The sequence below is a fragment of the Lathyrus oleraceus genome, chromosome 7 (genome assembly GCF_024323335.1).
Source record: "Lathyrus oleraceus cultivar Zhongwan6 chromosome 7, CAAS_Psat_ZW6_1.0, whole genome shotgun sequence".
In the NCBI taxonomy this organism is placed as follows: domain Eukaryota; kingdom Viridiplantae; phylum Streptophyta; class Magnoliopsida; order Fabales; family Fabaceae; genus Lathyrus; species Lathyrus oleraceus.
In genome coordinates, this window is record NC_066585.1 from 264,843,770 (window position 1) to 264,915,858 (window position 72,089).

Genomic DNA, 72,089 nt, shown 5'->3' on the forward strand with positions numbered 1-72,089 from the left:
TCTTTTTCTTTCAATTTTATTGAGAAAAGGGTTTGAATATTTACAAGTGTTTTAGAGGGAAGATGAACACTTATGGTTTGCAAGCTCTTACAACTTGGGCCTAGCATTCGGAATTACAACTGGATATTCCATCCAGGGAGTCGTTTTCTTCAGACTTTACTTAGAAAATGATTTGAAAATTGGAGCATTTTGAAGAGAAGACGAATACATAGGGCTTAAAAGCTCTTACAACTTTGGCCTAATATTCAGGACTACATCTGGACCTTCCATCCAGGTATGGGTGGCAAACGGGCATGCCCGCTCCGTTTAGGCCCGTCCCGTAAAAGCCCGCAAAAAAACGGGGCGGGGCGGGGCGGTCATAGTTGAGGATGTGGGCCTAAAACTTAGACCCGCCCTACAAAAAAGTGAGAGCGGGGTGGGGAAAGTCCGCGGACACTGCACTCTTTAAGCCTAAAAATACAAAAAATTATGTAAATACACGTGCCCGCAAAAGCCCGCGAAAAAAACGGGGCGGGGCGGGACGGACACATTTGAGGGTGAGGGCCTAAATCCTTGGCCCGACCCGCCAAAAATGACGGGTAAAACGGGCATGGCCCGTGGGCCGGGCCCGTTTTGCCACCCCTACATCCAGGTAATCTTTTTCTTCCAATTTAGTTATGGTCAAAGTTGTTATTATTCATTTTGAGTTTATTTGGAAAATGGCTTAATGTTTTGAAATGATTTTGAATGGAATGATAAGGAGTGAGATGTTGATCATAATTATTTACATGTCTGAGAGTATGGACATGGGAGAGATAAATTGACCAACTAAATCAACCAAGCACATGAAAAATCGGTCAAACCATTTATCAAGTAATTTATAATTGAAATTTATCAACTTATCAAGTAAACTCCTAACTAAATAATTAACTACTAAAAAACAAAATAAAATCAAGAGAATAAAATAACAAACACAATAGAGGTAGAAGTATTCACATGGGGGTTTACAAGGGATCTAATGACAAAGGGCCTAAGGCCCAAATAATAAAAACAATACACCTAATCACAGAAAATAAATAATAAAGATAAAATAAATAAATAAATAAAAAGTAACAAAATAACACAAAGTTAGAGCATGGGAACCATTTCAATCCTTGCTGTTAGAAATTTTTCAAATTTTAAAATGCCACCACTCATATTGCGACACCTGGCAAACTCTAAACAATAATAATAAAAAAGTAAAGGCCAATTGCAGAACATAAACAAAACGTACACTTTCCTCTCTCTTGACACAGCAATAACAATGGCTTCCAAAGGATAAAACAAAACTCTCATATCTCTCGTTCTACTCTCGCATTATACTCTCTTTCAATACTCTAATCTCACTTCACAAACAAACCAAGCGAAAATCAATGAAACAAACATAATAAAAGATACCGTATCGACATGTCAACGGTAGCGGTGGCAAAGTGTCTCACCGGATGTGGTTGTGGTGGTTCATCGGAGCGGTTATGTAGGTGATGATAGGAGTTTCATGCCGAGAAGGTCATGGAAGACCGGTTTGTGATGGTGGACGAAAGAAATTGAGGAATGGTGGTTATGGAAATGAGGATTTGTCTTACGGAGGTGAAAAGGGTGTGTGATGGTGTGAACACGGCGAAACTAGAGTTTTTGGCAGAGGGATCAGTTTAAAGGTGGAAGTGTTTTCACGAGCTAGCCATAAGAAGATGCTTTGGTTCCATGTGATGAAGAGTTATCGTGGTTGTTTGCGAAACGTGAGTTTGTCTTGTTGCTTGAGGTTTTGTGTTGTGTTTTGGTGAAGAAAATGGTATGAGGTTTGATGATATGAGTTGAAGATGTAGAGTGTTTAGTGTTATTTACATGTTCATAGTGGTTTGTAGTTGTCAGGTATAGTGGTGATGCAAGGTGGTTCTAGGCAAGACACGAGAGGGTGTTGGAGAGGACACAATTGCGCATGGAGTAAACGAAAGGGATGAGACCATAATGGATTTACGATTATGACTTAGATTTCCTTCATCTTCTCATTCGAAGGTGCACTACGAAAACGACTTGTTGTAGTTGTTTGACGATGAAAATAGTGCTTGGCTTAGTGAAAGTTGAAGGAGTATGCATTAGAGTTTCATGGTGTATTTACATGAAGGTGGTGGTGGTGTTTCATTATTTTCCTCTGTTGGTCAAAAATGAAAGAAAGGTATGTTGGTAGAGATTTCAATGGTATGCTTTTGAGAGGTTTTTTTTACAAAGGTAAGTGTGAATGAGTTTTGTTAAGGTAGCTAGTGTTTGTGATGTTGGTGTTATGGGTGACGAAAAGATGAGTTAATGGTGTGTAAATGGAGGTGGAGTTTAGAGTGGTGTTCATGTTGTGTGTTTGGAATAAAGAAGAGTTGGTGGTAGAGTTATGCGAGTTTTCTATGGTTGGTGTGAAGAACAAATGCATTACTGCAATTTTCTTTGTTTTCTTTTCATGCTAAGAGATATGTCAAAGCTTTTGGGTTTTTGGTGTGGTAAAGTTTGTTAGTTGAGAAAGGTTATTTTCTTGTGGTTTTTATTGATGGATGAATGTGATAATGGTGAGTTTTAAAGTATAATATGGTGTAATATTTTTTTTTGTAAAAAGAAAACGACACGCCTCTGAGTTTCTCCTTAAGAACAATGTTGTCTTTTTCTGAGACATAGTTTTTAGTAGGCGCATGTTTGTTGGGATCCATGGTCTGAATGTGGTTTTCTCTTTTTTATGAACAAAGTGGCCTCTTGTTTAAGTGTGTAAGAAGATACCTCTAATTAGTGAAAAAATCAAAGTTATTTTTCATTGCCAATTCTTGTCTATTTCCTTTTTATGCTTCGTTGTATTTCATTGGTCGAGAGAGAGAGATTCTCTGCGCTGCAACAGAGTTTTTTGTGGATTGGCCTTTCCCAAAATCCATGCATAGCTTGTATGTGAGGTGCTTAGGGTTTATCAAGTTGGTATCTAAAGACCATAATGCCCTTTGTACTATATTTTTGAAAATAAAATGAATTTTGAGACTAAATTAAAAAATTAAAATAAAACATAAATAAAATCAAGTTGAATATATTATACATTCTAATTATTTTTATGAACTAAAAAAATAAAAATAAAAATGACTCAAAAAGAATAAAAGTTGGACGAAAAAATGCTCAAAAAACTAAAATGAATGCACCAAAATGATCGGTGCGAAATAAACTTCTTGGAAACATACAACATTTGAGCCAATTTTGAAATAAAATCTGACTGGTTAAAAGGCTCAGATGGATCAAAATTTGGTTGAATAATTAACTGAAAAATAAACCGAGCACTCCATATTAAACTACGCAAGAAGATACCTAAGAAGCTAAAGACATGCCAACCATGCCTCCTCCAACAATAGCAATATCATATTCTGGAATAACTTCACTAATAATTGGCTTCTTCTCATGCTCCTGCATATTTTCAAGAATACAAATTTTATATAATTTTCAGTTTCTTTTTTTAACGGTAAATCATTATCTTTCAATTGAAAATGCACAAAGACATCAAAATAGTATGAAAGAAGAAATGACGATAGACAAATATTATGAAGAAGCTAAGCATCAATCCCTTTGACCAATGTTACATGAATAAACTAACACACATAGAACAATAAACCAAAACTCAAAACTACATTATAAGACTACAATCCACCCCGAACCAAAAGATTTTGTTTTTCTCTATATCACAAGTCTTTCTCCCTCAACTCCTATAGTCATAATTTCACAACAGTATTCATTAATTTAATATAAAACAAAACTTTACTTTATTTAAATTCCATTTTGTTATCTTGAAAAAACTCAATTTTGTATTACAATAATAATTCAGTCTTATCCCACTAAATGAGATCGATTATATGAATTAATTTTTAATATTCTATCAAAAATATTTTTTTTAAAGAAAATGGATGATATATTATTTTATACGGTAAAATCAAAATAAAAACTTTAAAATATTTGTATGACATGACAAAATAATATATTTTTAAAATTTTTTTACACTACTCCACAGTTGAATCCATTTTTTTTTTCTAAATCTAAAATAATTTTTCTTAGAAGAAAAATTAATTTGATTTCAATAAAAATAAAATAAAACAAACGTACATTCGAGTAACGAACACATCACAGACTCGCTCGCATGGTTTGGAATCAATCATCAACAACAAACGCATTTCTAACACTTTCTCTCTTTACACAATGATCAGGTATACTCTTTTTCCCAATTTCACGATTCTCAAGCTGCTTCTTCTTCTTCTTCTTCATCTTTTTGGGTCTAACCGAATGTGTTTGATATAACAGGGTGATAAAGAAGACTGTTACAAATGTGCGTGCACTGAAAATTCCAAGCAAGTTTTTTTGTTCCCAGACTGTTAAACTTGTTGCTTCCACTGATTTTGTACCTTCCAATGTAAGCAAATAACTATAACTATAACTATGTTACATATCAATATTTTATGTTTTTTATATTTTGGAGGTTTACATGAAAAATAATATTTAAAAGGGGACATATGGTTTTTGTCACAAAATGGTTTCATGGAGACGATAATAGCATTTTATGAAAATGGATGAGTTTGAGAGAGCAAGTTGGAGACTGCAATGAGAACCATGGTTCCAAATTGTGGTAAACACCGCCGATGTGCTGCAATTTTGACCGCAATATCAAGGTTTTGCAGAATCTGTAAAACCTTGATTTTGCAGTTGAAATTGGGGTTGCAGACTGCAATTTAGAACTATGATGAGAATTTAGATTCTAGAAATTTTAGAGTTTAACGATATAAGATCACGGGGTTTGCTTCTTGTTTTTCTTAAATGACCATTTGGAATGGAATATACTTTAAGATTGAAATTTGCAACTTTGATGTCACGCCTCATTGAGTTTCTTGTCTGGCAGATTGAGGAGTCTTAGTTTGTAGGTATATATGAAAGATGTACCCTTATTTCTATTGTTAGGGTATGTTTGGATTGATGAAATTGAATGGAATGGAGTGGTATGAGATGGAATGAAGTGTTATTCCATTGTTTGGATAAGTTAAAATTGGATGGAACGGAATGTGGTGGTATGGATTCCATTCTCTTCCACCACTTACCACGATATTTCTTCCCCTCTGATATGGGAAGTATGAAAAATTTACCTTCATTCCGTTCCGCTGCTCCATTCCATTATGCTCTGTTCACTTTAGGAAACAATAATGAACAGCAAGTCCTATAGTTACTTTTTTGGCGTCATGGAAAGTTTCTAGATGATGGTAATTTTCAAGATGTAGTTTTATAAAACTGTTTGCCAATCTAGTTGAGATTTGAGTTTATCATTATTCTTATGAATAGCTCTAGTATTTAGTATTTTTGTTTTTACCAGATAGAATAAAAAATTGAGTTTTTCCAAGATAACGAAATGGGATTTAAAGAAAATAAATTTTTGTTTTATATTAAATTAATTAATACTTTTGTGAAACTATACCTATAGAGTTGAGGGAGAAAGACTGGGAATATAGAGGAAAACAAAGCCTTCTGTTGGTTCGGGGTGAATTTTAGTCTTGTAACGTAGTTTTGAGTTCTGGTTTATAGTTTTACGCGTGTTAGTTTATTCATGTAACATTGGTTAAAGGGATTATTGTGATGTGTCTTGGTGCTTAGCTTCTTCATAATCTTTGTCTATCGTCATTTCTTCTTTCATACTATTTTAATGTCTTTGTGCATTTTCAATTGAAAGATAATGATTTACCACTTGAAAAGAAACTGAAAATTGAATAATTTGTATTCTTGAAAATATGCAGGAGCATGAGAAGAAGTCAATTATTAGCGAAGTTATTCCAGAATATGATATTGCTATTGTTGGAGGAGGCATGGTTGGCATGTCTTTAGCTTGTTTCTTAGGTATCTTCTTGCAATGGGTGTATGTTGATCGGAAAAATAGCAAGTGTACTATTTTCACCGATGTAGTAATAGGGAGTTTATTTCCCAGTATCGATCTCGAGGATTGCGTAGGAATTACTTATTTCAATTCGATTCTATTCAAACAAAAAGATAATGGTTGGTTTGTTTTGGAATTTAGAATAGTAAACACAAAATTGATAACAAGAATAGATTAAGATAAAGGATGCTAGGGTGAGTGGTTGAGTTACCCGGTTATGAATTCCGTTCCAATTTCCTTACTGCCTATGAAGCCTTCAATCACCTAACCTCAGAATGCTCTTACTTAAGTCCTTAAGGAAGAAACTATTAAACTACCAATTATTACTTAAATGTCCATTTAATTAATCGTTGGTTTTAATCATACAAAATATCAAGGTTTACGGTGATTTACGAAAGTTACTAGTCCTAGATGATGCATTCATAAACCTAATTGTGTGAAAACCCTACCAATCACAGTCCTGTTATTGGAAGTCATAGATTAATTTGTATTTGTCCGATACAAAAGCATAATAACATCACACAATTAAATTGAAATACTTAACATAGAAATCAGGAAATTATCGGTTCAGATTCATACATACGATAACATCAGGACCACCCCCCTAGCATCAGGGGGTTTAGCCTCTCATAGTACTTAAAGAACTCATAAAGTAAAGATTAGACATTACAAAGAATTAGGAGAGTTTGATCTTCAATGGTGGCTACCCTTGAATCTCGCCGTCTTCGAATCCGTTGTATTCGCTATCTTCTCCACTGTAATGCCTTCGTTCGTCTCTCCAAAGGTGCTTTTCTCTTTCTCTTCCAAGTCTTCTTATAGTTTCAGATGCCTCCTCTCCAAGCAAAAGGTCCATACTGCCCTTAATGAGAAGAATCGGTTCACAATGCAAAATTAGGTTTTCCAGGCTGCGTGCAATCAACACGGCCGTGTGTGTACACACGGGTGCCCGTGTTTTTTCTCCTGCATTAATTAATTTCATCATTTGTTACAGTAGCAACAACACGGGCCGTGTCCCTACACACGGGTGCCCGTGTAGATGCACTGTTTTAATCAACACGGCCGTGTGTGTACACACGGGTGCCCGTGTTGATCCCTGTTTTCTGCTTCGTCTTTTTCTCTGCTTGACCAACAACACGGCCGTGTGGTGGCACACGGGTGGCCGTGTTGACCTGCTGTTCTATCATATTTTCGTCCTTCAGAGTGTCCCGAACTTCACCATTCTTGCTTTTGAACCTGGAACAATGACACTACCCAAACGAAGCATAAACGAGGTCTTTTTGACTTAAACTCGTAATCGAATGTAATGTAATACCAAACCAACAAAACTTGATACTTGACTCAAATGCAACTAAAAACAAACATAAATCTTACCAGAGTGATGAAAATACGTCGGATTACCGTCGGGAATTCAATGGAAATGGTGACCGATCACAACCCCAAACTTGTCTCATTGCTTGTCCTCAAGTGATGTATTGAGTCCAAACAAAGGTCACCCCCCGAATTTGCTTTCCACAATGCAACCGAGTCTTTCACCATTCGTGTTCCACTTTTCCAATCGAGTTTCAAGTCTCTCCGATTCAGGCAGTTTACCACATTTCCATATCCGAAACCTCTTCACCTGCAAGCTTTTCACACACTCACAATATCTCTCGGGGTTAGGTGTGTACACTCACAGCACAGTATACAGTATCAGACTCTTAACTTTGAACACATTCTAATGTCATTACCACAGCAGATTTCACACACTTTTTGAGGTCTTTTTAGGTTGTAACGGGGCTTGGGTACGGTGGGATAAACAAAAAAATGGGTAACAAAGGGTTTTGAACTCGGTAATCATATTGTGTACTTTTTTCTTCTTTTCCTGTGCATCACATATATTTTTGGGGTAAAAACTCTTTTGACTCTTTTTCTACTCAACTTTCCGAGCATTTCATATCTCTCTAAGGTCTCGGCAAGTGCATTTTTTTCTTTTCTTATTTTCTCTTTTTTTTTTTCTCTTTCCGAGCCTTTCATATCTCTAAGGTCTCGGCAAGTGCATTTTTTCTTTTCTTATTTTTTTTTTCTTATAAAGGACATACATACTGTTTTTCTTTTTGTATGATCTCATCTTATGCACTTGCCTTCCCTTTCAAAATTTTCACCCCAAACTTATTTTCATTGCACATCTTGCAATTCACACAATCATACCGAGTTATGACACAAAAGGGAATGGATAATTAAAAGTTAACATGGATTTATGAGGAATAATGCTTGACGTTAGCATGGGGTTTACAATGAACAAATGGCTAAGGCTCAACGGGGTTTTACGAAGGGAAACATACATATAGGGATGGCTAGAAAGGCCCTGGCTAAACAAACAACTTGCCTCAGTGTGTGTTGTCATGCTGTGACGTGTCAACAGAACATACGCAAAATCAGAGTGATAAAGTTATACCTGGCTGAACTCTCATATTGATGTTTCGTGTTTGGCTTTTTGTGATCTCACCATGTTGGTTAGCTTGCAAGCTCTGAAGTCTCTTCGTATTATGTGGTTCTTTCCTGACTTGGTCTTTCCATACCGCTCTCTTGGTCTAGTGTCACCAAATTGTGTCCGACTTTACCTTCTCATGGTTGCATCAACTTCCGGGGTGCCATATCAGAATAAGTATGAGGGTTGTCATTCATCCACTACCATTGATCCCGGATTCGTCCAACCATTTCTCATCACTCTGTACACACAAGTAAACAACGAAAACAAACAAAAACAATACGACGACAACAAAAACAAAAGCGATGGAAATAAAACATGAAAGGAAAACCCCCCCACACCTGAACTAAACATTGCCCTCAATGTTTAAATCCAGATACTAAGGGGACTCACAGCGACTACTGTTGGTTTAATGCACTTGTGTAATTTCCTTCCACTTGGAGGTGTTTGTGACTTTGCCCTTTTAATTCTCCTACACAAAATTTTAGCACACACCAAAAATATAAAAACGAAATAAATTAGAAATCAAACGCGTGGGTTGCCTCCCACGAAGCGCTTCGTTTAACGTCGCATGGCTCGACGGTTCATTTCCCTTATCATGGGGGATATTTCCGGTTCAAAACCTTTTTGCACCTCTTGTCTACAACACGGAAATTGTCTCTTTTATCAGTGTGGACTCCTTTGTACCACGATTCCTTTTTTAACTCTCCTTTCAGTGTTAGGAAATTGTCCCTTTTCCTTTCGGGTGGCTACTGGCAGTGGTGAGCCTTTGATAGTATTCAATGTCTTGATTGAGCCTACTTGATACTGAGATTTTGTATCTTCTTCCATCTCCTGATTTTCAATAGCATTCAATGTTATTTCCTTGTTGTGAACTTTCAAGGTTAGCGTGCACTCATCCATGTCGAGCTTGCATCGACTCGTCTTCATGAAAGGTCGACCTAGAATAATGGGTGCCTCATTGTCTTCAGGTATGTCTAGGATTACAAAATCAACTGGGAAAGTCAAGTCCGCTATTGTTACCAGCACATCTGCAGCTATACCATATGCATCTTTCCTTGAGTGATCCGCAAACTTCAGATTGGTCTTTATATCACTAATATTTTTAATACCCAACCTGTGATAGACCGATAATGGCATCAGATTCACACTGGCTCCCGAATCTATTAGTACCTTTTTGAAGGTTCTTTCTTTGATTGTGCACGGTACTGTGACGGTTCCTGGATCCTTTTGTTTGTTAGGAATGTTCTGCTCCAGGGAGTTTGCATTATATTGTTCCTTACCAGATACCTGTTCTTCAGTGGTTGGTTTCTTTTCAGCCATTACCTCTTCCACGAATTTCTTGTACATGGGCATCCTTTCAAGTGCTTCAAACAAAGTCATATGACCCTCAATCCTTTTAAACATTTTTATGAATTTCTCGAAGTCTGACTCACTAGGTTCCTTCTTTGTCACTCTCTGAGGGTAGGGCAACTTAATCACCGGTTTAGTTCCTTTTGTAGTTTCTTCTTTAGTCGGCTCGCTCGGTGATATAATTTTTTTCTTCTTAGCAACCTCTTTCTCTGTCGTCGTGACAATGTTAACATTCTCCTGACCTCTCGGATTTTGCACTGTTTCACTTGGTAGGGAACCTGGTGTTCTAGAACTTGACAGTTGTTGTGCTATCTGCCCCAGCTGAACTTCGAGATTCCTTAGGGAGGCGGTGGTGTTTTTCTGATTGTTTCTAGTCTCTTCTTCAAATTGCATATTTTGAGCTGCCATCTTTTCAATTGCAATCTCCCAATCTGCCTTCTGAGGTACCTGTTGTTGCTGCTGCTGATATTGATTTTGATATTGACCTTGCTGATCTTTCCAAGAGAAATTAGGATGATTTTTCCACCCCGGATTATATGTATTTGAATAGGGATTATTCTGCGTCAGGTAATTTATAGCTTGCACTTGTTCTGCGGTTGCAACACAATGCATGGCAAAGTGTGGTCCACTACAAATTTCACAAATCATGGTCGGAACCGGCTGAATTTGAGCAACAGTCTGGGTACCTAAGTTCATAGCTTTCAATCTCCTTTCAACCTCAGCAGCAATCTGGTCTTCCATTTTCACTACCTGATTTGCTAATTTCAAGTCAATTTTTCCCTCCGGCTGATTTACAGTACGGTCATACAATTCCAAATGCTCATTTGCTGCAATAGCTTCGATGATTTTTTTGATACCGGTTGCTGTAGAAAAATTAGACGAGCCACCAGCAGCTGTATCAATGAGTTGCTTAGTTCTCATCTTCAGCCCATTCACAAAATTCTGCATTTGTTCAGTTTCATCCAGATTATGTGTAGGACATGCAACTAAACATCTTTTGAATCTTTTGTAGGCATCTCCAAGTGTCTCTCCTTCTTTCTGTTTAAAGTTCACAATGTCATACCTCTTACGGATATACACAGAAGCAGGAAAATACTCATTCAAGAATGCTGTTTCCATTTGTTGCCATGTAGTAATGCTCCCTGCAGGTAGGGAATAAAACCATTCCTCAGCGTCCTCAGATAACGTGAATGGAAACATGACCAATCTCTTTGCCTCCTCAGAATGCCCATCAATTTTCAATGATGTAGTCATAGTCAGAAACCTCTGCAGATGCTTGTTTGCATCCTCATTGATCTTTCCTGCAAAAGGTTTGCTTTCTAACTGGCGGATAGTAGACGGGTGCAACTGGAAGTGAGCAACATTAACAGGTTGATTCACAATGGTCAACCGCACTGCTGGATTATTCTGTCGGCCATAGTCACCTAAAAGTCTCTCTGGTGGTGGTGGGTTTGCAGCCATGATTTCAGGAACTGTTTCCGTTTCTGAATCTGAATTCTCTGAATGCACTGAAACAACTTCCTCGTCTGCTTTCTCTGCTAATTCCAGTTTTTCTCGCTTGGCTTGTCTTAGTCTAGCACGAAGAGTTCTTTCTGGATCTGCGTCAAAAGAAAAATTCGCTGAGGACTTACCTCGCATAAACAAGTTAGACAAAGATTAAAATTGAATAACAAAAGTGTCACAGATAAAATTTTGGTTGGCGAGCAACAAAATTTCGATAGAATAGAAATTAAAATATGTAGTTTGGCAATCCCCGGCAACGGCGCCAAAAACTTGATCGGAAAAATAGCAAGTGTACTATTTTCACCGATGTAGTAATAGGGAGTTTATTTCCCAGTATCGATCTCGAGGATTGCGTAGGAATTACTTATTTCAATTCGATTCTATTCAAACAAAAAGATAATGGTTGGTTTGTTTTGGAATTTAGAATAGTAAACACAAAATTGATAACAAGAATAGATTAAGATAAAGGATGCTAGGGTGAGTGGTTGAGTTACCCGGTTATGAATTCCGTTCCAATTTCCTTACTGCCTATGAAGCCTTCAATCACCTAACCTCAGAATGCTCTTACTTAAGTCCTTAAGGAAGAAACTATTAAACTACCAATTATTACTTAAATGTCCATTTAATTAATCGTTGGTTTTAATCATACAAAATATCAAGGTTTACGGTGATTTACGAAAGTTACTAGTCCTAGATGATGCATTCATAAACCTAATTGTGTGAAAACCCTACCAATCACAGTCCTGTTATTGGAAGTCATAGATTAATTTGTATTTGTCCGATACAAAAGCATAATAACATCACACAATTAAATTGAAATACTTAACATAGAAATCAGGAAATTATCGGTTCAGATTCATACATACGATAACATCAGGACCACCCCCCTAGCATCAGGGGGTTTAGCCTCTCATAGTACTTAAAGAACTCATAAAGTAAAGATTAGACATTACAAAGAATTAGGAGAGTTTGATCTTCAATGGTGGCTACCCTTGAATCTCGCCGTCTTCGAATCCGTTGTATTCGCTATCTTCTCCACTGTAATGCCTTCGTTCGTCTCTCCAAAGGTGCTTTTCTCTTTCTCTTCCAAGTCTTCTTATAGTTTCAGATGCCTCCTCTCCAAGCAAAAGGTCCATACTGCCCTTAATGAGAAGAATCGGTTCACAATGCAAAATTAGGTTTTCCAGGCTGCGTGCAATTAACACGGCCGTGTGTGTACACACGGGTGCCCGTGTTTTTTCTCCTGCATTAATTAATTTCATCATTTGTTACAGTAGCAACAACACGGGCCGTGTCCCTACACACGGGTGCCCGTGTAGATGCACTGTTTTAATCAACACGGCCGTGTGTGTACACACGGGTGCCCGTGTTGATCCCTGTTTTCTGCTTCGTCTTTTTCTCTGCTTGACCAACAACACGGCCGTGTGGTGGCACACGGGTGGCCGTGTTGACCTGCTGTTCTATCATATTTTCGTCCTTCAGAGTGTCCCGAACTTCACCATTCTTGCTTTTGAACCTGGAACAATGACACTACCCAAACGAAGCATAAACGAGGTCTTTTTGACTTAAACTCGTAATCGAATGTAATGTAATACCAAACCAACAAAACTTGATACTTGACTCAAATGCAACTAAAAACAAACATAAATCTTACCAGAGTGATGAAAATACGTCGGATTACCGTCGGGAATTCAATGGAAATGGTGACCGATCACATGTCGGAGTCATATTTTTTCTAGACTGCAATATATTGTGTCATGCCATCATCTACATGAGTCATTGAAATATATTGTTTTAGCTAGGTATGATTTGCCTATCATCCTTAACTAATCACATCGTCATCAAAGTTTAATCTTGTTGATCTGCACCTAGTTACCATCTTTCTCAGGTCAATAAACCATTGAATAGTTTCACATTCCGAAACCATAAAATATTTGAGAATGTGTTTCAATATTATTAAGAGAAAGGCATGGCAATTTGGATACCATTCTACCATCGTTGAAAGATTATGCTAAGCAAAAAGAGCTTGTAGTAGGTTTTAACTTTTAACCATGTTAGAATTAATCAAATATTTCAATGTTCATTCATTCAACCTTGATGGTGATGATGCTTAGGAGTATTACTTATGATGTAAAAAGCTATTAAAGCAACAACCCTGTCCAATCGTTTTGTTTTTCCAGCTACTATGCCAATGACAAAGCAGTTGAGTGTGGCAATAATTGACAGTAATCCAGCTCTGGGTAGTGGCATAAGCATCCAAAGAGAAGACCCTCCTGATCCTAGAGTCAGTACAGTGACTCCTGCTTCTATATCATTTCTCCAAGGTATCCACTTTTTAAGGTTTGTTTTTTACTATCGCTGCGCGGTCAATTTCAAATTCTCTCTTCTTCTGCATTTTTTCTTAAACTTGTATTAGAGAGAAAATGAGGAAAGTACAACTATGCAGAGGATAAGATATGGTCCAAAGTAGTATAATCAAGGTAGATTAAGGAACATATATAAAAAAGAAGAGATGTTAGTTGAACATCAATTTGGAAACCTTAATTCATTTTTCTAAATGGTTAACACAGTTCGCGCACATGGTCAATGAAGTGTTAGATTTGGTTAATAGCTATGTTAGGTGTCTCCACTTATTGATCATCTACTGAACTTCATTAACCATGAACTTCTATGTGACTAACTTTGGTTTTCAAGTGTTCAAATCTACATGTAGGTGTAACACTTGAGATTGTGGTTAATTAAGTTGAGTTGATGGTTAATGAGTTGGCCAATCTTTATATACCCATTAACCACTCATTGAAATGCGTCAACCATTAAAAAATTGTTGAATTTAGCTCTCTCAAATTGATTTATAAGTGACATTTTTATAAAATTACTCAAGAAGCATGGCCACCAAATCGTCCTACATGCCATAAATGGTGACTTCCCTAAAAATTAAGTGCTTAACAGTCCTCCTGTCCTATTTGTACACAACCATATCCATATGCTGATCTTCTATGCTCAAGAAATTTAATGGAAAATACAGAATGTTAACTGTGTGTATCTTACTTCTAATTCGGTGCTATTTCTACTTTGTCTACCTCTAAACTTTTGGTTATTCAAGTCATTCACGTAATACAGTTTCCTGCATCTGGACAATCTATCATTTCTCTCAAGTCTATATCACTATCAATCTTATCATAATTTATGACCAAAAGAGTAGCCCGGTTTTTTTGCATAGCCTGTATTTTCACTGGTTTACTTGGTATAAAATGAAAATATCAAGCGGTAATTAGACCCTGGTTGATGAGCGTATTTGCTTCAACACGAGGATGTTTTGCTAAAATTGAATTTAATGTCCTCTTGATGCCTGATCTATTTCCAGATACTGGTGCTTGGAAATATGTTGAGCAAAACAGACATGCTTATTTTAAAAAAATGCAGGTACTTTTTCTTTCTCATTCATTATAGTGATTAAGCTTTAAAGTTTAAACTATATAAAATTTCAATGATGGATGAGTTCTCGAAGTGCAAAATTGTTGGGAGTTATTTAGGGAAATTGAATTGAATGTTGTGACTCATAAATGCTATTCTCTTAGTTTATATACAAACATTATATATGTTTCCTATCATAAAAGTATAAATGGTTGTAAATGAATTATTTGAGTATAGTTGGGATTTTGATTGGAGAATAGGTTGTCGGCCTATATTTTTAAAAATGAAGTCTAGTAGTTTATTTATCCTTGTTAATATGTGGAAATGGAGGAGGGGATCATGTGTTCTATGTGACACGAAAGTACTGCTCAAACTGAAGGGAAAATTTTATCGGATAGCTATAAGACCGACGATGTTGGATGAGACCAAATGTTGGGCCGTAAAGAACCAACTCGAAAATAAACTAAGTGTGTAGCAGAGATGAGGATTGGATGAGTGGTAAGACTAGACGAGAGAAGATTAGAAATGAAAACATTAGAGTGTTGGTGTTGGGGTAACACCTAAAGTAGAAAAGATGGTAGAAAGTATACTTAGAAGGTTTGGGCATGTAAATAGAAGATTCGTAGATTTTGTAGTACGGAGAGTAGATCAGATGGAGGGTAGTCAAATGTCTAAATGTATAAGAAGACCTAGAAAAATTATTAAAACAAGATCTCAAGATGAGTTGAATAAAAACATGGTTTTTGATAGAATATTATGGCGTAATTTGATCCATATAACCGACCCCACTTAGTGGGATAAAACTTGGTTGTTGTTGGTTGGTTAACCTATGGATGAGATCTCCATGACAAGCCGGATAAAATAATAAAATAACTCTGTCCAACCTAAAGGATGCAAAAGGCTTCATTTTAGAACTTAATCATTTTCTACCCTTGATGCCAAACTGAACCAAAAATATGCACGAGGGATTTTTGCCTCTTGGCATTTCACGTGAGACCTCTTCAGCCAGGTCCTTGCTTCTTGCTCCATTTTGGGTTTTCTAATGCCTAGTTGCCTTTGTTGCCTCATTACTGAAAAACTTTAAAAACAAGAAGCCTTTCTTATCATATTTTACTATAAAGATTATTATGCTTGTTAAAAGATATTAGGTTTTTGGATGGGGTAAAGTGGTCAGGTTAGGTTAGGGTTTACCTTAAACATGCTTAGCCAATTTTCCAAATTTAAAGTCTGGCCTGTCTAATCTAGGGCTTTTTATTTTTAAAACAAAAAAATATGCAGGCCTCTTTAGACCTATCAATGCTTTCAGAAATGCCTAAAGCTTAACTTTTTTAACAATGTTGTCAAATATCGGCCTTTGCGTATATCGGTGACAGAATGTTGGCTCTTTGGCATGGCCAGATTTGTGAAGGATGATGGCACCACAGCACCATACGCCGAATATGGTGGCGCCATGTGTTGGATTTTTAGCTCTCCCCCCTCGATAACATTGTTTTTTAGCTTAATAGACCTTTAAAATAGTGTAAGATTAACTTTTTTTTGATAAGTAGTACATCTTAGTCAGGCTAGGCCTAATATGTGCCAGGCCGTAGGCCCCTGGCAAACAGTGTGACCTATTGTCACCCTTAATCCTTAGCGTTATTTTTTGGGGATTGAGCTTTCACCAGTAGTATTAGTGTTTGGCCCAATTATCATTAGTGTCATTAGGAGTACTAAGATATCGTATAATGACACATTCCTTTTAAAATTACTTTTACAGTCTACTTTTAGCCATCTATTTCTTTTACCTTATCAAAAGTCTAAACCCTAAAGTTTCAACAAAACATATTCCAACATAAAATTCTTATAGTTTAGCTTGTAAAAAAAGAACAACCTTTCACAACAACAAAAAATTGATGTTTCAAAATGTGATCAAGCTCTCAAATTTGATAAGAGGCCAATGGTGTCAATTGATCCATAGAGCCAACTTCATCTGATGGAATAAATGTTTGGTTGTTCTTGTTGTTGGTTGTAATATTTATTTATTTTCCCAATTTAAGCACAAAAGTTCTTTTAAACAAGTGCTTTTCATGTATTTCTTGCTTCAATGCAGTAGACTCTCTCCTTGGGCCCTAAGAATGCCTTTTTATTCTGACTACATAGTTAATGCCATTATTAAAAATTGCATACTTTTGTATCTTTCTGCAGGTGTGGGATTATACCGGTTTTGGGTATGCTAGATACGATGCAGGAGATGTAAATAAAGACTTTCTAGGGTAAGTGTAGACATGTTGTGATTAAGAAAATTTCTTTGAAAATGGTTATCACATTACTGATTGCAAAAAATTGATAAACTAGGTGTGTAGCAGAGAATAAAGTGCTTCATAGTGCCTTATTGTCATGCGTAAAGGTATAACTCACCTTGTTAGTCTGTGATACAGTTGATTGTGATACAACACTGTATGAGAAGAAATATGAATTATTTTTATTGACTTTGAACTTATAGTATCAAACATTTTATAATATTATAAAAGGTGCAAAAAAGGAAGCAAAATGGATTTTAATTCTGAAGCTGGCAAAATAAAATCCCCTAATTTAAAGGATTTCAAAACTGATTTTCCTAATCTTTTTGCAGTATACTACAGTATTTGCAGCTCAACACATCCCTTCAAGCTTCCATTCCCAGCTTTGATTAATGTTAGAAATCTTGAGCTATCCGGCCCTTTTTTTTAGAAACATTGGCTATTTGTTATCCTGATGGAAACATAGGACATGCACACCTTCCAATTTTTCTTTATCGACCGCCCATCTATTTCTACATGTTTTATCCTATAATGCACATAGAATTTCAAGCAATATTGGTAGCTGACTTGTACAATAGAGTTTCATAGAATCCTCCAATTTGACTCTTTATCATGTAGTATAATCTTCAGCTAAAGTAGTTCACATACTCATTGGGAAATAGCCCCAAAATCTGATTATGTTGATAATCGAGTCACCACATTGTGTTTATTGCCCTTCACATCACTAAAATACCCTGAAAGAAGGTGCAATACCAGAAGTTGATATTCTACCGCAGTAAACACCTGTGTAAGCTTCTAAGGCTAGAGCCTCATTATTCTTGCATTAAACTCCTTTCCCAAGACTTCTCTTCAAGTAATGTAGTATCCAGTATGTAGTTTGAAGGTGAGTTTCTCTTGGGTTGAGCATAAACTGACTTATAAGTCTCATCGACTATGCTATGTCTGGTCTAGTGTGAGCAACCTTTGGTTCATTCTCTTATCAATGACTGGTTTTTCTTTAGCTTCTCCCAGCTTACCATTAGGACTCATTAGGGTAGTAACTGGTTTGTGTTCAATCTTTTGTTTTTCTACCAACAAACTGGTCACTTAGTTTTGCCGATATGTCAGCTAGCGGTAAGAGTTTGATCTTGTAACCTCAAGGGACAGAGTTTAAATCCTCTCGGATACAGTTGTAAAATGGTCATTAACGACACTATATTAATAATTTTCCCTTTCCCTATTTTTTTAGTAAAAATATCTCAAGCAACTTGGTGCCAATTTTAGTCTCATTCATGTGATAAAAATGGACTTAATTAATTAGGAAGTCTCATATTTTCACACTCTTTCACTAGTTTTGTTACTGTGTGCGCTAAGATAAGCTTGCTAGTACTAGTGTACAATGTAATTGAGATGCAATACTGTCTTGTCTCTGTCTGTTCTAGAAATTTATATGTAATTGTACTGTTTCACTTTTATGTTTTAATGTCAGGCGCCATTATGTCACTAATTTTAGCTATCTTTTGTCTGCTTCGATGGTTTCTCGATCAGAAACTTTGCTTGTTATATTTTTCAATGAGTAGAATTTTTTATTCCAAGGCATGACTCTTGCATTTCATTGAGAATTACAAACTTCTTGACAGGATTCTGATTTCAAGACTACATTCTATCCGTTGAGGTTAACTTCAATGACTTTGAATACAAACTCTATGTCTACTGTGGAGAGTATACCATCTAAAGAACTATCATCTGCTCAGGGTCATACTTCAAAGCTGCAACTAAGTGATGGCAGTAGCATATATGCCAAGTTGGTGGTAAGGGAAAGTTTGCTTACCTGTTATGTAATTTATGTTGCGGTGCTATAAGTAGTGGATGATGAATTCATATCTGAAGTTCCATTAGCCACAGTTTGATCATTATAATTTAATATACTACAATTGGAGTCTAATCACAAAGATGTTTGCTTTGTTCTCAAGGTTGGGGCCGATGGAGGAAAATCCCGTGTTAGGGAACTAGCAGGATTCAAAACAACGGGATGGAATTACTCTCAGAATGCAATCATTTGCACTGTAGAGCATACTTCTGCTAACCATTGTGCGTGGCAACGGTTTCTACCTAACGGCCCAATTGCATTTCTACCGATGGGTGATAATTTTAGCAACATTGTTTGGACCATGAGTCCAACAGAGTCAAAAGATCGCAAATCAATCACCGAGGAAATGTTTTTGAAGGATGTGAATTCTGCTCTTGATGAGGGATATGGACCTCATCCGACGTCAAGCTCGGTAGGAACACGAGACCTGTTTTCTTGGCTTAAAATGGATGCAACTTTATCAGCTAATGAATCCTTTGAAATTCCTCCAAAAGCAATAAGATTGGCATCTGAAAGGATGGTGTTTCCGCTTTCTTTAAGGCATGCCAGTTCCTATGCATCAAAACGCGTTGTTCTAATAGGAGATGCTGCCCACACGATCCATCCTCTTGCCGGTCAAGGGGTTAATTTAGGTTTTGGAGATGCATTTTCTCTTTCAAGAGTTATTGCAGAGGGTATTGCTTTGGGATCTGATATTGGAGAGGTATGTTATGTCTTTGATGCTTATTTCATGGTGTTCATAAGATTAAGACCCTGTTTGGATAAACAACTTAATTAATAGAAGTGACTAATGACTATGTATTAGTTATTTCTATAACAAAAGATAAAAACAGTCCTCATATAAGTTATAAGATGTTTTATAATGTATTATTAAGAGCTTATGGAAATAAGCTAAAAACAACTTAAGGACAATGTGTCATACGGTGAACTGGACTTTTTGTGGTTTTAATCGCAATGTCGCGGTTAGCAAGAGTCGCCACCGACTTTTCTTTTATCCAATAAGGAAAGGTGGAAAAGAACAGGAAAGACCTTAATTTAGATTTTGGGTTCGGGAGGTACATTATACAAAGGGAAGGTGTTAGCACCCTTTGTATCCATGGTTATCCATGGGCTCTTAATTGCTCGATCACTTATATTATTTTTGTCTAAAAAAGTGTTTGTGAATTGTTTGGAAAATTGTTTTGAAAAGAGAATTTAACTTTGTAATGATTCTTGTATGAATGTATACAAAGTGGTTATCCCGTTTTAGTTTTGAAAATTGTTTAGAAAAATATAACTCGGTAATGATTCTAGTATGAATGTATACCAAGTGGTGATTTTCTAAAGGCATTTTGAAAGGTGTGAGGTGCAAAAAAAATGTTTTAAATTGTGAGCCAGCAATTAAGAGTTATACCGACCCAAGGTCTTTACGGGCATTTCCTATCCTTATGAGGGTAAAACTGTCCTTATTATTGAGAAATAAGTAGTTTTATCCTTTGGATGTAAAAGGGTCATCGTAGGGTCATCGATTGGTCATTGAAGGCAACAGTTATGAGGATACCTTAGCATTCGAAGGGACTATCATCATTTAACCGTAGGCAACATCGGAGGGTCATCGAGGGACAAAGTTGTATATTCGAAGGCAACATCCGAGGGACTATAATTTATTTTATGATGATTTAACCGAAGGGTCTTTGCTAAGGGTATCCCCACGTTCGCGGGACATGACCGTAATATCGTAATCGTAAGGCAACAAAGAGAGGTCCAAGATCACTTATTCAAAGGCAAAATTTTACAATTAATTATATAATTAGGATGAAACTCCACATTAAAATTATTAAAAATAATATATTAAAAAATTAATACATTAGAAATTAATACATTAAAAGTTAATTTAGGATGAAACTCCACAAGGGTATCCCACAAATAAAGTGGAATACCTAGTCAATAACCTTTTCCTGGGATATGTGAACCTTTACGAAACTCAAAAAAAGAAACATGTCAGAACACCAAATCAGGGTGCAATCGAAGATTACACCGGAGAAATATCACAACAATAAATAGGATAGGATGAATAATGCATGGCTATGATAAAACATAAAAAAAAACAGAATAGAAAAGTCAGCTACTGTTTCGTTCGCCTCTGCCTCGCCTAGCGAAGGCCACGGATTTTGAATTTGTAAACAGCCCCATGTTAGGAACTTTGAATTTTATGGCATTTTATCACAGGAATAACATGGTCAAACATTCAGGGTATTCAGGCATATTTAAATTCCCATACGAAAGCAAATTATATATCAACATTTAATCATGATGCATTATATAGGTAGATATGGCCAATTGAAAGTATAAACAATAGAGATACGCAAAACCTGTTTGCCAATTCAAGGTTGAAGGGATTGACCACTTGTAGTATCGGAATAAGTTAGGCAGCGAGAATTGGACGGCGATGGCTTCGGTGCAGATGGGCTGCCTTCAGGGTTTCTTTACTCTGAATTCTCCGGGTAGGCAGGGTTCCTATGCCAAAGTTTCTATCCGTCCTTCTCTGTTCTCTTTCTTTCTTTTTTCTCAAGGTTTTGTTCCAAGGAAACCTCAGAGTGTTTTGCTTCTCTTCCTTCTTTCTCCAGTGAATCTCCCAGTGTAACTCCAAGTCTAACTCCCCCTACTGAAACTTCAGTATTTATAGACTAATTTCGTGGGTAATGGGCTTGGACTGAGGGAGACCCAAGTTCAAAATAATTTGTTATATTTTATTTATTTATTTATTTTAATTATTTAATTAATTAATTAAAAAAAAAAAAATTCTCTTTTTTTTTTTTTTTTTTTTTTTTTTTTTTCGTTTTTTTTTTCGTTTTTTTTTTTTTTTTTTTTTTTTTTTTTTTTTTTTTTTTTTTTTTTTTTTAGGAAAAATGATGGGTAATTTTTGGGGTATGACAGCTGCCCCTGTTCAATATTCTTGAACCGAGAGAGTTAGGATGGCGTGTATGCCATTCGTGGTCTGGAGGTGGAAGATTATTGAACACTAGAATGCCTCAAAATTTGCCCTCCTCTCTTGGGACTAGCATTAACATATTTGCATTGCATTTTAGGACATTAGGCAGTTCATGTTGCATATCATGTGGTTACATTATGCAAGCCATTCTCCCAAGTCTTGATCAGAAGATGAGGAAGTCAAAAGTGCAAGCCTAGGTTACTGACTGATCATGGCCATCTGAGGATTGGGCCGTGAATTAGGGTTTCATGATTCTCAAGGGTATTGGTCTTCATATTGATTGAATTGATACATCATCATCATGGTTGGATGTCATCAGAAGATTGAAGAAGATTCCTTGAGATTAGGGTTTTGACCACTGGTCAACCCTAATCAGTTGCATTGGGCCAATCAGGGCTGGATCAGGAGATGAGGTTTCTGAAGGAGATGAGGATCATTTTGTGATTATATGGTGATTATTGAGGCTAGGGTTTCACCCTTGAGCCATTTCAGTTGGAGATTGGGGTTCAGATTGATCTGTGCATTGCCCAATTCATCTGTCAGTTGAAAAGTCAACTGTGGTCAACTGTACATGATCTGGTGAATTTGGAGGTGGAAATGAGTTAGACACACTTCATTCATGTTGGAACAAGTGTTAAATGACATCTCAAAGCTTAAAATTGAAGAAAATCAGGTCAGGACAAACACTGCCAAAAATAGCAAGTGACTTGTAACTGAAGTTTCCAAAAATGGAAAGTTTTTGACCTCAAAAACAGAAGTCCAAGGAAGCTTCAAATGAAAAATTGTTCAACATGACAGATGTAGATCTTGTTCTCACCTTTCCAAAAAGTCCAAGAACTTGAAAATCCAATGTACGGTTTGCAAGATATGGCTCAGTGAATTTCAGAAAAGACCCGTAATCAGGAGGGCATAACTACCACGTGGTTTATCCAAAATGCAAGTTCTTTATATGCACAAATTCCATTTAATGTGTACTTCAAAGTTGCATAATTGGATTTTTTGGAAAAGGCTCCATGCAAAATGCCATTTTTGAAGTGAATCAATTTAAGGAGAGGGGCAAAATGGTCCAATTTTGGAAATATGGAGAATTTGGAAAAAAGGCCAATGCTATTAGCTTCCAATGGATATTTTGGACTTGTTTCAAGTGTTAATTTTCTGCTGAATTTGCTTCTAAGCATTGAAGAGCTTAACTCCAAATTGCACATAAACCAATTTCCACTAATCATTTCTCTTGCTTAATTGTAATTATAGTTAGATTAAGCATGGCATATAAAAACAAAAACTCTAACAGAATTTGGAGGAGCTTTTTTTCTGCTAATCACGCTAATCTAATCACATTTTCACATTGATTCTACACAAAAGCTAACAGAAAATCCTTCAGCAAAAAAAGATCGCACTCTCACATTCTCTCTTTTTTCAAATTCTTCCACAAATCTTTTTGATTTTTTTTTTGACAAATCCTATCAAGTTCTTTGGAATTTTCTCTGTTGATTGAAAAATTGCAGGTATTGTTGAGCCTCTATTGATGAAAGCTGGAGCAAAACCGCAACCGATTCCAACTGTTACGAAGCCTTGAACGTCCATAACAGTTGTTGATTCTTGACAATCTAAGCATCTTCGAGCTCCAAGAATCATTCTAGGTACCTTCCAACACCGACTCCGTCATCTGTTTCGCATCACCGGAGCTCCAATCGCAACGGCATCGCAACTGTCATCAAGAAAAGGTTGGGAATCAAACTTCAAAATAGCGTCGATTGAGTTATGGCTATTGTAGAACGCTTGTTGTAGAGTCCATATCGAGTTGTAGATTGAATTTTCATTGCGATTCGTGTGTGTAATCCGCGATTTAGGTTTTTGTAGCGATTCCATTCTTCCTTCGATTTGCATTGTTTATGAATCCATTGTAGAAATTGGTTGCATATTTGTGCTCGGGATGCAAAACCGGTTCGACCGGTATATAGTTTGTTGATTCTCGTTGCCATTTGCGAAATCTGGATTTCCAGATGAAGAACACTGATGAGAAGACGATGAACATTCATCATCTTTCTGGAAAATGTTGCGCTCGGATCTTGCTTCTCGCTTTCGCCTTGCCATCTCGTGTTCGTGAAGCCCCGACGCAATCCTGACCATCCGTTTCTTTTAATTAAAACGCCGTCGTTTTGGCTGAGGGGTTAAAATTTACATCCGTGCCACTGGCACCATTTTAATTAATATATCCTAATTCAATTTCTAAATAATTATTAAATAAACATTTCAAAACTTAAAAAATGCATACAATATTCAATTTTAATCCTAAAAATACCACAATTTTTTTGTTAATCTTATTTTCTCCTCTGCTATTTTATAAAAATAAAAAATATATATGTGCTTGGGGAATTTTTAGAATTTGACATAGAGGTCCTTTTCATGTACATATTTTCATACACATTACCACTTTAATTGTATAGACCACATACTATATCCAAAATAATTGAAAATTGAGACACTTGTTCTAGACATCCTTCTGGATTTTTTGACATAGGTTTGGGAATTTTTTAGCCTATGGTCCATTATATGTGAATTATTGAAGTTGGACATGTACATATGTGACATAGTTTGGTATGCTGAATTCACCAAATTGATTACCATGCTTCCCATTGGCCAATGGCCCTAATTTTTTGCATGAAGTTTGTTTAACATGTTAGCTATCACTGATAATTTTTGTGGATTTTTACAATCCATTTTCGATTTGATTCATATTTTTTCTTACTGCCTAGCATGTTAGAGTTCCATTGGTGTAACCTTTAGCATTTATGTTGCCATATCCTCATAATTAATCCAATGGACATGAAAATTGATAGGATAGTTCTTAACCCCTGTAGCTATCTTTTGGCTTTGGTCCTACTAATTTCCCATGAACCATTGCTGTTTACCATCTAATTGAAGTTGGTGCATAATTTGGACTTCATTTGATGTAGTTTTTGCATGCTGTACCATGTTTAATTAATTCCTATTGATCTACTAGTCCAAATGACTTGAAATTTAATATGCAACTTATTGAATACCCTCTGAATAAGGTGTAATTTTTGTGGATTTTTTGGATCCTTTTTGACATGTGGTTGGATATGATCTTGCTGGTTGTTTGTATGAGACTCAACATTGCTTCATTTGCCTTCTAGGTTGCATGATTTAAAATAGGAACATAGTTTGGATATGGGACCAATTGGGATCCCTTTGTATTTGATATTACTTGGACTTCAATTATGAATTGGCTGCTGTTTTAGGATTTTTCCATCCTTTTGACCCTAGGCTAGTCCTAGTGGTCATGTTACTTACATTTGAAGTTGATTGTGCCTTTTCAGGTTAAGAAGTTAAGGATTAAGGCTTTGTTTCACATTTGGGATTGTGTTGCTTGACCTATAAACTAATGTGTTTGTTTTGTAGGATGTTTGAGCCTTGAGCTTTGTGCTATGCACATCATTGTGATTGTTAATTGAGCATTATATTGTTGTCTGTTTGTGGATGTAGATGCTGATTCTGTTTGACTTTTGTACAGGTACCTTTAGTTGCTCAGTTCCTTGCGAACTTTTGCTTTGCGTTGCTTAAGCAACTTGCATTGAGGTAGGTCTTCTTGACTTCATGTAGTCTGGAGACCCGGCTGTTACCGGGCCGGGCAAATTGTCTGAAGTCCTCCTTAAGAGGCAATGATTGTGTATGTTTATTTTTCAAGCCCAAGCAGGAAAAGTCCTTCAAGTAAGGCAATTGGTGGAAGGTAGGGACAAGCAACCTGTCCCCCACTATTCAGTGAGTCTTCTCCTTGCTCCCATTACATGGTTGTAGCATTGAGATCAAAAGCCCAAGATCCTGTGCAGTGCACATTGAGTCAGAGTCATCGAGTATAGAAGGGTTCCCCCATTCTGGACCCATGCTCATTTGTCAGCTCCCCCTGGTTAGGGATATGAGCTGTGAGGTCTGATCCTCACTTCACCTCTTCATCTGCTTCACCTTAGCCTCGTAATGGCAAGGTTAAGAGCAAAACCAGCCTGTACAGACGACTTGCTTAGGCAGTCAAACCCGGTTGATTGAGCCTCTTGTTTGGTTATAGTGGGTGTTATGTGGATATTTGATTGACATGCTTGTGTTGTTTGAGATGCCTGTTCTCATCTGATATATGCTTGTATATTGTATGCTTGTGTGATTGCTTCTTTCCTGGTTAGGATAGTTCGCTTATGCAAGTAGGATAGAAAACCGAGCTTAGGGTTAACGATGCATGACAACATTAGGCTCGAGTCTCAGCTCCCTAGTCGTGTGTCTCTCCCCGGTTTTTGGTTAGCAATTCAGTCCCTTTCAGGGGAACTACATCGCCCTGATCCTCGTGCCAGACGAGGTATGTAGGCAGGTGGTCGTGCGAGACCACTCCGGGCAACCTTTTTCCTTTTTGCGTGCGTTTACTTGTTATCTGACTGTGCTGTTTGGTGTTTTGGTTCGGATGCCGACGTAAGCCCAGTGATTGGCTGTCGGGCTCCAAGTTTGCCGTTTTGTGCGTGTTTTGGTTCGGATGCCGACATAATTCCATCAAGTGGTTGTCGGGCTCCATGTTTGCCACCCTTGCTTGTTTGTATGTGTTGTGTTGTTTGGCGTGCGTAAGCCGAACTACAGTGGCTCTGATTCTTGTTCCAGACAAGATATGTAGGCATAAGGTGCGATACCTTATCGAGCCCGTTTCTCCTAACCCCACCTGCGTTCCCCGTGTGTGTGTGTGATGTTTAGCAACCTTTTCTTTTCTTAGAACGTGGATCCCTAGGAGTACCTAGGACGTGAGGGGTGCTAATACCTTCCCCTCGCGTAACCGACTCCCGAACCTTTTCTCTCTGGTCGCGAGACCATGCCTTTCCAGGTTTCTCTGAGCGTTTCCTTTCCCTATCTTGGGATAAATAACGTTTAGTGGCGGCTCTGTGTGTTTTTATTTTTAGGCTCGCCGGTTGATTTTTCGCAGGATGCGACAGCTGGCGACTCTGCTGGGGATTTGCGATGTAGACCTATGCTGGTCCATCGTCCCTAAGCGAGTCCTTCCTAGCGTTCTAGGATTAGTTTAGGTCGCTTGTTGTGTTATTTATTGCATTTATTATTCTAACCAGTGTGTACATATTTGCATTAAATGTCTGCATGCATCATACTATCATGTTGTTGCTGTCCTCTGCAGGTGGTTCTGTTGTGTGGGGTGGGTGTTCTGAGTGGGGCTAAAACCCAGGCCCGAGTATACACCTAGGACTAGTGTGGTTTCACGTTGCCTCTTTCATGTTAAGTCAACATGTGCCTGGCGGCGTGATGTGCCACAAGCCGGACGAGGCTCACTTGATAGTGCTCATCTCTGTGGATATTCCGCTTTGTTTGAGTCACTCCATTTGAGTTGTTGACTCTGGTGACCGATCATTCCCGGATCTTTGGTTTAGACGATTTTAAGGGAGCTACAATGGCACACCCGAAAGGGCAAACCCATTGAGTATCTCCGCCCGATTGTCGAGACCATTATCCGCCTTAGGATGACTTGATTAGAACTTACCTGTGAGGGGAGGGTTGTTCTGTCAGATGTTTGTTCAGATAGCCTTCAGATGGTGACTTTTGATCTGTGATTCAGAGACATAATTATAAGTCGGATTTATGGTCATTTATTGCCGTGACGCCGGAGTGCTGTCCGTGACTTATCAGTGGGGATCCGTTTATTTCGGATTCCCCGGGCCGAGATATTTTATCAGTGGGGATCCGTTTATTTCGGGTTCCCCGGGCCGATTCAGATAAAGGCGATGTGTCTACTCGGATATGGTTTGGTGATGATGGTGATGATGATGCATCTGTCTTCCGTTTATTTCGGAACCCGTGGGTCAGAATTGGGATTGTACATTCCTCAGATGGTTATGATCAGTTCAGAGCCCAGATTCAGTGCAGATGATCAGATGGCTTGGAGGATGGCAACGCATTGCATTCATTCATCAGCATCATTGCATTTTGCATTATTTGCATCTAACCCATGTTTACCCATATGCAGGGACACTTTTGATCGAGATTCTGGTTGAGAGACTTTCTGTTCAATATGAGGACCGGTTTGAAGAACAACATTGCTTACAGTTTCTTTGATCCAGAGATTGGTGTCTTGAAGGATATGGTAGCATTGATTACTCCCGATCATGTGGGGATGTTTAGAGAGTCATACGGCGGTATTCTGAAGACGGTTTTCAGGCTCACTGACTGCGACAGGAGCGCTATCCACACTCTTCTTCAGTTCTATGACCCTGGGTTGAGGTGTTTCGTTTTTCCAGACTATCTGTTGGGACCTCTGATGGAGGATTATGTCAGCATCCTGGGTATTCAGATCCGTGATCAGATTCCTTTTCATGTCACCAGAGCAGAGCCAGATGTCCTTGGAATTTCACGTGCTCTTTATTTGAGTCCGGAAATGGTCAAGGAAGGTTTGAAGGAAAAAGGAAAGCTACCCGGGTTTCATTTGAGTTTCTTGGAGGCCAATGCCAAGGAACATGCTGCTGTGGGTAACTGGAAGACGGTCTGTGCTCTGATTGCTGTGAGCATTTATGGGATTGTGTTGTTTCCTAACCAGAAGAATTTTGTGGACCATAATGCTATCAGATTGTTTATACAGAGAAACCCTATTCCTACCCTGATTGGAGATGTGTACTATTCAGTGCATAACAGGAATGAGAAGAGGCGTGGGGGTCTGGTCAGATGCTGCTCTCAGTTGCTCTTTAGATGGTTCATGGGGTATTTGCCTTCCCGAGGTGCTTTTGTTCAGATTGACCCTAGTGTCAAGTGGTCCTTCCGATTGATGGGTCTGCGGGCTGATGACATTGCTTGGACTCATAATGGTTTAGCTGGTCAGGACTTCATATGCAGTTGTGGGAGTTTACCTAATGTGCCTTTGGTGGGAGTTCAGGGTTGCATTAATTACAACCCGATGCTTCTCCGGAGACAGATGGGGTTTGCTATAGAGGGTCCTCCTCTCGGGCGAGAGATTCAGGAGTCCTTCTATTTCCCGATTGATGGTAACCAGACCAAGCTGAGGCAGGTATTGGACGAATGGCGAGATATCCAGAGGAGGGGTAAGGTTCCTTATGGCAAAGTCAACTGCCGGTATTTTCCACTATTTGAGGATTGGTTGCGGAAGAGGATTGAGTCTACATTTCTACCGTTCCCTGGAGGTGACTCAGTGTGTCCTAGGATTGAGGGTCCAAGTTCTTCTGTCAGCACGGAGGAGTTCCTTGAGATGAAGAGGGCCAGAGATCAGTTACTTGCAGAGAAAACGGAGTTGGAGAGAAGTGTTGCTCATTTTCAGGCAGCTAATCAGGAAATCAAAGTGAAGATGGAAGATCAAGACAAGCGACATGCTTTGGAGGCCAAACGCTTCGAGATGGATACAGCCTACTATGGGAAGATCAGCCAAGCTTTAGCATCGTCCAACAGGGAGCATGACATCACAAAGGAGAAGCTGTTCAGAGCATCGAAGGTGATTGAAGATGAAAAGAGGAGGCAGATCATTGTCCGGGATCAGAGAGATGACAGAGTCAGGGGTCTCATTGCTGAGTGGGAGGCAAAGCTGCAAGTCAAGGAGTCAGAGAAGCTAAAGATCATTGCAGAGAGAGATCACTATATGGCTGAGAGAGACCACTACTTCAGGCAGATGAAGATTCATCAGAAGGAAGTTGGAAGACTACAGCAGGAGAATACCGAGCTCAGGTTCGCCGCAGAGTTCGCGAGGATGGAAGATGAGATAGGGCCATCTGTGGGACCCTCATCTAGCTAGATCTTTCATTTGTGTTGAATTACCGTCAGGCTTGTTGACGGAATTCATTTGTCTTTCTTTCCTATTCTGGGGGATTGTATTTGATATTTGATCTGATATATGACTATTGCACTGATTGTGCACTCTTTTGGTTATGTGATGGTGATTTTCATGCAGTGATTGATCTTCAAGCTTTATTTGCTTTACCGTATGCACTTACACGAGCACACACATGGTTAGGGGTATCATGCTAAATCACATATCTCCGATCTGCACGATGAAATCAAGCACTGCAAATCAAGATATTAATGCCGGACTATTATTTGTCTCAATGATGCCAGGATCGAGAGACAAAGTGTCCTTCATATGGATAGACACTGCATCCATGCATTGATCATGATAACTGTGTTTTATTTTGCAGGTGACTATTACTAACGTGCTTGTTTGTAAACAGGAACCATTGCTCGCGCTCGAAGAGTAGTACCCCTGCACTCAACTCGCCCTCACAGATATTACACAAGAAGAAACACTCCCAGACTCATGGAGCTTCCCAGTGCTGATATGCTGGAATTGAAGGAGAAAATGACCGAGCTGATCAATATAATGCAAGGTTTTGCCATTGGTCAGAAAGCGCTGGCGGATAAAGTTGAGAAACTCGAGCGGGTTTCTGCTCAGAACAGTGGGGTCAACCTGGATGGAGTCTCCAACCAGGGGCAGGGATCTCGTGATGGCGGAAAGAGGACAACAGTTGGTCTGGTGAATAATGCTGGTGGTCAACCTGGACCAAGTCAGAACTTGAAGGACAACTTTGTGCCTCCGTTTTATGGTTTTGATGATGATCAGGAAGAGGACAGAGAGGCTGATCAATTTTCTATACAGAACGAGCCTTTCGTGCCTTACAACATTCCTCCCCAGAATAAGGAAATCCAGCTGCTGGCTGAGAAGATAAAAGTGCTTGAAAGTTATGCCACGCCAGGGGTGGTTAACATGTCCAACATGGGATTGGTGGAGGGGATTGTCATTCCTCAGAAGTTCAAGGCGCCTGCGTTCGACAAATACAATGGTAGTTCTTGCCCGGAAACTCATCTCCAGGCATTTGTCCGCAAAATCTCGGCATACACCGCGGATCAAAAACTGTGGATGTACTTTTTCCAAGACAGCCTGTCTGGAGGCTCCTTGGAATGGTACACCAAGTTGAGATCGTCCGATATCAAAAGCTGGCAAGATTTGGGAGATGCTTTCTTTAAGCAATACCAATTTAATGCTGATATGGCTCCGAGTCGTACCCAGCTGCAGGGTATGTCTCAAAAGCATAACGAAGGATTCAAGGAGTATGCGCAGAGGTGGAGAGAACTGGCTGCAAGGGTGCAACCTCCTCTGGTGGACAGAGAGATGTCCGATTTGTTCATGGGGACCCTGCAGGGGCCGTTTGCAGAAAGAATGGTGGGTTGCCCTGTCACCAATTTCTCTGACATTGTGGTGGCAGGAGAAAGAATCGAAAGTTGGTTGAAGCTGGGTAAAATCCAGGGTGGTGCATCTGCGTCTTCTTCAGGAACGAAGAAACCGTTCGGTAATAACGGTCAGAGAAAGAAGGAAGGAGACACCAGTGCAGTTTATACACAGCGCGGACCCAGTAGGGACCGTTACTTCCAGCACAATGCTGCAGTAACAATTCCTGCTGAGTCTCAGTCAGCACAACCGCAACAACAACAGCAGCAACAAAGACAACCGTTCCAACAGAGGCCCCAGAGGGCTGGATACCAGGTCAGGGGCAGAGCAAATGATAGACAATTCGACAGGCCTCCGGTGACTTATTCGTTTCTGTTGAAGAAGCTTCTGGATCTCGGGCTGGTGCAACTGAGGACGATGGCGCCTTTGAGACCTGATCAGAGGCCGCCCAGTTACAATGAAAATGCTAAGTGCGAATTCCACTCGGGTGCGCCCGGGCATAATGTTGAGGACTGCAAAGCTTTTAAGCACGTAGTCCAGGACCTAGTGGATTCCAAAGCAATCAACTTTGCGCCTTCTCCCAACGTAAATGCAAATCCCATGCCTGCGCATGGTCAGAGGGGAGTAAACGCTATTTCTGTGGAAGATAGAGTGGGGCTGTCTGAGGTCGATCAGTTGAAGACGTCTTTGGTTGAGTTGAAAAGACAACTGCTGATGAATGGGGTTTACCCGGGCTGTGGGTTTGAGTGTGCTGAGTGCACTATTTCTACGAATGGTTGTGAGCTTCTGAGGAAGCATGTCCAGGGTCTGATGGACGGTGGTGAGATTGTGGTCGAGAGGACTGAAGGAAAGAAGGAAGAGGTCTCCACCATAACCATTTTCTATGACCCGGTTGATTTGTCTAACCTGGTGGAGGAGGCTCCAGTTACCATCACGGTACCTGGGCCGATTCCATACGACAAAGAGGATGCCGTGCCATGGCATTATGGGGGAGAGGTATATTGTAATGGTGAGAGGTTGGAAGAACAATCTGCTAGTGAAACCACCGTGCTAAAGGTGGATAAGGCCGGTCCCAGCGGTTTCACTCGCAGCGGTAGGTTGTTTGCTCCCGACGCATTGAGGAGGGGGGAGGAAGAAAAAGAGAAAAAAGAAAAGGCCGAGGCTTTAGCCAGGGCAAAGGGAAAGGCTGTGGTGGATAATGATAGTACTCCTGTGATGACACCGGCGCCTGCGGGGTCGGATAACAAATTTGATGATGAAGCTGAAGAATTCCTCCGGATCATCAAAAAGTCTGAGTATAAACTGGTCGATCACTTGCAGCAGACTCCTTCAAAGATTTCAATTCTTTCACTGCTGTTGAGTTCTGAGGGACATAGGGAAGCTCTGTTGAAGATTCTGAAGAAAGCTTATGTGCCTCAAGAGATTACAATTAACCAATTGGAGACGGTCGTATCCAACGTGCATGCCAGCCATGGGTTGGGCTTTACTGATATGGATTTGACCGTGGATGGGAGAAATCATAACCGGGCTTTGCACATTGCAATGGAATGCAAAGGAGCCGTGCTTTCGCATGTGCTGGTTGATACCGGTTCCTCGTTGAATGTGTTGCCTAAGAAGGCCTTGGCAAAGTTAAACTGTGATGGGCTGATTTTGACCCCGACTGATTTGATTGTGCGGGCGTTTGATGGGTCAAAACGGGCCGTATTTGGGGAGGTGGAATTGCCAGTGAAGATTGGCCCGGAGGTGTTTAAGTCAACCTTCTATGTTATGGACATCCAACCAGCTTACAGTTGCTTGTTGGGTCGCCCATGGATTCATGCTGCGGGGGCAGTTACGTCGACTTTGCACCAGAAGCTGAAGTATGTCTGGGGAGGCCAAGTCGTTACTGTTTGCGGAGAGGAAGACATCTTTGTCAGCCACCTGTCTTCGTTCAAGTATGTTGAGATGGACGGCGAGATATGGGAAACGCCGAGTCAGGCATTTGAAACCGTCAGGGTGGAGAATGCTTTGTTCGCCAAGCAAGAGGAAGAGAAACCATCCATCGCTTCATACAAGCAAGCTGCTGAGGTGGTCAAAAGCGGAGAAGCTCCAGGCTGGGGCAGGATAATGGAGGTCCCTGAGAAGAAAGACCGTTTTGGGGTTGGATATCAACCGGGCCGAGGCTTGGGACGAGGAAGAGGGGGTCGTACGTCTGTAACTTTCACCAGTGCTGGAATGCTAGATCCAGACCACATCTGCATGATGGGTGAAGATGCTGACAGCGACTGTGATATGGACCGATGGATAACACCGTGCGCACCAGGGATGGAAATCCACAACTGGAAAGCCGAAGAAATCATCCGGGTCACTCTCCTCGAAGAGTAATATTTTTCTTGTTTTCTTTCTTATTTGCATGCAAACCATACGTGATTGCCCGACACGTAATGGTCCATTGTAAGGGCCTCCTCATGTTCATAAATTTGTAAGATTTTGCATCATTAATAAAAGGATGTTTTTTAGTCAAAAGCGGTGTTCCCTGTTTTTCATTTATTTTTACAGTTTAAAAATAAAAACAAATAAAAGTGGCAATGTTTTCATTTTTCTTTTTCGATTTCTCACACCGGTTCTAAAAGCAGTGCATGAATCAACATTCATGCAGATGCGATTCCTCTCCGGATCTCATTGATAACAATCCTGTTACACCCTTGTATGACTTCGACAATCCAATCTATCTTGCTGAAGAAGAAGACGAAGAAGATTGTGAACTGCCAGGGGAATTAGCCAGATTGTTAAAACAAGAGGAGAAGGTGATTCAGCCGCACGAGGAACAGATTGAGGTTGTGAACCTGAGTACCGGCGAGGAGAAGAGAGAAGTGAAAATCGGGGCTGCTTTGGAGGAAAGTGTTAAGGGCAGATTGGTGGTGCTATTGAAAGAGTATGTCGATATCTTTGCCTGGTCTTATCAAGATATGCCAGGGTTGGATACCGATATCGTTGTGCACAAGCTACCGTTGAGAACAGATTGTCCTCCAGTGAAGCAGAAGTTGCGCAGAACTCGACCTGATATGGCAATGAAGATTAAAGAGGAAGTGCAAAAGCAATGGGATGCTGGTTTCCTTGCTGTCACTAATTATCCGCCATGGGTTGCGAACATCGTGCCAGTCCCGAAGAAAGATGGGAAAGTGAGAATGTGTGTGGACTACCGAGATCTGAACAGAGCTAGTCCGAAGGATGATTTTCCGCTACCTCACATTGACGTGTTGGTAGATAATACAGCTCAATTCTCGGTGTTTTCCTTCATGGATGGCTTTTCTGGCTATAATCAAATCAAAATGTCGCCAGATGATATGGAGAAAACAACGTTCATTACACCGTGGGGTACCTTTTGTTACAAGGTGATGCCATTCGGTCTCAAGAACGCCGGTGCTACTTATCAGAGAGCTATGGTGACTTTGTTTCATGATATGATTCATCATGAAATTGAATGCTATGTTGATGACATGATAGCAAAGTCCCAAACAGAAGAGGGGCATTTGGTAGATTTGGCCAAGTTGTTTGACCGGCTGAGACAATTCAGACTGAGGTTGAATCCGAATAAGTGCACGTTCGGAGTGCGGTCCGGTAAATTGCTGGGGTTCATTGTAAGTGAGAAAGGAATCGAGGTTGATCCTGCAAAAGTAAAAGCAATAAAAGAAATGCCTGAACCGAGAACAGAGAAGGAGGTTCGTGGTTTCTTGGGTAGATTGAACTACATTTCACGGTTCATATCTCATCTAACAGCCACGTGCGAACCAATATTCAAATTGTTGAGAAAAGATCAAACGGTCAGGTGGAATGATGATTGCCAAGCAGCATTTGAAAAAATAAAAGAGTATTTGCAGGAGCCTCCGATTCTGATGCCTCCTGTTGAGGGAAGACCGTTAATTCTGTACCTGACAGTCCTCGAGGGGTCTATGGGGTGTGTATTGGGGCAGCATGACGAGTCTGGTCGAAAAGAGCATGCCATATACTACCTTAGCAAAAAGTTTACCGACTGTGAAACAAGATATTCACTGCTCGAGAAAACTTGCTGTGCTTTGGTCTGGGCTGCTCGCCGACTGAGACAGTATATGCTGGTTCATACCACTTTATTGATTTCCAAGATGGATCCAATCAAGTACATTTTTGAGAAGCCAGCATTAACCGGACGGGTTGCGAGGTGGCAAATGATTTTGACAGAATATGATATACAGTATACCTCTCAGAAAGCGATTAAGGGTAGTGTATTGTCTGATTACCTCGCCCAGCAACCCATTGATGATTATCAACCGATGAAGTTTGAATTCCCTGATGAGGACATCATGTTTCTCAAATCGAAAGATTGTGAGGAACCGATCCCGGAGGAGGGGCCTGACCCTGAATCCGAATGGATTCTGATGTTTGATGGGGCCGTTAACGTGAATGGAAGCGGTGTTGGTGCTGTTTTGGTTACGCCGAAAGGATCCCACATTCCTTTTGCTGCCCGGCTAACATTTGAGTGCACCAACAATGTAGCTGAATATGAAGCTTGTATACTGGGAATTGAAGAGGCGATTGATTTGAGGATCAAGAACCTTGTCATATATGGAGATTCAGCTCTGGTGATAAATCAGGTTAACGGAAAATGGTATACGCATCAATCTCATTTGGTTCCGTATCGAGATTATACGAGGAGATTGTTGACGTTTTTCACCGAGGTGAAGTTGCATCATGTGCCCAGAGAGGAGAATCCTTTGGCAGATGCTTTGGCTACTCTAGCTGCCTTGATTAAGGTGCAGAGGTGGAATCAGTTCCCCAGTGTTGAAGTGGGACGTCTGGATAGGCCGGCTTATGTGTTTGCTGTTGATACAGCGCCTGATGATGAGAAGCCGTGGTATTTTGATATCAAACGCTATCTTGAGACGCAAGAGTATCCTGAGGGAGCATCTAAGAAAGATAGAAAGACTCTGCGGAGGTTAGCCATGGTATTCTACCTGAATAAGGATGGGGTCTTGTATAAGAGGAATTTCGATTGGGTCTTGCTCAGATGTGTGGATGATGCAGAAGCAAGCCAATTGATGAAAGAGGTTCATGAGGGATCGTTCGGTACCCATGCCAGTGGGAATGCGATGGTGAAGAAGCTGCTGAGAGCAGGTTATTACTGGATGACAATGGAGGCCCAATGTTTTAATTTCGTGCGGAAGTGTCATAAATGCCAGATTTATGCTGACAAGGTGCACGTACCTCCAAATCCGTTGAGCTTAATGTCGTCTCCATGGCCGTTTGCTATGTGGGGCATTGATATGATTGGAAAGATAGAGCCTACAGCTTCGAATGGGCACAGATTCATATTAGTGGCTATTGATTACTTCACCAAGTGGGTAGAAGCAGCCTCTTATACGAATGTGACGAAGCAGGTCGTGGCCAGATTTCTCAAGAGAGACATCATTTGCCGATATGGGGTTCCCGAGAGAATCATTACTGATAATGGTTCTAATTTGAATAATAAGATGATGGCAGAGTTGTGCCGGGAATTCAAGATCGAGCATCACAATTCTTCTCCTTATCGTCCGAAGATGAATGGAGCGGTTGAGGCAGCCAACAAGAATATAAAGAAGATTGTGCAGAAAATGGTGGTGACCTACAAGGATTGGCATGAGATGTTGCCGTTCGCATTGCATGGGTATCGAACGTCGGTGCGCACATCTACTGGGGCAACTCCTTTCTCATTGGTATATGGGATGGAGGCGGTATTACCTGTGGAGGTTCAGATTCCTTCTTTGAGAGTCCTGATGGACGTGAAATTGCAAGAGGCTGAATGGGTAAGGACCCGGTACGAAGAATTGAGCCTGATAGAGGAAAAGAGGCTTGCAGCCGTCTGTCATGGGCAGTTGTACCAGCAACGGATGAAGCGTGCTTTTGACAAGAAGGTGCGACCTCGGGTGTATCACGTAGGTGATATGGTGCTGAAAAGGATCCTTCCTCCTCAAAACGATCGAAGGGGCAAATGGACACCGAATTATGAAGGCCCGTTCGTGGTCAAGAAGGTTTTCTCTGGTGGAGCCTTGTTGTTAACGACCATGGATGGTGAGGATTTTCCGTCCCCTGTGAATGCGGACGCAGTTAAAAAATACTTCGTATAATTGACCCGCTGGACGAAAAGAATAAAATAGTCCAGGCAAAAATGGGCATCCCGGCGAACCAAAAACAGAAAGAAAGGTTCGGGCAAAAATTAGGGATAAAAAATGGAAAAAATGTACACCCGGCAAGTCGAAAACCTGAGAAGGCGACTTGGGCAAAAAAGGGTATCCCGGTGGACTGAAAACCCGAAAGGGCGGTCCAGGCAAAAGAGGGATTGAAACGAACCACTGCGTCCAGCATGATCGTTTGCGCTTTGGTTGAAGCATCATGGATAATACCCGGTGGGGATCAATCAGAATTGTCTTATTCAGAAGGCAGAAAGCAAGGAGAGTCTGAGGACGTATGGGGTGTAACCGAGTTGGAACTCGATGAGATCACGGGTTTCACATTGCCATTAGGATAGATTTTTCCTTTTGAGCGCAATTACCTCTTTTCAGGAATTGCTTCCTTTTGTATTGCTCATTTGAGCCACACTTTTTTTTCAATTAATAAAATGCATATTCAGTCAAATAATTTTGTTTTTGTTTTTCATTACCGCTTTGATTGCGAAAACGTCCAGATATTTTTGATAAAGAGTCTTGCATTTTTAAAACATACAGGTTTCCTTCCAATGCATGTTTATAAGATTGAAGCTTGAAATCTTATTTGGAAGGTTGAGTGACCCAAAGGTTGAAATCTTGACGCGCCTGGGGCACGGTTTTATCTAACGATCTGTTTTGCAGGAACTGTAGATACTTTTCACTCACTTGCAGGGTGTGATGTGGAAGCTTTGACAAGAGAAATCCCCAGAGAGTCCGGTCAGGGACGAGTGTATGAAAAATGACGAAGGCGTTGAGGCGTACGACGAGCCTTGATGATAATCAAGAAGACTCTTCAAAGTCGGAAGACTGGAAAGTTTGTAATTCCCCGCAGAGTCCGACCAGGGACAGAGATACCTGAAGAAACGACGAAGTGACGTTGCGACGCACGACGAGCCTTGATGGTAATCAAGAAGACTTTTCAAAGTCGGAAGACTGGAAAGTTTGTAATTCCCCGCAGAGTTCGATCAGGGAAGAAGGAGGAACGGTGGAGAGACGACGAGAGACGTCCGACGACCATTGAAATTAATCAAGAAGACTCTTCAAAGTCAGAAAATTGAAATTTCTGTATAATTCCCAGGAGTACGTTCTCGTCGAGCACGAAGCGGCTTGAAATACAAGATGATGGAGCAGATAAGGTCCGGATGAGTCCGGGAATTCTTATTTCCCAGCTAAGTCCCCAAGCAGAATCGTAGGACTAGCTCCCCAGCCGAGTCAGTGTGGTTATACCTGGCAGGTTTATAATGGTGTTTCCTCAGCAGTCAGGTCTGAAGGTTGCTACCCCCAAGTGGAGCGGGTCTTTTCCAAAGAAATATATCTCCAGCAGTGTTCATCTTACCGGAGGATTGAACAAATTCCCGTGGCGGACGGGTTTCTGCATCCCCAGCTGAGCCGATTCTACCTATGGGTTGCATGGGTAATCCCCAGCGGAGTAGCAGTCGTTTCTCCTAGCATGGTCTGGATGGTCATCCCCGGTAGGTTGAAGATTGCCCATTTCCTCAGCGGGAGTATCGGTGAGGGTTCCCAAAGCAGAGTTGGGGCGTGTATCCCCAGCAAGACAAAGAGATTGTGGTATCCCCACAGAGCGCGATGATGGTTCTTCTGCCCCAGCAGGTCCTCGAGAGGGTTGGGTGCAAAGGAGGTATTCCCCAGCAAGGGTGGCATTCTCCCAGCAGCAGTACTATTCCCCGGCAGGGTGGAAATCGGAGCAGTGACGAGAGCCTCAGCAGAGAGTCTCGTGTCCCCCAGAGGATTCCCCAGAGGGGGATATTTCTTTTTATGCATTCATCATGAAAAAATAGCATGGCATATTGCATAAAAAATGAATAATCGCGTAGCATTTCCATGTTTATGGAGCATTACGCAGAAAAATCAATCATGCATCATTGCAAGCATAAGCTAGTCCTAAACCGTGGTTACCGTTTGAGGGGTGGTTTTGCTGAAAGATAAAGGTGTTATTCTGAGGAGTCTAGCATCAGAACGTCAGATCAGCAATGTTCCCCAGTAGTGCGATATTGGAGGAAATGTTTCCGTCGGGCGGAGAGGGAAATAAAATCAGAGGACGTTACGCGATTAGCAGTTTTCCGGAGTTCAGACCGAGGCGGTATCCAGACCGAAGTGGCGTTCAGGCCCAGTTTCCGATTCTCAGATCGAAGAAGTTTCCGAAGATCAGGTTGATGTACTTGTGGTATTCAGGCCAGTTTTCCGGAGTTCAGACCGAGGCGGTATCCAGACCGAAGTGGCGTTCAGGCCCAGTTTCCGATTCTCAGATCGAAGAAGTTTCCGACGATCAGGTTGATGTACTTGTGGTATTCAGGCCCAGTTTCCGATTCTCAGATCGAAGAAGTTTCCGAAGATCAGGTTGATGTACTTGTGGTATTCAGGCCAGTTTTCCGGAGTTCAGACCGAGGCGGTATCCAGACCGAAGTGGCGTTCAGGCCCAGTTTCCGATTCTCAGATCGAAGAAGTTTCCGACGATCAGGTTGATGTACTTGTGGTATTCAGGCCCAGTTTCCGATTCTCAGATCGAAGAAGCTTCCGACGATCAGGTTGATGTACTTGTGGTATTCAGGCCAGTTTTCCGGAGTTCAGACCGAGGCGGTATCCAGACCGAAGTGGCGATCAGGCCAATTTCCCGGAGTTCAGACCGAGGCGGTATCCAGACCGAAGTGGCGATCAGGCCGATGTCCTGGTGTTCAGACCGAAGGGGTTTTCAGACCAAGAATTATCAAAAGTTTCGGGGTTCAAGAAAATGAAAAAAGATAAAGAATATTTCGGGGTTCAAGAAAAGAATAAGAAGAAAGAATAATACTCCCGAGGGGATGTGCGGTGTTCAGACCGATTTTCTCCGTACCAGACGGATTTTTGTTCAAAGTTTGTTTCTTCGCCGATGCTGACAGGCGTTGTTAATTATTATCCCATCAGAGTGCAAATTGTTCGCCTGTTCTTGGTATTCAATCACTCTTCATCCTGATCATCCGAAAGCCGAGGCTATTTCGTATCGACAGGTTCACAGTGGATTGAATAGGGGCAGCTGTAACACCTCAAAATTTGCCCTCCTCTCTTGGGACTAGCATTAACATATTTGCATTGCATTTTAGGACATTAGGCAGTTCATGTTGCATATCATGTGGTTACATTATGCAAGCCATTCTCCCAAGTCTTGATCAGAAGATGAGGAAGTCAAAAGTGCAAGCCTAGGTTACTGACTGATCATGGCCATCTGAGGATTGGGCCGTGAATTAGGGTTTCATGATTCTCAAGGGTATTGGTCTTCATATTGATTGAATTGATACATCATCATCATGGTTGGATGTCATCAGAAGATTGAAGAAGATTCCTTGAGATTAGGGTTTTGACCACTGGTCAACCCTAATCAGTTGCATTGGGCCAATCAGGGCTGGATCAGGAGATGAGGTTTCTGAAGGAGATGAGGATCATTTTGTGATTATATGGTGATTATTGAGGCTAGGGTTTCACCCTTGAGCCATTTCAGTTGGAGATTGGGGTTCAGATTGATCTGTGCATTGCCCAATTCATCTGTCAGTTGAAAAGTCAACTGTGGTCAACTGTACATGATCTGGTGAATTTGGAGGTGGAAATGAGTTAGACACACTTCATTCATGTTGGAACAAGTGTTAAATGACATCTCAAAGCTTAAAATTGAAGAAAATCAGGTCAGGACAAACACTGCCAAAAATAGCAAGTGACTTGTAACTGAAGTTTCCAAAAATGGAAAGTTTTTGACCTCAAAAACAGAAGTCCAAGGAAGCTTCAAATGAAAAATTGTTCAACATGACAGATGTAGATCTTGTTCTCACCTTTCCAAAAAGTCCAAGAACTTGAAAATCCAATGTACGGTTTGCAAGATATGGCTCAGTGAATTTCAGAAAAGACCCGTAATCAGGAGGGCATAACTACCACGTGGTTTATCCAAAATGCAAGTTCTTTATATGCACAAATTCCATTTAATGTGTACTTCAAAGTTGCATAATTGGATTTTTTGGAAAAGGCTCCATGCAAAATGCCATTTTTGAAGTGAATCAATTTAAGGAGAGGGGCAAAATGGTCCAATTTTGGAAATATGGAGAATTTGGAAAAAAGGCCAATGCTATTAGCTTCCAATGGATATTTTGGACTTGTTTCAAGTGTTAATTTTCTGCTGAATTTGCTTCTAAGCATTGAAGAGCTTAACTCCAAATTGCACATAAACCAATTTCCACTAATCATTTCTCTTGCTTAATTGTAATTATAGTTAGATTAAGCATGGCATATAAAAACAAAAACTCTAACAGAATTTGGAGGAGCTTTTTTTCTGCTAATCACGCTAATCTAATCACATTTTCACATTGATTCTACACAAAAGCTAACAGAAAATCCTTCAGCAAAAAAAGATCGCACTCTCACATTCTCTCTTTTTTCAAATTCTTCCACAAATCTTTTTGATTTTTTTTTTGACAAATCCTATCAAGTTCTTTGGAATTTTCTCTGTTGATTGAAAAATTGCAGGTATTGTTGAGCCTCTATTGATGAAAGCTGGAGCAAAACCGCAACCGATTCCAACTGTTACGAAGCCTTGAACGTCCATAACAGTTGTTGATTCTTGACAATCTAAGCATCTTCGAGCTCCAAGAATCATTCTAGGTACCTTCCAACACCGACTCCGTCATCTGTTTCGCATCACCGGAGCTCCAATCGCAACGGCATCGCAACTGTCATCAAGAAAAGGTTGGGAATCAAACTTCAAAATAGCGTCGATTGAGTTATGGCTATTGTAGAACGCTTGTTGTAGAGTCCATATCGAGTTGTAGATTGAATTTTCATTGCGATTCGTGTGTGTAATCCGCGATTTAGGTTTTTGTAGCGATTCCATTCTTCCTTCGATTTGCATTGTTTATGAATCCATTGTAGAAATTGGTTGCATATTTGTGCTCGGGATGCAAAACCGGTTCGACCGGTATATAGTTTGTTGATTCTCGTTGCCATTTGCGAAATCTGGATTTCCAGATGAAGAACACTGATGAGAAGACGATGAACATTCATCATCTTTCTGGAAAATGTTGCGCTCGGATCTTGCTTCTCGCTTTCGCCTTGCCATCTCGTGTTCGTGAAGCCCCGACGCAATCCTGACCATCCGTTTCTTTTAATTAAAACGCCGTCGTTTTGGCTGAGGGGTTAAAATTTACATCCGTGCCACTGGCACCATTTTAATTAATATATCCTAATTCAATTTCTAAATAATTATTAAATAAACATTTCAAAACTTAAAAAATGCATACAATATTCAATTTTAATCCTAAAAATACCACAATTTTTTTGTTAATCTTATTTTCTCCTCTGCTATTTTATAAAAATAAAAAATATATATGTGCTTGGGGAATTTTTAGAATTTGACATAGAGGTCCTTTTCATGTACATATTTTCATACACATTACCACTTTAATTGTATAGACCACATACTATATCCAAAATAATTGAAAATTGAGACACTTGTTCTAGACATCCTTCTGGATTTTTTGACATAGGTTTGGGAATTTTTTAGCCTATGGTCCATTATATGTGAATTATTGAAGTTGGACATGTACATATGTGACATAGTTTGGTATGCTGAATTCACCAAATTGATTACCATGCTTCCCATTGGCCAATGGCCCTAATTTTTTGCATGAAGTTTGTTTAACATGTTAGCTATCACTGATAATTTTTGTGGATTTTTACAATCCATTTTCGATTTGATTCATATTTTTTCTTACTGCCTAGCATGTTAGAGTTCCATTGGTGTAACCTTTAGCATTTATGTTGCCATATCCTCATAATTAATCCAATGGACATGAAAATTGATAGGATAGTTCTTAACCCCTGTAGCTATCTTTTGGCTTTGGTCCTACTAATTTCCCATGAACCATTGCTGTTTACCATCTAATTGAAGTTGGTGCATAATTTGGACTTCATTTGATGTAGTTTTTGCATGCTGTACCATGTTTAATTAATTCCTATTGATCTACTAGTCCAAATGACTTGAAATTTAATATGCAACTTATTGAATACCCTCTGAATAAGGTGTAATTTTTGTGGATTTTTTGGATCCTTTTTGACATGTGGTTGGATATGATCTTGCTGGTTGTTTGTATGAGACTCAACATTGCTTCATTTGCCTTCTAGGTTGCATGATTTAAAATAGGAACATAGTTTGGATATGGGACCAATTGGGATCCCTTTGTATTTGATATTACTTGGACTTCAATTATGAATTGGCTGCTGTTTTAGGATTTTTCCATCCTTTTGACCCTAGGCTAGTCCTAGTGGTCATGTTACTTACATTTGAAGTTGATTGTGCCTTTTCAGGTTAAGAAGTTAAGGATTAAGGCTTTGTTTCACATTTGGGATTGTGTTGCTTGACCTATAAACTAATGTGTTTGTTTTGTAGGATGTTTGAGCCTTGAGCTTTGTGCTATGCACATCATTGTGATTGTTAATTGAGCATTATATTGTTGTCTGTTTGTGGATGTAGATGCTGATTCTGTTTGACTTTTGTACAGGTACCTTTAGTTGCTCAGTTCCTTGCGAACTTTTGCTTTGCGTTGCTTAAGCAACTTGCATTGAGGTAGGTCTTCTTGACTTCATGTAGTCTGGAGACCCGGCTGTTACCGGGCCGGGCAAATTGTCTGAAGTCCTCCTTAAGAGGCAATGATTGTGTATGTTTATTTTTCAAGCCCAAGCAGGAAAAGTCCTTCAAGTAAGGCAATTGGTGGAAGGTAGGGACAAGCAACCTGTCCCCCACTATTCAGTGAGTCTTCTCCTTGCTCCCATTTCATGGTTGTAGCATTGAGATCAAAAGCCCAAGATCCTGTGCAGTGCACATTGAGTCAGAGTCATCGAGTATAGAAGGGTTCCCCCATTCTGGACCCATGCTCATTTGTCAGCTCCCCCTGGTTAGGGATATGAGCTGTGAGGTCTGATCCTCACTTCACCTCTTCATCTGCTTCACCTTAGCCTCGTAATGGCAAGGTTAAGAGCAAAACCAGCCTGTACAGACGACTTGCTTAGGCAGTCAAACCCGGTTGATTGAGCCTCTTGTTTGGTTATAGTGGGTGTTATGTGGATATTTGATTGACATGCTTGTGTTGTTTGAGATGCCTGTTCTCATCTGATATATGCTTGTATATTGTATGCTTGTGTGATTGCTTCTTTCCTGGTTAGGATAGTTCGCTTATGCAAGTAGGATAGAAAACCGAGCTTAGGGTTAACGATGCATGACAACATTAGGCTCGAGTCTCAGCTCCCTAGTCGTGTGTCTCTCCCCGGTTTTTGGTTAGCAATTCAGTCCCTTTCAGGGGAACTACATCGCCCTGATCCTCGTGCCAGACGAGGTATGTAGGCAGGTGGTCGTGCGAGACCACTCCGGGCAACCTTTTTCCTTTTTGCGTGCGTTTACTTGTTATCTGACTGTGCTGTTTGGTGTTTTGGTTCGGATGCCGACGTAAGCCCAGTGATTGGCTGTCGGGCTCCAAGTTTGCCGTTTTGTGCGTGTTTTGGTTTGGATGCCGACATAATTCCATCAAGTGGTTGTCGGGCTCCATGTTTGCCACCCTTGCTTGTTTGTATGTGTTGTGTTGTTTGGCGTGCGTAAGCCGAACTACAGTGGCTCTGATTCTTGTTCCAGACAAGATATGTAGGCATAAGGTGCGATACCTTATCGAGCCCGTTTCTCCTAACCCCACCTGCGTTCCCCGTGTGTGTGTGTGATGTTTAGCAACCTTTTCTTTTCTTAGAACGTGGATCCCTAGGAGTACCTAGGACGTGAGGGGTGCTAATACCTTCCCCTCGCGTAACCGACTCCCGAACCTTTTCTCTCTGGTCGCGAGACCATGCCTTTCCAGGTTTCTCTGAGCGTTTCCTTTCCCTATCTTGGGATAAATAACGTTTAGTGGCGGCTCTGTGTGTTTTTATTTTTAGGCTCGCCGGTTGATTTTTCGCAGGATGCGACAATGGGTTTGCAGGTAGCAGTCAAGTGTGGAATGAATCGGGCAATGTAATTCGAGTGCCCCAAGAAACCTCTGACTTCTTTCTTGTTTATTTCAGTACCCAGATTTACAATTTCAATTGATTCCTCATGCGGCTGTATAGTCTTTTCTTCTCGCAGTAGTCGGGCAAGTTCTCCAGGGACTTCACAATCTTCCTCGCTTCCATCCTCGGCTTGGTAGATCGGATTTTCAAAGTCATAATGAACAGTAGCAGAGTCATTACCAACAGGATCCAGAGTGGATATGGATCGGCAAATTGTTACGTAAGTGTGTGCAAGAAACATAGCTTGTTTGAAAAATGACAGGAAAGATAAAGAGCGCAATATTTGAATGCAAAAAGTCCATTGATCTATTGAATATGAATATGCTTATGAAAATGACAAACCCCTAACAAATTAGCCATTGTGCCTCGGGCATAGACACAATGCTTTAAGAAGTTTGATTGTAAAAGAAAATTAAAATTTGCAATTCTAGAATAAACAATAACAATTACTCCTGACTAAAGGAAATCGGGATAATGTCTTCAGTCTTCCAATTGTTGAGTCCGTCACCAATTGTTGGGAAAATCCAGCTATCTAAGTCGCAATCACTATCAGCATCTTCCATAGCATTAATCTGATTTTTGACTATCTTTCCAGAGTTAAACCCCAGGCCAGCTTTATCAGACTTGTACGGTACATTGATCAGTTGACCCCAACCAGCACGATCACCATTTTCAATCGCGGCTTGAGCATCTTTCAGAGAGATCATGACAGGGGGAGCACGAACAACCTTGGGCACAAGGGGAGTTGGCTTAAGGACAGGACTGGGTGGAGGAACCACTTCAAATGACTGAGAAGGAGTCTCAAAGAATTCACCATCCATCTCGACGTATTTGAAGGCTTGCACACTACTGACAATATACTCTTCTTCTCCACATACAGTGACAACCATGCCTGCTATTGGATACTTCAGCTTTTGATGAAGCGACGAAGCTACCGCACCTGCCCCATGGATCCAAGGGCGCCCCAACAAGCAGGAGTAGGCGGGACGAATGTCCATCACGTGAAAGGTAGTGTTGAAGACTTGAGGTCCTATCTTGATAGGGAGAACCACTTCACCATAGACAACACTCTTCGCACCATCGTAAGCACGCACCACAACATCACTAGGTTTCAGTTCAATGCCTTTGTAGTCAAATTTATCGAGTACAGCTTTCGGGAGCACATTCAAGGAAGAGCCGTTGTCGATCAACACGTGAGCCAGGGTGATCCCCTCACACTCGATGGAGATATGCAGAGCTTTATTGTGATTCTTTCCTGCTGGCGTCAGGTCAGCATCGGAAAAGCCTAGGCCATTGTCAACAGTCAAATTAGCAACATAATGTTCGAATTGATCGACGGATGTTTCTTGAGGCACATGAGCGGTCTTCAAGAATTTCATCAATGCATTGGCATGGGATTCAGAGGATAATAACAAGGACAACATTGAGATTTTAGACGGAGTATGCCCCAATTGTTCCACTACATCAAAATCGCTCTTACGGATGATTTTCAGCATCTCTTCCATTTCCTGTTTGGCAACATCTTCAGAAGTAACTTCGACCGATGTCTCTGACTGAGGAGGATTGACTGGTCTTTTTCCTCGAATTTCGGGAGCGGGAGGTGAGATTTCTGGGGAGTAGATCCTTCCACTTCGAGTAACTTTACTAGTCCCCACAATATCATTAGGATTAGCAGAACTACCAACTTGCTTTATGCCATGGATGTAAACGTCGCCTCCATAGTTCCACGGAATAGCTTTGCTGGAGGAATATGGCACGGGGCTAGGTGCGGTAATAATCAGGGGAGCCACTTTGGGCTCAGCGGTAATCTTCACAGGCACTCTAGTAGCAGTAATCTTCACTGGAGCTTTGGACCTAGCAATCACAGATACCTCTTCAATAGAGTTGTCCACCTTAGGAACCCTTTCAAATAGAATTGTACGATCATCCATCAGCCGTTGAATGCCGTTCTTCAACTTCAAACAATCATTGGGTCGGAGTACACAGAGATCGCAATCTTCAGCACAACCTGGAAATAAACCAGCTTGCAATAAATTCTTCTTAACGATCAGGAGAGGAGATGCTAAATCAGCAACGTCAGTAATGTGAGAATTGTCGTCCACAACATTAACATTCTGGTCATGATTAGGCATAGGTGCTGTGATGACATTGGGGGTCGCCGGAGGATCAAATTCAATTTCTCCAGCGTCGATCATATCCTGAATCTTGTTCTTCAACAACCAGCAATCATTCGTATCATGCCCGGGGCTATCGGAGTGATAGGCACACCTGGCGTTGGGATTATAACGAGGAGAAGTAGTGTTGGGATTTGCAGGAGGGCCTCTGAGGGTAATCAAATTGGCCTTTAACATACTCTGCAGTGCTTGGGTTAAAGTCATATTGATCTTGGTAAACTGTCTTCTCGACCTGTCTTGTCTGTGTTGGAAGTTCTGAGATGGCGGTGCGACAATTGTAACTGCCCCAACAGTATGGTCACGATTCTTCTTGTTATGCTTCCTCTCACTGTACACAGCATTTGATTCATTCTTTCCCTGATAGGACTTTTTGGTGCTTGCAGAAGTAGCTGCCTGTATCTTTCCACTTCGAATGCCGCTTTCAACCCGTTCACCTGTCAAGATAAGTTCAGTGAAACCTGACGAGGAACTTCCCAGTAGATGGCTGTAGAATGGGCCAGTCAGTGTACCCATGAACATGTCCACTAACTCTCGATCAGTCATAGGGGGTTTGACTCTGCCAGCCAAATCTCTCCACTTTTGAGCATATTCTTTGAAACTTTCTTTAGAGCCCATAGTCATATTTTGTAGCTGTAGCCGAGTAGGCGCTAACTCAGAATTATACTGGTAGTGCTTGTAGAAAGCTGTTGCTAAATCAGTCCATGTGCGGATGTTAGAGCTCTCAAGCTGATAATACCACTCTAACTGTGTGCCAGACAGACTCTCTTGGAAGAAATGGATCCACAGTTTCTTATCAGTAGTGTGCGGCTGAATCTTTCTCACATAAGCCCTTAGATGCATCTGAGGACAAGAGGCACCATCATACTTAGTGAAAATGGGAACCTTGAATTTGCGGGGAATGACCACATCAGAGACCAGACCCAAGTTTTCGAAATCCAGACCGGACACTTTCTGCCCCTCCATAGCTAGCATACGTTCTTCCAGCAACTTGTACTTATCATCCTTCGGAGAGTACTGTTCATGTTCATAATCTTCATCGTCGTCCTCAGAATTGACGAGATTAGGATTCTCATCTTCCGAATCATTCTCGGTCTCTTCTTCTGAATCCTTCGGAATTCTAATCTTGACTCCTGTAACCTGTCCCTTAAGTCTTCTCCCCGGGTTGATGTAACCCACAGGTTTCTGGTCCTTCTTCTTCTCCATCAAAAGAGCTTTCAGTTCTTCCTGCCCCTTAGATAAGCTCAGCATCATTTCCTGGAATTGAGCATTCTGGGCCTGGAGATCTTTGACAGTTTGTTCGAGAGCCATTGTTCAATCTGTTTGAATCTGCTGGAATCTGTTGGAATCTGTTTGATAGGAAAATCGTGAGAACATTGATCCTTTAGAATACCTGTTATGCGATGCAATGCAATGTATGAAATGTTTTCAAGGACTTTCGGGATTTAACTTTGCATAAACTAACAAAAAGAGCTTTTTTTTTTCTTTTCTCTTTTGTTTTTACTTTTGTTTTTGTTTTTTTTTAGCAGAGTTAAATCCCTAAATCCTTGAAATGGTTAGTACAATGCCATGATGTTATGATGTTATGATGTTATGTTGTTAGATAAATAACAAGCACAAGCAAGTCACACAACAATCATTCCTAGGTTTTAAGGCTTGCGTGAGTTCCATAGGTAAATACCCTCCCCACTGAAGTTTGGTTGGTTCAACCTGTCTTAGAATAGTAACCGGGTTCTAGAAGGATCTCAAATCATTGACCTTTCCTTAAGTCCACTTCAGTGCAACACCAAGTGGTTGACCGAAGCTTCCCTAAAGTCCAATCTCAAAGAGTGTAGTATCGAGTCTCAACCAACTCCAGTCGGAACCGAAGCCAGTTATCTCACTACTTTCTAATGGCCAGGATGAGTCAATTAGGGTTCTAAAGGTCTGGTTAATGCTTTTATGACACCACGCGAATGCCAAATATTTCCTCAACTAACATGAGGAACATCAGGACATCCAAAGTGCCACATTAACCGTAGCCATCATTTTGACCATTCCAGTATACGCCGGACAGTCGCGATGATCTCTTGCTACTTACCTAAGGTACACTAGATCCGGGTGTAGGATCTTTCACTCAAGCATAACATACCCAAGCAATCCCTTAAAATAAATCAGACAAATTGAATAAGTGATCTTGTTTTTAAGGTAACCTCTCTTTTTAAATATTTAGGCTCCCCAGCAGAGTCGCCAGTTCTGTCATACGGTGAACTGGACTTTTTGTGGTTTTAATCGCAATGTCGCGGTTAGCAAGAGTCGCCACCGACTTTTCTTTTATCCAATAAGGAAAGGTGGAAAAGAACAGGAAAGACCTTAATTTAGATTTTGGGTTCGGGAGGTACATTATACAAAGGGAAGGTGTTAGCACCCTTTGTATCCATGGTTATCCATGGGCTCTTAATTGCTCGATCACTTATATTATTTTTGTCTAAAAAAGTGTTTGTGAATTGTTTGGAAAATTGTTTTGAAAAGAGAATTTAACTTTGTAATGATTCTTGTATGAATGTATACAAAGTGGTTATCCCGTTTTAGTTTTGAAAATTGTTTAGAAAAATATAACTCGGTAATGATTCTAGTATGAATGTATACCAAGTGGTGATTTTCTAAAGGCATTTTGAAAGGTGTGAGGTGCAAAAAAAATGTTTTAAATTGTGAGCCAGCAATTAAGAGTTATACCGACCCAAGGTCTTTACGGGCATTTCCTATCCTTATGAGGGTAAAACTGTCCTTATTATTGAGAAATAAGTAGTTTTATCCTTTGGATGTAAAAGGGTCATCGTAGGGTCATCGATTGGTCATTGAAGGCAACAGTTATGAGGATACCTTAGCATTCGAAGGGACTATCATCATTTAACCGTAGGCAACATCGGAGGGTCATCGAGGGACAAAGTTGTATATTCGAAGGCAACATCCGAGGGACTATAATTTATTTTATGATGATTTAACCGAAGGGTCTTTGCTAAGGGTATCCCCACGTTCGCGGGACATGACCGTAATATCGTAATCGTAAGGCAACAAAGAGAGGTCCAAGATCACTTATTCAAAGGCAAAGTTTTACAATTAATTATATAATTAGGATGAAACTCCACATTAAAATTATTAAAAATAATATATTAAAAAATTAATACATTAGAAATTAATACATTAAAAGTTAATTTAGGATGAAACTCCACAAGGGTATCCCACAAATAAAGTGGAATACCTAGTCAATAACCTTTTCCTGGGATATGTGAACCTTTACGAAACTCAAAAAAAGAAACATGTCAGAACACCAAATCAGGGTGCAATCGAAGATTACACCGGAGAAATATCACAACAATAAATAGGATAGGATGAATAATGCATGGCTATGATAAAACATAAAAAAAAAACAGAATAGAAAAGTCAGCTACTGTCTCGTTCGCCTCTGCCTCGCCTAGCGAAGGCCACGGATTTTGAATTTGAAAACAGCCCCATGTTAGGAACTTTGAATTTTATGGCATTTTATCACAGGAATAACATGGTCAAACATTCAGGGTATTCAGGCATATTTAAATTCCCATACGAAAGCAAATTATATATCAACATTTAATCATGATGCATTATATATGTAGATATGGCCAATTGAAAGTATAAACAATAGAGATACGCAAAACCTGTTTGCCAATTCAAGGTTGAAGGGATTGACCACTTGTAGTATCGGAATAAGTTAGGCAGCGGGAATTGGACGGCGATGGCTTCGGTGCAGATGGGCTGCCTTCAGGGTTTCTTTACTCTGAATTCTCCGGGTAGGCAGGGTTCCTATGCCAAAGTTTCTATCCGTCCTTCTCTGTTCTCTTTCTTTCTTTTTTCTCAAGGTTTTGTTTCAAGGAAACCTCAGAGTGTTTTGCTTCTCTTCCTTCTTTCTCCAGTGAATCTCCCAGTGTAACTCCAAGTCTAACTCCCCCTACTGAAACTTCAGTATTTATAGACTAATTTCGTGGGTAATGGGCTTGGACTGAGGGAGACCCAAGTCCAAAATAATTTGTTATATTTTATTTATTTATTTATTTTAATTATTTAATTAATTAATTAATTAATTAATTAATTAAAAAAAAAAATTTTCTTTTTTTTTTTTTTTTTTTTTTTTTTTTTCGTTTTTCTTTTTCGTTTTTTTTTTTTTTTTTTTTTTTTTTTATTTTTTTTTAGGAAAAATGATGGGTAATTTTTGGGGTATGACACAATGTCATAAACTGTATGCATAAATTCTCTCAATGAGTCTCGAATAAGCCAATCCAAACATGCCCTCAACTTCTCTAATGTATCAACCAGCCCAACTAGTGAAGAGAGGGAGGCCTCCGAATTCGGGGAACCAAACAAAACATTGGACGGTTTTCAGCAATTCCACAATCCCTTAACCTCTTTTCTAAAAAGTATATCTTTATTTAATCTTCTTACTGTCTGTCTGCAGGTAAGTTTGTTAAAGAAGTATGAAGCAGATAGGAAACCAGCAAACGTTGCGATGATGGCGTTACTCGACGGCTTCCAAAAAGCTTATTCTGTTGATTTTGGGCCTTTTAATTTTCTGCGAGCTGCAGCCTTCAATGGAGCAAACCATATATCACCACTCAAGAGAAGAATCATTTCTTATGCTTCAGGGGAAAATAAATTGCCAATTTTCTTTTGAACATAAAAATGTAGTTGATTTAAAGTCATTGCTTAACAGCATTTGATACATGGCCAATTCTTTTGTTATGCATTGATCAAAATAAGTTTTGGCTAAAGGTTCAGCAACACCTCAGTTTTATTTTTTTTGTTCCTAGGATTTCATATTGAATCAATAGGTGGAAGTTGGCCAGTCATGCATCTTTCTAAGTCGTAAATTCAGATAATGCACTTAAGTCGTAAAATTATTATCTATCCTAAGAATGGATTTGTAAGATTATACTAATTGGTAATAAACTTAATTTTACGAAATAATTTGAAGAAGAAAGGTAAGAATGTATGTATCTCATTATTTTAGAGCATAATTTTTAATTTATTTTTAATAGGAATCATGTGGTAGTGGTGATAATAAATGGATGAGATTTATTCTTGTCTTTTTTGTTCTCACTTTTTTTATAAATAAATATTTTTATTAAAGAAAATATAGAGAAATCTTTAATATTTTTTTTGAAAATTTTGTTATTTAGAATCATAAAATGATTTATCATTAATATATTTTTAATTTTTGAAATATTATAACAACAAAAATTATATTTAAAAAATTTGTCTGAGATTCTAAGTTCTCCAAAACCTTCATCTAATACAAAATTTAAGTTCATTAAATGATGGGGTTTTTAGTGTTATGAATAAAAACAAACATTCAACTTGGTCAACCATCATGAAATTATTGAAAATATATTCCAGAGTTTGATCTAACTCATTTTTATAAATATAACTTATAAGATGGGAATGTTAACTTATAAGATGGGAATGTTACTACGTATAAATTTTTTTAAGACTCTATTATCAGACCAATGTGAGACTTAAAATCTAAAAAAAATAAAAAATGAAAGAAGATTAATAGAAATATGAGTTAAGTTCTCTCCATTTTCCTTAAGTTAAAATTTTGTTATGAATTTTTTTATGAGTTGACTCTTCACAACTAACTATACATTGTAACCTGCATTAAATAACAATCTATTTTTCAGATTTATCACAAGTATATTAGTTCCAAAAAAGATATTATTTGCTACTTCTAGATGTATTGAAACTCATGATGGATTTAGAAGCACTTCCAAGTGAAATGGTTATCGATGAAAATGTGGTCCAATAGCCATAATTTTCTTAATCTCATCAAAAGAGTTTGTATATCCAATGTCATTGGTTTCCCTATGTTTATTCTAAATCAAACCTAAAGTTGCTTAAAGATTAGTTGAAAACTTGGAACAATTTTTTTTTGGTAATGTCTATGCTCAAGTGAAAAAAATTTCATAATCAAATTTACATATTAGGTATTAGTGAGTTTTTGACGGGCCAATAAAAACAAATCGTACCAGCTTCAAACTTTGAAGAAACTTATGAGTAAGAAAAAGTAGAGTTAAGCAAGATAGTAAAAGGGTAGAAATGCAACCTTGTGAATGACATTGTTAACAACATTCCCCCATGCTTCCTTCCATATATGGGATTTATAATGCAATATTTTCTATGAACAAAGATGAATCTCCGGGTCTAAATGTATTTAGAGCATATTTCTTTCAAATCTACTAGGAAACTATGAAGCATAATTACTCCATTTTAGGTAAAGTATAGGTACCGAATATGTACCACGTACCAGTATGTCATGGTTCATACCAACAACTTCTATATATATATATATATATATATATATATATATATATATATATATATATATATATATATATATATATATATATATATATATATATATATATATATATATATATATATATATATTTTAAGTCGGCATTCCAACGGATATATATTGGGTACGCGAACTCAATTTGTTTTCTTCTAATGGTATAGTCTTAGACTTTTTTTAATGGACTTTTCAAATACTGACTTAGAGTTTGGTCAATTTGATTCGTTGCAAGATCGGTGGATCTTGAACCGAAGAAATTATGGATAACTTATGGATTTTCAATCCCTAAACTTCAGTCCATTGCATTGAAACTCTTTGCATAACCAAATTCTTCATCTTCTACTGAAAAAAATCGAAGCACATATGAATTTATACTCGCGTACTTGTACCTTGATTTTTCTAAAAATGTCGTATTCTGTACCGGGTATGTCCATGTACCTTTGCAACGCAGCTAGGAAATCATAAAGGTAGAAGTTGATAATGCAATCACTAGATGGATCATGCGTGCACACACAATGTTGCTCATTTCTAAAGTTCACAATGTAGACGGTGTGAATCAATATAGACCTATTTCATTGGAAAGTTCAAATTCAAGATCATCTCAAAGATTTTGTATAGATTGACTCAAATTATGCCATATATGATCTCAAAAGAGCTTAGAGGTTTCATCAAATATAGATAAATCAAAGACCATATTTTCTTGACTTAAGATACAATAAACATGCAGCAAAAGAAATCATTTGGTGGGGACCTTGAGCCTAAAATTTATATTTACAAAGATTTTGCCGAAATTGATTGGAAGTTTCTCTTGAAAGTTTTGAAATTCGTTGATTTCAATATAACTCTGTCTCATTGAAATTAAATCATTATCAATGTTAAAACAACAACAAGTAAACAAGATTATCAATGTTAAAACAACAAGAAGTAAACAAGATTAAAGATAAACAGAAGTAAAAGACAATGAACACAAACGATCTTTGTTAACGGAGTTCGGTCAAAGGTCCTTCTCTGTCTATAGAGCAATTATAGTGTTATAAGTCATATATATAATACTAGAGTTAATTTTACCTAAACTCTAAACCCCAGTTACCCAAAACAAAATATTATTTCTACCTATAATATCACAACAATATGATTTATACTCAACAATACTCGTAATAATTTTTACAATATGAGCCATACTAAACAATCTCCACCTTGACGAATATCAAACTCCTATGAATATTTTATGCATTATGATTCACCTTGGAAATTGGGGAAGTATACTTCCTTATTAACACATAAAAACATGTAACAAGTCCAAGTGATACCTGAACTTGTCACTGATGACTGACTTGTTCAACATATCAATTGCATTATCTAAAATATGAATATTTTCAAGTAATATTTATGCATATGCAAGTAACTCTCTGATGTTGTGAAACCTCACATCAATATGCTTTGTTCTAACATGATACACTTGATTGTTTGTCAAATAAATGACATTATGATTATCACAATGCAACCGAACTCCACCTTGCGCAACACCCAATTCTCTAACAAATCATGTAAACCATAACAATTTTTTGACAACTTCACATCTCGTCGTGTATTATGTTTCAGTTGTCGACATAACCAGTTGTCGCGACACGAAAAATGTCTGAGCATACTAACGCTCAAAATAACTACAGAATCACCACCAAAGTTTTATTTTAAAGGGGAACAAAAACATGATCGTCGCAACCCGTTTCGAGTTCAGGAGTCGATTATGTGAGAGAAAGTATTAGCACCTCTCACATTTGTTGTACTCAATGAGAATATTCTAATTAGCTTAAGGAATAGAGTGTTTATATTAAAGATGTTTATAGTTTTCTGTTTATTAAAAGATAATTACAAAAAGGGAAAAGTTTTAGCTTTTTTTATTAATGGGTCTGACGAGATATTAAGTCATGTTCCTACATATCCTCAAGTGTGATGGAGAATTCAATGCTACATAATTATTTATTAAAAAAAAAAGGTTTGTGTGTTGGTTTTTTTTAGAGAATACTATCTACGTCATTCGAACGGTTAAACATCTACTTGTATGCTCGCATGATGGAGGATGAAGCGTATGTTTGTATTTCGCGTTGAAATGAGTCAAACACCATTCTTTTTATGAAAAGTTAGTTTTAAGTTCACTAGATAAAAAATTGATTTGATGGAATAATATTGATATTAAGTTTATTGCGAAGATTGTTTGTAAAGATAAATAATCATTCAGACGAAGCGCTAAGTTCTCGATCATTCAAAAATCGGGTGAGCCTGCATTCACCCATTCATTCCAAATTAATTAGGATATTTTAAATTTAGTTTAAAAAAGAAATAAGTTATTTTGCATTTTCAAACTTTATTTTTATTTTTGGTATTTTAATCATCATCATCATCATCATCATCATCATCATCATTATTATTATTATTATTTTATACTTCTGAATTAAAATGAACTAGATAAACTGAATATAATAAATATAAATAAATTCAAAAATGGGTGCAAGTAGAATTTCCGTGTGGTATAATTAAAACCTAAATGGCCTAGGGCCATAGAAAATTAAAGAAAATAAATATATAAAAAAGTGCCAAAAATTAAGGAAAGGACAGCAAGCCAATATGGACCTAAGGCCCATTCCCACAAATATAAACCCTAATTTAATAATATGAATAAAATAAAATAATGGAAAAAAAATATAGCTTTTAAAAAAAAATCGGTGATGTATATATTTTTTGATATATTTTCTCTTATGGTGATGTTCTTGTTGATGTTTTGCTTTGATTTATGTTATAATATTGTGACTTTGTTGTGGTATGTTTATGGTGATGTATATGTAGTGATTTGTTATTGTTGGTTTGAATTCATGTGGTGTTTATGTTGATAAATATTATTGTGTTTTTCTGAAAAAGGTTGATGGTGAAGAGATAATATGTTTAAGTTTGAAGGTTGAAATGGTCGTTGTAGGGCGACGATGCTTTGTATGATTTTAACTTTTTCTGAAAAAATCACACTTAAGATAGAATTTGGGGGAGGCTTTTTCTTTGTGTACAAATTGTTCCCCTCTTGTGCGAATTGTTTAGGTTTATATAGGTAAAAAATTAGATTTACCATTCAAGTGATTGATTTGTTTTAGGAAATATTTCATTGATTTTGATTCAAATTTATCTTCGGGTTCAAGTTTGTGTATATTAGGGAAGTTCAAATGTAACTGATATCTTTTTGTAATGAAAAGTTATTCGATTTTCCTTTTTGTGATTTGACCCATTTTGACAAGTTTTGATTTTTTTTTTATGTTTGTGATTTTTGAACTCAAATTTAAAATAAAATAATAATAATAATAATAAAATAAAACTAAAAAAAATTACAAAGTTGATCCCATGATAATTATAAAATAAAGAAATGGTTAAGTAATTAAAAAAGACTAAAACACAAAAGATTAATTATTATTAATAGTAATAATACAGAAGAAATAAAACAAAATCAAAAAAGAAATGGAAAAAGTCAAAATGTCCCCTTTGACTTTTAGTCAATTGAGTTGACATTTGACCCAAACAAAATACAAGCCTATTTGAACAAAAACACATATTTCCAATGAACTAGCTATGACCCGGTCAAAGACATAGAAAGATGGTTGACTCAGACAAACTCTCAGCTGAATCAATATGACTTAGTCAAGGACTAAAGACTCAGACAAATGAAAAACATATGATTAAAGACACATGTCTCCAACAAAGACAAATGTCTCATACAAAATGACACGACTCATATGAACCAACATGGCCTAGTCAGGGACCAATGACTCAGACAAAATGCAAAGTACACAGTTAGAGGCTCAATGCCTCAGACAACGACAATGATCTAGACATAACTGATGACCTAAAATAGAAATCTCTGATAAAAAATGGTGTGCAAAATTTAGGGTGTGACAGCTACCTCTTTTTTAAATATTTTTAATCGGAGAGGATAAAGAACTTCAGTCTTCATATTCTCATAATATAAGATAATTAAATATAGAAAGACGTCAATTTTGTCAGCCGAGAGATAAAAGGAAATACGGGAGAAATAGAATAGGATATAATGCAAGATCGTCGTCAACCCAAGAGTTGATTCTTAGAGCAAACGGAAAATGATCGTCGTTAACTCGAGAGTTGATGCTTAGATAACAAGGGAAAATATCGCCGTCAACACGAGAGATTGGTACTTAGATCAAACGAAGGGTGATCGTCTCCAACAAAGGTCCGTGCTCATATTAGTCTGGAAAAGATAATCATAAATCTGAAGATTAATGCTTAGATCTAGGTAGATAGATCATCGTCAATCCAAATATTGATGCTTAGATCAACAAAAGGTGATCATCGCCACCTAAAGCTCGGTGCTTAGATTGAGTAAATTGATCATCGCCAACTCGAGAGTTTATGCTTAGAACAAGGAGAAGAAAAAGATCGACGTCAACCCGAAGATTGATACTTAGATCTAGAGAAATAGATCATCGTCAACCCAAGGGTCAGTGCTTAGATCGCATGGGGTGATAGTCTTCAACTTGAGAGTTGATGCTTAGATCAAACAGGAAAATTTCATCACCAACCAAAGGCCAATGCTTAGATTGAACAAACAAATAGTCGTCAACCCGAAAGTTGGTGCTTAGATCAAGGACATATCGTCGCCAACTCAAAGGTCGGTGGTTGGACCTAAAAACGAGAAAAAGTTCGTCTTCAACTAGAGATTTGATGCTTAGATCAAATAGGAAAAGATCATCGCAAACCAAAGGTCGGTGGTTAGAGAAAACAAACTGATCATCGTCAACCCAAAGGTTGATGCTTAGATCAAGGAGAGTCGTTGGCAACACAAGGTTCGGTGCTTAGACCTAAAAATGGAAAAAAGATCGTACTGAGGGGAAGTTGCCTACTGAGGGAAACCAATAAGCATTCCTGTTGAGATGAAAACTCTACTTGGGAATATGCAATTGACTTAACCGATGATTAATCTGGGTTTCCATGAGAAGCCGTGTAATCTTACCTTATGTTATGTATGCATGCTTTGTTTAGATGCATGATGTTTTGAGTCGACGCATTTATTAATGCATGATATGCTATGTGTTGATGCATTTGTGAATGCATGCCATATGATGTACATGCAATGATAAAATGAAATTAATGGTCGATGCATGTAATGGATGTGCGCCAATGGTGATTGGGCTTTAAGGTGAGTATCTTAATCCAGGCTTCGCTTTTTGATGGAAAAAAGATCAAGCATGATTAGGATTTGGAATTCCAGTGAAGAATGGGCTTTGGTGGGCCAATGAAGATTGGTTTTTTCCTTTCGGTATTGCCGAATGCGGTCGGGATTTTTGGTTGCAAAGAGTGAGGGTGCAGTTTATTGGAAGAATTATCAACTCCTTGATGCTTCAGATGTGATTCGTTGCTGATGAACTACATACTTATTCTCGTCGAAGAATAACAGCTTCATCACTGGTCAAGTCGTGGCGACACGTAAATGATATCATGCCTTATGTACTGAATGCAATACTGGAAGTCGACAGTATACCTTAGACATTTTAAAATCAAAGCAAAATACATTTTGAAAGCTTTTTATTATTCCCAAAGTTTTAACGCATTATTTATAAAAAAATAATCAACATTTTGTAAACAAGCAGAAAAAATGGGAAAATGAAAAAAAAAAAAACTCGAAGAGATTTTCGATTGAGAATTTTGACCCATGAATTGGTATTGATACTTGAGGATGCAATTCCTATAAGAAGAGATTACTGAGACAAAAAAGATAAAATGGCAATGGGAATTTTTTTGGGTTGCCACTTAATTGCAACACATGTTACTTTCCATATGACCATCAAAGTCACAATACTTTGCTTTCAGAGATAACTATTGGAATGATCCTTTCCATATGAGTTCCTGTTGCGATATAGGATCGTGCGTTGCAGTCATTTTCCTTTTGGATATCTCTAACTTTTTCCTAGACCGCCCTTCCGAGCTTTCAGTCCATCAGGATGATATATCCTTTTTTGTCTAAGCCGCCATTTCGAGTTTTCGACTTATCGGATTTTATTATTTTTGTTTATCCCTAATTTTTTCCTAGACTGCTTTTTCAAGTTTTCAGTCCACCGGGGTGCCCTAATTTTTTCCTAAGTCTCCCTTTTGGGTTTTCGACTTAGCGGGTTTTTTTATCCTCTTTTTTGTAGGCATAATATTTTTTGATTGCGTCAGAGTTCACTGATAGTGGAAACTCCTCTCCATCCATGATTGTAATGAGCAAGGCTCCGCTAGAGAAGGCATTTTTATGATATATGGCCCTTCATAGTTTAGGGACCATTTTTCGCATGAATCCTTTTGGATGGGTAATATCTTTTTCAGCACTAGGTCGTCTTACTTTAACTCTCGAGGACGAATCTTTTTTACGAACGCTTTCTTGAGTCTCTTATGATATAGATGACTATGACATAGTGCGGTCATACGTTTCTCCTCTATGAGGTTCATTTGGTAGAATCTTGTTTGGACCTATTCTGCCTCCTCTAATTTAGTCTCCATTAAGACTCTCAACGATGGGATCTCGACTTCAATAGGAAGTACTACTTCCATTCCACATACCAAAGAAAAGGGGGTTGCCCTTGTTGAAGTACAAAATAACTTTCTATAACCATGCAACATAAAAGGAAGCATCTCGTGCCAATCTTTGTAGGTTTTCACCATCTTCTGGATGATCTTCTTGATATTCTTGTTTGCTGCTTCTACATTGCAATTCATCTTTGGCCGATATGGCGATGAGTTATGGTACTCAATATTGAAGTTCTCGCATACCTCCTTCATCATTTTGTTGTTTAGGTTTGACCCATTATCGGTGATAATTTTATTGGGAATGCCATAGCGGCAAATTATCTCTTTCTTAATAAATTGGGTGACCACTTGTCTCATCACATTAGAGAATTTAAGAAGTGGCTTCTACCCACTTGGTAAAGTAGTCAATGGCAACCAGGATGGAGCAATTTCCATTTGCAGCTTTTGGTTCGATGAGCCCAATCATGTTTATTCCCCACATAGAGAATGACCCTGGTGTAGTCAAAACATTTAGAGGAGTTGATGGTATGTGTAATTTATTCGCATAAATCTAACATTTATGACATTTCTTGACATATCTGAAGCAATCAGTTTTCGTAGTCAACCAATAATAGCCAACTCTGAGGATTTTCTTGGCCATTGCGTTCCCATTGGTATGGGTGCCAAAAGATCCTTCATAAATTTCTTTGATGAGCTTGTCCTCTCCATGTCTATCCATACATTTAAGCAGGACCATGTCATAGTTTCTCTTGTATAGCACATCACCATTTAGTAAGAAATTTGATGTCAACCTTCTTGGACTTGTCTTGTCCCTACTCGAAGCATTTGTGAGGTAATCATGTTTCTGAAGGTAGAATTTGATGTCATAAACCCATGGTTTATCACCAGGCTCCTCTTCAACTGCTAAGTAACATGCTGGTTTACCTCTACGACCCATTCTTATAATCAGCGTTTCATTATGGAAGTTCACTTTGTACATTAATGATAATGTAGCTAAAGCGTCTACCACGTGATTTTCCTCTCTAGGAATGTGATGAAAGGTGATCTCCTTGAAATGCTTCATCAATTCTATGACATGAGCACGGTATCGGATCAATTTAGGATGACAAGTTTCCCATTTTCCTTTTACTGGATAAATAACAGCTCCAATGCCCATGATACATGCTTCGTATTCTGCCATATTGTTCGTGCAGTCCAAGCACAAACTTATTTTGAAGGGGTACAACTATTCCTTGGAGATATTAAGACTTCTCCAATTCCATGCCCCATGGCATTTGAGGCGCCATCGAACATGAGCTTCCTTCGAGCTCTTGGTTTGGGCCCTTCATTGTCACCTATGATTTTCTTGTCATTTAGAACCATGACGTCTTCATCAGGTAACTTAAATCGCATTGGTTGATAATCTTCCACTTGTCAGTGAGCAAGATATTTCGATACCACACTTCCTTTTATTGTCTTCTGGGTAATATATTGAATATCGTATTCAGACAACAACATCTGCCAACAAGCAATCCTCCTACTGAGAACGGGTTTCTCGTAGATATACTTGTGGTATGGGTAAACATGTATTGCCTTAGGCGTCGGGCGGCCCATACTAGTGCGCATCAAATCTTCTTAAGTAATGAGTATCTGGATTCAAAGTCTGCAAACTTCTTGCGTAAGTAGTGAATGACATGCTCTTTTCTTCTTGTCTTATCGTGCTACCTGTCATATCCCAATTTTGTTCGGGCATTTCAAATTTTTAAGCAACCGACTTTATTTAGTTTTGTCTAGAATAAAATTACGATTTTACAGACATATCAGTTGAATCGATTATTTTTACTTTTATCAAAATATTAAGAAAAAATAAATAGAAATATATAAAACAATTAATTTGTTTTATTTGTTTTTATTGAAGAAATATTTGGATTTTATTTTATTAAGTTTTGAACTCTTTTTTTAACACTCAAAACATCTAGTGGTATTTTTGTACTTAATTGAAAATGTTAACCCTAATATCTATTATATACAGTTAATGTGAGCTCATTGGCTAAGGAATCGAAGAAACTCACCAGTGGCGGCCCCAACCTGGATCCTCATCTCTCTCCAATTGAAACCAAAATTTAAAAAGTGAAAATAGAAAAGGAGAGTAAAAAAACGGATAGAGGTTCTTTCATTATTCTTCATTCCACATTTTCTTCACCTGTGTGGTTCATCACATTTCTATCACCATACAATCAACCCATTCAGTACACCATACATACTCATTAACTTTCTCTAATTGTTAAAAACAAAACTTCATCTCTTTATTTCCATAATCCCTTCTCACACCACCTACACCCACTTCTATCAACTTGGGGTAGCAAAACGGATCGCCTGTTCTGCCCCGCCTTAAGCCCGCCAAAAAAAGGGCGGGGCGGGCAAGCTCACCAAGGAAATTGGGCTAAAAAATCTAGTATGCCCCGCCAAGGTGGTGGGTTGGCGGGCGGAGGACTTGGCTGCCTATTTTTTTCTTCATTTTTTTAATAGATTAGTAGGCTTATTTTTACATTTCAATTAGATTTTTCACTTATTTTTTAGAATAATTTTTTAGAACAATTTTTTATAAAGCATCTTTTTAACAAATTTTACTTAAAAAAATATTGCATATAAAATAAATGTATAAAATAGAATCATCAACAAGTATTCCAAAACTATAGTTCAAGTATTAACCTTCAACCAACAAAATAAATATTTTTTAGTGCTTGATAACTAGGTTGATGGGCCAACTCGCCCCTTTTTTTGGAGAGCTTAAGGCAGAGCATACTAACCGGGTAGGCGAGCATAAAATCCTAACCCAACCCCCCATTTTTTGGCAGATGCGCGGGCCGACCTGACGTGTCAGGATCCGTTTTTCCACCCCTACTATCAACTTCTTCCACATACAACAACAACCTACCAACCTACTCTCTCTCTCTCTCTCTCTCTCTCTCTCTCTCTCTCTCTCTTTCTCTCTCTCTCTACTACTACTACTACTACTTCAACCCACCATCCAAACGTAACACGACCACTCAAAACGTCTTTCACATACCAAACCTCTTCATCCTTCTCAAAAACCTCATAACTTTCCCTCCATATAGTGACACAAACACGTAAACCATTACCTTCTTTAACCTTTCAACATACCACCTCACTAGCCCACACCACATAAAACCACCACCACCAAAACCAAATGCATGGCCAACCATCCATAAAGCATAACCATTCAACACATGACCAATATAATGTATCTACGAACACTGTTCACTTCAGCAACTCGATGCACATCTACCAAACTCGCCTACACAATCGTCGGAGCTCACGTTCACCATGAAACCAACACTTTGAAACCAAATCCGATCTGCACCCAACCTCAATAACATAACACGAAATCCACCACCTCTCCACCACCATATGACCTCGCTTCGAAACAACCACGTACATCTCCCTCTATTACCTTTTTCTGGAAAAGCAAAACCAACTCCGACAATAACGATATAACCACTACCATTTCGTACAACTTCATTTAGCAACATGTCTTTTATGTCTCTACAAAAACAAAACGATACCAACTCGTCACTACCACGTCGACAATGATAACATAAGCACCACCTTTGGCATCATGACATTGCGATAACGATTCAAATCGAGTTTTCCTTCGTATTGCATTATTTTCTATTTTGTTTATATATGTAAGTTTTCTATTTGATTGTGTTTTGATGTTGGTTGTTTTTAGTTTCGAACATTGTAAACATTTTGTAATATTGAGGTAAAATGTAAATATTATGTGTTGCTGCTGCTTTTTGTTGCTTTTGTCGTGTTGAGATCGGATCGTTCCGCATTTTCAACACGATTTATATGTCGTTACTCTGCTAGATTTTTGTTTGATGTAAGCATATAATTTGTTGACGTGTATGCTTGATGTTTGGTCGCGTTCGTCATTATGTTTCGTGTGATTCGTTATATTACGTTACAACTCGCGCGTTAACTTTTGTGCCATCACGTTACTTTTCGTTGCGTTTTCGTTATTTTAACTCAATCTACGCGTTACATTTTGTATGCTTATTCTTAATTCAATTTCAATGTGTGGGTGATGGCCGTAATTTTTATATTGCATGTTTATCGCTGTGATGATTTACACTAATAATTACGTTTCATTAAGCTATTATGTACGAGAGCTCTTTTCATTTCGTTATGTTAACTTTTGTATGGTTGTGTTACCTTTCGCTATGCTATGTTACTTTTTATTGTGTTATCTCTATCCTCACATTAACTTTCGTGACGTTAGAATTCGCGCCCCTGCATTATAATTTACGTCCTCGCGTGAGGTCTCTTGACCTTACATTAGAATTCGTGGCCTTTTGTTACAATTTGCACGCTAACTTTCATGATGTTAGAACTTTCACTCTTACGTTAGAATTCGAGTCCTCGCGTGAGAACTCGCGACCTTGCGTTACCATTCACATCTTTACGTTTTTACCTTTGCGTATTAACTTTTTTCGATTATTTTGCACGAGTTTTCTTCAAACCTATTTTCATAACTCGCTTAAATCTTATTTTCATAATAAATCAGATGAAAAAGGAACTATTTAGTGTCTACTACTTTTTTCCCCGATTGTTTGTATACGAGTTGTCTAGCTCGACCATCCGAGCATACGTCATCTATTTAAAACTCTTAACACAGTTCATCTTAAATCTCTTTTATAATCAATCTTAAGCGATCTTATTTTCATAATAAGTTCAAAGAAAAGGAATGATCTAGTGTATAATATTATTTTCCTCGAATACCTAGATACGTGTCGTATAGCTCAGACATTCGAGTATTTATATTCCACTTAAAACACCTTAACCATATCTAACCCTTTTGCAACTAATTGGGTGAAAAAGGAACGGCCTAGTGTCTACTATTAGTTTCCCTAATTGTTTAGATACGAGTTGTCTAGCTCGACCATTCGAGCATTCGTTATCCACTCAAAAATGACTCAACACATCAAACTTACTTTTTCTCGCCCCTGCGCAATCAAAAACCTTTATGCAAATGGACAATTTTTTATCCATTCTACCGTGATACGAACAACGCTTAAGCCTCCCATGCATAAGCATACAAGCAATGTTTAGCTGCTGGAACACGATCAAGCAGGATCATTTCTACCACGATACAAACAAACAATAATCCTCTCACGTGCGAGCATACAAGCATATGTTTAACCGCTAGACTTTAATCTAAACATTCTTTAATTAAAATCAATCAACCAACATTCATTTGCTTCAAAGAACTATGTAGGTTTGAGTTCCCCATCGCACATAGGGATAGATAGGAGCAAGATTCAACGTCTCGTCAAGCATCACAACCAAAAACCCAAAACATATCTCTTTATCTTGCTCAGAACTACATCATTTTGAATTCCTCATCGCACCTAAGGATACGTAGGAGCAAGACCCGCAATCTTTTCAAGCATCCTAATAAAAACATTTTTGCAACTTTTTCTTTTTCCTTTTTAATCATTTTCGTAACTCGAAGAAAACAAATAACATACGCTAACAATCTATTCACAAATCTAACTAAATGGTTTCCGTTGAGTACAAAGGATATGAGGGGTGCTAATACCTTCCCCTCACATAATCAACTGTCGAATCCTAATTGGGTTTTAGTGATATTTTCCCTTTACTTTTGGAATAAATAAAGTTTGGTGGCGAATCTGTTCAATCATCTGCGAGCATGTGATGCACTCTTGGTGCGACATTGTTAAATATGCCATCACACAACCATTGATTCGTCATGTACTATTAAATACATAATGAGGGCCTCCCTAGAACAGTAGGTATCAAGATCGGTGGCTCTTGTCAGTATTCTTTGATTTTATCGAACACCCCTTGACAATCTTCGTTCCACTTGATGGCTTTATTTTTCTCAACAATTTAAAAATTGGTTCATATATGGTTGTAAGGTGCGAGATAAATCTAGAGATGTAGTTCAATATCCCTAAGAAACCACAAATCTCTTTTTCAGTACTCGGTGCTGGCATATTTTGTATGACTTTTACTTTGTCAGAATCGACCTCGATTCCTCTTTGACTGACATTGAATCCCAATAGTTTGCATGATCTGACATCAAAAGTTCATTTGTTATGATTCAAATGTAGTTTGAATTTTCTCAGACGAGCAAACAACTTCTGCAAATGAACCAAGTGATCATCCTCTGTCTAGGATTTAGTAATCATATCATTGATGTAGACTTCTATTTCTTTATGAATCATGTCGTGAAAGAGAGTCACCATTTCTCTTTTATATATTTCTCCATCTGCTTCAATATACTTTAATGATGAAAGGTGACTAACATGCATGTCTTCCTCACTGGCGAAAATTATCAAGTTATCACCTACCACAAATTTGAGCTTTTCATGAAGAGTTGAGGTGATGGCTCCAACAACATAGATCCAAGTCGCCCCAAAAGACAGTTGTAGGTTGTATGGATATCTACTACCTGGAAAGTGATGGTAAATGTATGTGGACCAATCATAATTGGTAGATAAACTTCCCTAATTAAAGTTATCCACGACTCATCGAAAGCTTTGACCTCTAATGCACCTGGCCCCATCACTGCTTTCTCAATAATTAGCTTCATAAGAGTCGTCTTAGGTATGACATTCAAGGATGAAATTGTATCGACTAACACTCTTAAGAGGATACTATCAAGGCATTTCACTTATATGTGTTGATCTCTATTATGGGTCTGTCCCTCCGCTGGTAGCTCTTCATTTCTAAAATTCAAGCAGCTACTAGCGGTGATGTTGGCTACCACCCAATCAAACAGATCAACAATTCTGTTTTTCATGACACGAGCTTCATTTTTAATTTTCAATAAAGCCTCTTTGTGTGCCTCAGAACTCAACAATGGGGATAGCATCGAGATCTTGGAAAGGGCCTGATTTAGCTGATATACCACCTTGTAATCACTCTTATTATTGATCCTTAAAAATCTGTCTACTGCTTCTTGGGATACTTCCTTTTGGGAAGGTCTTATCTATGTGCCGGAATCTAAGACACCCTTGCATTTAGAAGGCTTAACAACACTCTTCTTCTATGGTGGTTCAGGCGTGAACATTCTTCCACTGCAAGTCATACCTCTGATGCCAGTTATGTTTGTAACATTAAGCTTTAGCACTAGTGCCTTGTCACCTACATATGTTGTGGCATTGTAGTTCCAAGGTACTGCTTTAGTATTCTCAAAAGGAAATGGTGCTGGAACATATATGACTAAGAGAAATACTTGAGCATCCTGTATTGTATATGGAATCTTAAGAGGTTCAAGTGTGGCGATGCTCTCGTTATCTTTTACATGTATTATATGTATTATCCCTTGATTCACCAGCTTTTGAAGACATCTTTTTAATTCTTCGCATTCATCCGGCGAAGACAAGCATACTTAACAAATACCATGGAAAACCAGCTTCAGTCAACTTTTCATGGATTATCAACATATGAATCCTCACACTCCCTACTTCCTTGATCAATTCAGGTTCTACAATTCTTCAACGAAATTGACAAACAACCTAACATGACCAGACAATGGATTATTCTTAATGTTTGGTCCTTCGCCCTTGAAGGTCAACAACTTGTTGTCGATTAGCTCATAAACCTTGTATTGAAGGGCCTTACAATTTTTAGTAGTATGGCCTGGTGATCTAGCATGATACTCACATCTAGCATTTTCATCAAAGGTGGGCGGGTATGGTGGTATCAAAGGCTTGATAGCTCGGGGTTCAACCTTCCCTCTTTGAATCAAGTAAGGAAATATTTTAATGTATTGCATAGGTGTAACGCCTCAAAATTTGCCCTCCTCTCTTGGGACTAGCTTAACATATTTACATATCATTTTAGGTCATTAGGCATTGCATATTGCATATCATGTGGTTACATTGTGCAAGCCATTCTCCCAAGTCTTGATCAGAAGATGGAGAGGTCATGTGCAAGCTAGGGTTTCATTGGACTGGTCATTGATCATCTGAGGATGTGGAGGTCCAAATTAGGGTTTTGTGATTCTCAAAAGATATTGGTCTTCATCTTGATTGAAGTGATACATCATCATCATCATGGTTTGTCATCATCAAGTGTGGGGGGATATTCTTTGAGATTAGGGTTTTGACCACTGGTCAACCCTAATCAGTTGCATTGGGCCAATCAGGGCATAGCAAGGAGATAGGGTCTATAATGGATATGGGGATCATCACATGATTTTATTGTGCATATTGAGGCTAGGGTTTCATCCTTGAGCCATTTCATCAGAGAATTGGGGTTCAGATGGATCAATGCATTGCCAGATTCATCTATCAGTTGAAAAAGTCAACTGTGGTCAACTGTGCTTGATTTTATGGATTTGGAGGTGGGAGAGAGTTGGATACACTTCATTCATGTTGTAACAAGTGCTATTTGACATGTTAAAGCTCAAGAATGGAGAAAATAAAGTCAGGACAAAAATTGCCAAAAATGGAAAGTGACTTGTAATGGAAGTTTCCAAAAATGGAAAGTTTTTGACCTCAAATTTACATGTCCAAGGAAGCTTCAAATGAAAATTTGTTCAACATGAAAGTTGTAGATCTTGGTCTCACCTTTCCAAAAAGTCCAAGAACTTGAAAATCCCATGTATAGTTGACAAGTTATGGTCCATTCAATTTCAAAAATGACCCATAATCAAAGTGGCATAACTTCCACATGGAGTGTCCAAATTGAATGATCTTTTTATGAGCAAACTCCATTTGACATGTACTTTCATGGTGCATAATTGGAATTCATCAAAAATGGTCAATACAAAAAGTCAATTTTCAAGTGTACAGTTAAAAATCCAGGGGCAAAATGGTCCAACTTGAGAAATAATGGGAATTTTGGAATGGGGATTTTTGCAACACCTCACAAATGCAAATTGGAAACGGTTTGAATTGTCATAACATGTTGAGGTGCAATATTTGACCAAGTCACTTTTGAATTGCACTTGAAGATATACCATTTAGCATAGCATAGTGAAAATGCAAATTACAAGGCCAATGACCATGGGACAAGTTGCAACACATCACACATGGTATTTTGAGAGTGTGTGAGCTGTCATACAGCTGTCACATGGCCTATGTGAAAAGTCCATTTTGCCCTTGCTTAGTAAAACACATTTTTGCTAATCACTTGCACTTTGCTAATTGGATGATTAAAAGATGGATTAAGTGGAAGTATTTAATCATAATCCTAACAGAATTGCAAGGTTAATCACATTTCACAAAATCTCTAACAATTTTCCCTCCAATTCTCCAAATTCACCAAGAACTTCATCACTACTTTTCAAGATTTCTCCACGAATTCTCCATCAATTGGCTTGATTCTTTTTGATTCATCCTCTACAAGTCAAGCTCTCCATCTGTTTGGACGAATCCCTGGCTAACAACATCAAAACCGCGACTGTTCACATCTTGCACATTCATGGAGTTTTGTGAATTCTTCTTCCTGGATCAACTGTGAGCTTACCTAATCACTCCAATTACCTTCCTGGACATTGAACTCCAACTGTTTTGAGGAACCACGCGTGGAAGCTCAAGATTCATCAACTGCCATTCAAGGTACATAAATTTCGAATGTCACCATTGCTTCGATTTCCATATGCGTTTTGTAGTTCATGCAACGTAGATCAACATGCTAGGTTTGGTTTTTGATTTGGTGAACTATTGAATGTGTAATCGTGTTTGGAAGATTGATGCATGTTTGCGTTTTCGCTCGATCCGTGAGCTACAGTTAGATTTAGGTTGATTAGGTTATATATTCGTGCTCCTGATGATTAGACCTTTCCAACGGTTATTAGTTTGTGAATTTTGGTTGAACTTTGATGTTCTTGTGTTCTTGGACAATTCTGGAAAAACGTTGATGAAGGTGAAGATTTTCTGGAAATTTTCGTAGTTTGATCCGTGCCAGGCGCGTTCCATTTTGAATTGTTGTTTCCCTCCGCTTTCAACCAACCAGCGCATGCCACCTCATTTAGTTAAGCTGTGCGTTTTGGGACCGGTTAGGGATAATTACAGAATTGCCATTGGAATCATTTTAATTAATTAAAACACTTAATAATTATTTCAATAATTAACAAAATTTAGAAAAATTCATAAAAACATAATTACAAGTCCAAAAATAGTGAGGATTTTTTTGATGGATTCCAATTTTTCCCTAGAATTTTATAGGCATGGTTTCACAAGTTGTGCATGGAGAAATGTTGACCTGGCCTAGGGATCTTTGACTTGTGTATAATTTTTGCATGTTTTGCCATTTTCATCATGAAATGCTCATACATTTAAAGAAATGATTGAAATTTTTTGTGCTCATTCTGGACATGTTGATGGTGATTTCCATATAAAGTTTGTGATTTTTGGATACCTGATGATTGAGATATGATTTTTTGAATCTAGGTGTGACAATTTGTGTCACACCTAGCTAGGTCAAATTCATGAATTTATTTGCATGACCTATGATTGTTGGATTGGATTTAAATTTTGCATGGATGATCATTGATATGTTGAGATGTCATGAGAATTTTTCTGGATTTTTCTATGGCATTTTCCATTTGATTGATAATTTTCTTCACTGTTGGTTCATTATGCAACCTTGTGTGACACATGTTTGTAAATCTCTTGTGAAATTCTCATATGGTATTGTATGGATGTGAAATTTGGTATGCTGATTATAGACACATTATAGGACATCACTGTTTTGGTCCCATTCATTTCTTAAATGTTCTCACTGATTTATGAATTTTTGAAGTGAATGCATGTGTTGATGCTATGAATTGGCTTGAATAATTGTGTCTCTATTTCTTGATTTTCATTGACCTAGTTTCTTTTGTCCAATTGAGCTGAAAATTGACATGCTATACCTTGAATAGGTCCTGTTTAGGTGTGAATTATTTGAGGATTTTTGGAATTGTTTTGGTATGCTTTTGATTGAAGTTATTCTGTTTGGACATTTGAGGTTCCATTTGACCTAGTTTGACTTGTTTTGGTCATGAAATGATATTGATGAATGATATGAGCATGGGATCAATTGCATTTGCTTTCTATTTGCTTTAAGGTGATTTTGGTTGAGAATTGCTTGCTGTTTAGAATTTTTTCTCCCTTTTGGACCCTAGGCTTGGCCTAGTGGTCTAGTTTCTCACATTTGGATTGACTTTTCAGGATGAAATGCATGATGCTTAAGGAGAATGCTTCAAGTCAATTAAATTGAGATTGTTGGATGTTTTGAACTAATTTGACTTTGTTTTGTAGGTTGTGAAGCTTGAGCTTGAGCTTATAGTTTGCACTTATGTGCATTAACCTGTGTTGCTTAATCTGTATAGTCTGACTGATTAACATTTGTTGTTTATGGTTGTTTGTCTGAGTACTGATGATACTTGATTGATTTCAGGTACATTTAGTCGCTTACAATTCTTTAAGAACTTGCTTGCTGCTGCTTGTTTTTTTAAACCACTTGAGGTAGGACTTCTATTCTTCATGTAGTCTGGAAGACCTGGCCTGTTACTTGGCCAGGCAACTGTCTGAAGTCCTCCTTAAGAGGCGATGTTTGTGGTTGTTTACATTTGTGCTAAGCAGGTAAAGACCTCTATGAGGCAATTGGTGGATCAAAGGGATATGCAATCTATCCCCCACTATTCTATGAGTCGTCCCTCTGCTCACACGGTTGTGTGTTGATGCATTGGGACACCAACCCAA

At 38.7% G+C, this 72,089-nt stretch overlaps 1 protein-coding gene across 2 annotated transcripts; it reads left to right on the forward strand.

Annotated features, from left to right (window-relative positions):
* The first annotated feature begins 4,118 nt into the window (after positions 1-4,118).
* Positions 4,119-52,214, forward strand: LOC127104692 (uncharacterized). 2 transcript variants are annotated; one of them, XM_051041864.1, is made up of 10 exons: positions 4,119-4,229; positions 4,324-4,432; positions 5,799-5,898; positions 13,439-13,582; positions 14,623-14,681; positions 16,857-16,924; positions 17,007-17,058; positions 18,571-18,741; positions 18,904-19,503; positions 51,892-52,214. In XM_051041864.1, exons 1-10 carry the CDS (start codon positions 4,222-4,224, stop codon positions 52,105-52,107), a joined length of 1,527 nt encoding a protein of 508 aa, XP_050897821.1. In that variant the 5' UTR covers positions 4,119-4,221; the 3' UTR covers positions 52,108-52,214. The 2 variants fall into 2 exon arrangements, with proteins under 2 accessions (XP_050897821.1, XP_050897820.1); XM_051041863.1 differs by lacking the exons at positions 4,119-4,229; positions 4,324-4,432; positions 5,799-5,898; ... (5 more) ...; positions 18,904-19,503; positions 51,892-52,214 and adding exons at positions 21,697-23,495; positions 25,307-25,371; positions 27,797-29,720.
* The last annotated feature ends 19,875 nt before the right edge of the window (positions 52,215-72,089 follow it).

What these genes read in the sequence shown, in the direction of transcription:
- LOC127104692 (XM_051041863.1), top strand. Translation starts at nt 27,842, where the DNA reads ATGAGGACCGGTTTGAAGAACAACATTGCTTACAGTTTCTTTGATCCA.